Source organism: Telopea speciosissima, chromosome 3 (genome assembly GCF_018873765.1).
Source record: "Telopea speciosissima isolate NSW1024214 ecotype Mountain lineage chromosome 3, Tspe_v1, whole genome shotgun sequence".
NCBI classification, from domain to species: Eukaryota; Viridiplantae; Streptophyta; class Magnoliopsida; order Proteales; family Proteaceae; genus Telopea; species Telopea speciosissima.
In genome coordinates this window covers 55,415,053-55,487,141 of record NC_057918.1, presented here as the reverse complement: position 1 = coordinate 55,487,141, position 72,089 = coordinate 55,415,053, and the positions used below count along the sequence as shown (strand labels likewise).

Sequence of the window (72,089 nt, the reverse complement as noted above, 5' to 3'; positions counted from 1 at the left end):
AGAAGCGGGGGGTGGGAGCTTGGTAATCAAATCCACTTTAGCCCTATCAACTTTTATCCCACATTGAAACACAATGTGACCAAGCACAATCCCTTGTTGAACCATGAAGTGGCTCTTCTCCCAACTCAAAATCAGATTTTTCTCCATGCAACGTTTCAGGACTTTAGTCAATTTTAGGAGATAATCATCAAAGGATGACCCAAATACAGAAAAATCATCCATGAAGACTTCGAGAAACTCCCCCACCATGTCAAAGAAGATAGACATCATGCATCTCTGGAAGGTGGCGGGTGTATTACACAAACCAAAAGGCATCCGCCTAAAAATGAATGTACCATAGGGGCATGTGAAAGTGGTTTTCTCTTGGTCCTTTGGTTACACAGACACCTGATTGTAATCTGAATAGCCATCTAGGAAACAATAATGGCTTTGGCCTGCTAATTTCTCAAGTATTTGGTCTATGAAAGAGAGAGGGAAGTGGTCCTTGCGGGTGACAACGTTCAATTTCCTATAATCAATGCATACCCACCAACCTGTGGTTTTATGAGTAGGGACCTTGTCACCCTAGTCGTTCTCAATGATAGTGATGCTCGATTTCTTAGGCACAACCTGAGTGGGACTCATTCACTTGCTATCAGAGATGGGGTAAATAATGCCTGCATCTAACCATTTCACCACCTCTTTCTTGACAACTTCGCGCATGTTAGGATTCAATCTCCTTTGCGCATCCCGGAAAGGTTTAGCCCCATCATCACAGTAGATACAATGCATACAAATCGATGGGCTAATACTCTTCAAATCAGCCACGGACCACCCGATGGCAGCCTAATGTTCTTTGTGAACACCCAATAATTTACTTTCTTGATCAGATGTCAAGTTGGAAGCAATGATGACAGGTAGCGTCTCATTCGATCCCAAGAAAGCATATTTCAATGAATCAGGCAATGGTTTCAATTCCAACACCGGTGGGGACTCAATAGAACTCAATGGTGGCTTCTCAGCCAGGGGAGGAAGTGACTCATACTTAACAGTCCACGAAGGATGGTCAGGAGGAGTAGGGGCATCTAATAATGCATTGATCTCATTAGTATATGCATCAATATCAAAATCATCACCTCCAGAGAAGGTCAGACACTGCTATAATGGGTAACCTGCTAACATCACCGATGTGCACTCTGCTACTACCTCATCTATAACATCAACGGAGAAGCACTCTTCCTCACATTGGGGCCCTAAAGAAGTATTGAAGATGTTCAATCGGAGCTTCTTATTACCAAAGAAAATATCCATTGCACCTGATGTACAGTTGATGCAAGCATTGGTAGTAGCCAAGAATGGACGTCCTAAGATAATCGACTGTGGTTTCCCATTAGTATGTATTTCCATATCAAGGACTAGGAAATCCATTGGAAAATAGAGCTCATCTACTTTAACCAACACATCCTCAATGAAACCTCTAGGCACTTTAATGGAATGGTCAGCAAGTTAGAGAATAACCTGTGTGGGCTTTAATTCTCCAAACCCAAAATGATCATAAACTGGGCTAGGTAAAATATTAACACTCGCCCCTATATCAAGAAGCGCTCGCTCAATGGTAAGGTTGCCAATGGTGCAAGATATAAGAGGGGACCTTGGATCTTTAAGCTTAGGGGGGAGTTGATTAGACAGGACTGCACTAACCTGCTCAGTAAGATGGATAGTCTTAGGAATGTGGGTCTTTAACTTATGCTTTTGAGTGCATAAGTCCTTCAAGAACTTAGCATAAGCTGGAACTTGCTTGATGGTATCTAGAAGGGGGAGGTTGATCGAGACTTGTTTGAACAATTCCATCATCTCTTCCATTCTTGCACCCTTCTTGCCAAATGCAGAAGAAGATGGAGATTCTAAACAAGAGGGAAAAGGGGCTCTAGGCATGTAAACATCAGGTTTGTTACCCTCCCAACTTGTTCAATCTCATGGTCCTTGGAAGCTGGGGAAGCTTTAGGACTGGGTTCTGAACTCACCTCTTTCTCAGAATTCTCTGTAGGGGAACTCTGTTCAGGGGTTCCCAATACTCGGCCACTCCTTAAAGTCATGACTGCCTTAGCTTGTTTATGAAAAACTTGGTTACTAGGCTGACTATTAGGATTTCCTACCACTTGACTTGGTAGTTGACCTTCTTCTCTCCTACTTATGGCATCAACTAACTGACCCAACTGAGTTTCTAACTTAGTGAGAGATTGAGTATGGAAGTGTAAGAGCTGAGTGTTCTAGTCCAACCCATTCAAGGCACGCATCACCTTTTCCTCTAATGATGAACTCATAGGCGGTGGAGGAAGTGGTTGTTGCGGCTCTCTATAGGCATTCTGTTGATTGGAAAAATTCTGCCTATAGGGTGGAGCCTGGAATCCATTAGGTTGTCTCCAACCAAGGTTATAAGTATTAGAAAATGGATCATTACCCAGTTTAGAGAAACTCTGTGCAGCTTGGGCTTGTTCTTGAACATATTCAGGGAATTGCCTAGCTAAGAGACACTCACTCATATAATGAGAAGGATTGGCACAAAGAGTGCACACATCCTGAAAGGTTTGAGGAAAATTTGGCTTAGGAATTTGCCCTATGGATAACAAATGATCTAACTTATGAGAGAGCATGTCCGCTTTGGTGTTTATGGCCACAGATTGACCTACCTCATAGAGGCCACCTTTTCATTGGGGTCCAGTCATGGGAATTTCAGTCCTAGAGGCCGACACAGGATGCAATGAATTCTCACTCAGGGTCTCAAATAATTGTCAAGCCTCATTCTCACTCTTATGCATGAATGTACCTCCACAAGAAGCATCCACCATCTGTCTATGTCTATCAGTTAGTCCATCATAAAAGCATTGAACTAACTATCACTTAGGTACAACATGATGGGGACACTTTCTAATCCGGTCCTTAAGTCTTTCCCAGGTCTCATGAAATTACTCACCATCAATTTGCGAAAAGCTAGTGATGACTCGCCTAATCTGATTGGTCCGACCTATGGGGAAATACTTTTTCAGAAACTCTTGCATCTGCGCCCAAATAGTGATCACTACAACATCCAAGGAATTGAGCCATTGTTTGGCTTTATCCTTGAGGGAAAATGGAAACAAGATCAACCTCAGAGCATCATCAGAAAAATTCTGGATTTTAACAGTTAAGCATATCTCTAAAAATTCATCTAGATGTTTGTAGGGTTCGTCATTGTTAAGTCCATAAAAAGATGGGAGCATCTAAATAACACTGGACTTCATCTCATATTGGGCTGCCTGAGTAGCAGGAACCCTAATGCATGAAGTCGACGTATAGCTCAAGGGAGTGAAGTGCTCACTCAATGGGCGGTGGTTTGGTTCGTTCTCTCCCATTCTTTTATTTTTCCAAATTAAACGCAAAGTTGTCTCAATTTCAAGGTCTAAATCGGTCAATGTAGGATGACAGGAACGATGACCAAACATCAACTAAGCTAAAAACTATAAAAAAAAAAAAAAAAAACTAATGACAAAAAGACTCACAATCAAGATGGGAAGACATCATAAAATCAAACTAAGCAAATCAAATAGAGGAGATAGGGTATATACTTGAAATGCCTAGCTCCAATGAAGATCGATCCTCGCTTGAACTTTGCCGAATCCAAGAACAAATAACCAATAAAAAGAAAATTACACATATGATCTCAAGGGGAAGAGAGAATAAAATTCTGCTTTAACAATGATGAGAACCAAATAAAAGAGTGGGAAAAAAAATAAAAAAATGTGTGCAAGGGGAGTGAATGCGAGTTCAACAAGTTGGGCTGAAAATGGCACACTCGTCCTTGCTCTACAAACTGGGTTGCCTGCAAAACAAAATAAAAGCAACTTAGACTTAACTAAAATTAAACTAAAGAAGAAATTAAAAGGAAAAATTCTGATTGTGTTTTTTTTTTCTTTTAAAAAATAATTAAAATTAAAACAAAAACAAAATAAAAAAAAAGAAACAAATAAAACAATCTTAGCAAACTGTGCTTCGGTTCCCCGGCAACGGCGCCAAAATTTGATCGTGTCGTTATGTGATCAAAAATAAATCATAATTAAAACTAATAGAACAGTGGTAAATAGGGATCGAATCCACCGGGAACTGGAAGGCTAAAATGCTAAGGATGAAATATAGTCGTTTCGGGTTTTGATTAAACTAAACAAAAAGCAATAATTTAATTAACTATATGGGATACTAAAAATCAATTTGAGAGATGAAAGAGAGAGACTGTCTTCAGGTTTCGAATCCACATTGATTCATTAGTTAATTTATGGCATACACTTATGGATCATTACAACGACAAGCCTAATGACACCACATAATGATAAATTACAATTCGACCTAGTTATAACCTATCTGGCCGATCACTATCGTCTTTCGCTTTTGGCTTAGCATGCTTAGTTCAGTCAGTTATAGACTATCATCGGTTTCAATTACAATCACAGGAATACCATTGCATGAATAAAGAAAATGAATCACATAAACAAATTCCCTAAACTATATTTAAAATCCATTCAATGAAATCAAATTATAAGTCTTAACATCAAGCAATCAAATGTATCATCCATGAATTTAATTAACAAAATTCAATGCTTCATCTACACCTAAAGACAGAAGATACTTAGCCACTCATGGGGCTAACTGATAGGGGGCAGCAATGGTGATCTTCCATGGAACACAACAAGTGCAAAGAGGTCGGTGAAGTGTACGATGCGGCGAATCAAAGATGAGCGGCTGAATCGATGGTTGAAGAGGCTGCAATGGTGATTAGGGATGTAAACGGATCAGATTCGGCTCGGATAGTGCTATATCCGCATCCGCATCTGATTTGCTTTCGGACGGATTCAGATAGTGCTAAATGGATACAGACATGGATACGGATCAGATATTTTATCCGTTTACATGTAAATATAGCTTTTCAGATAGCTATAGCCTATCCGTATCCGCATCCATTTAGCTTTCAGACGGATTCAGATAGTGCTAAACGGAGATGGACACGGATTCAAAAATGGATTTTGGCTATTCATTTACACCCCTAATGGTGATGGTGTTGATCTCTATGCCATGGAGGAGAAAGGGATTGGAAAAAAGAAGAATAATGGTGGGATGATGGAAGTGGGCTGCTATGCTGGATCGTGGACTATGGAGAGAGGATTCTAGGAGGGAGGAAGCCATTCTTAAAAAGAAAAATAAGGGAAAAACGAAAGAGAGCATGAGAGATGGAGAAAATCGAGAGAGAGAGAGAGTTCGTGAGGAAGTGAGTGGATTTCTTCTTCTTTTTATTATTTTATCTAAAAAAAGAAAGAAAGAGAGAGATAGACATGCAGAGATGAGAGAGAAAAGTGAGAGATAAGAAAGAAATCAGAATTGGTGCAAGGGTTAGAGAGAGAGATAGGAGGGAGAAAATAGGGAAGAAAGCTTTTAGGATGGAGAGAGATTTAGGAGATGGGAAAGAGAGATTTTGGAGGACCATTTAGGAGAAAGCGGTGTAGGGGTTTTTGGGGAGAGAGGGTTTAGGAAAGTTAGAATCGTCAAGGGATATGGGAGAGAGAGAACCATGGGAGATTCAAGGGAAGAGAGAGAAACGTGGGGAGAGGAGAGGATTTGAGAGAGATTTTAGGAAGAATGGGAGAGAGAGACATGTGGAGGGAGTTAGAGGATAGATAGGAAAGAGAGATTTGGGAATAAGGGAGAGAAAATAGGAAGGGTTTTGGAAAAAGGGAGACAGAAGAAAGAGAAGAAAGAGAAGAAAGAAAAAGAAAGGAAAGATAGGGAGAGAGAAACGTGAGGAAGAGAGGAGAAGGGGGTGTCTTGGAGAAAAATTCACAATATCCCTCTCTTCTCTTTTCCTTCCAGGAAATCCCCTTTTTGCCCTTACACTTAATAATTTTATTTTTTTACATCTATCTCCTCCAAAATTTCTAAGACCAAGTTTGACAATCAAATCAGGTTCGGTTTCCTGCGCTTTCATCATCCGCGCACATTGATGCCTAATCTGCGAACATCTTTAAATTGTGCAAATGTGCTTCAAATCCTCGGACTGCCATCAATTGCCTACAATCATAAAAATTACAAAGAGATATCAATTTGATTATGAATAATAAATTAAAAGCATAAATTAAATATCAATTTCTATGAATATTTACAACCCGATCACCCTTCCATCTAGATAATTTAGCTTTAAATTTGTCAACTAATAGAAGAACAAGATCTCGACGAATGCCCTTTAAAAATATTCACTCTAAGATATTTTGTTGGAAACTATCACCATGCTGGATAATCTCTCTAATCAGATGATACTTCCGTTGTACATGTTTGTTTCTCTGATGGGGCCTAGGCTCCTTTGCTTGTGCAATAGCCCCCTTGTTTAACAATATAAGTGAATAAGACCTTTAACTAGATCAGGAACAACTTCCAGGTCACGCAAAAATTTCTTTAACCAAATACCTTTTTTGACTGCATCACTAACTGCAATGTATTTAGCCTCAGTGGTAGAATTGGTTGTAGACTTCTATTTTGCGCTTCTCCAAATAATCGCTCATCCACCCAACATATAAATCATCCCCAATGTTGATTTTCTATCATCTTTGTCGGTCTGAAAATCAGAATCAGTATACCCCATCACTGACATATGATTAGTTCCATAATCCAAGAAATAATCCCTAATATTTCTTAAATACTTGAGGATATTCTTAACAGTGGTCCAAATGCTCACATCCAAGGTTGGACTGATACTGGCTCACAATCCCTATTGAATAGCATATGTCTAGCAGTGTACACAACATAGCATACATTAGACTTCTCACTGTGGAGGCATAGGGAATTCTCTTCACCTATACAATGTCCTTTTGTGATTGAGGGCATTGGGATTTGGAGAGACTTACTCCATGTCTAAAAGGGACGTGTCCTTTCTTTGAATTCTCTATATTAAACCTAGCCAGAATCTTCTCTATATAAGTGGATTGTGATAAGCCCAACAACCTTCTCTTGCAGTCTCTTATTAGTTTTATTCCAAGAATGTAACTAGCTTCGCCTAAATATTTCATTGAAAATTTTGTGGATAGTCATATCTTTATAGAAGACAGAATTCTCACATCATTGAAAATGTTGTGGATAGTCATCTATGTACAACACAAGGAAACATACTGCACTCCATTGACCTTCTTGTAGATACATGGTTCATCCATATTTTGATCAAATCCAAACGATTTGATTGTTTGACCAAACCTAATGTTCTAACTTTTGGATGATTGATTAAGTTCATATATGGATCTAAACAAATTATACGATTTGTTCTCTTGACCAATGGTAGAGAATCCTTCTGGTTGATGCATGTAGATTTCTTTTTTAAGAAATCCATTAAGGAATGCAGTTTGAACATCCATATGTCAGATCTCATAATCATAGTATACAGTAATAGCTAACAAAATCCTAATGGATTTCATCATTGCCACTGGTAAAAAGGTCTCTTCCTAATCCGCCCCTTCCTCCTGAGTGTAACCTTTAGCTACCAGTCTTGCTTTGAATCTTTCAACCTTTTCATCAATGCCTCTTTTTCTTTAAAAGGTTGATCAGTGTTGTAAAATTGTTGTTAGTGTTAGATTTTAGATAGTATGAGAGTTTGATTCCATTCTTGAAGAGGAATTTGAGGATTTTGGAGCTACAACACATTTGTTGAAGAACAATTGAAAGATTTGAGGTAACCATCTACTTGGATTTATGGTTATGTAGTTCCATAGTTGTTTTGGAGATGTTTTGTATATCCAAGAATGGTTTTACATGTGTGATTTGAACTCTAGTATGAGTTTAATTCATGTATTTTGATCTGGGTTGAAAATGCTTATGCTTGACCCCAACCCCAGCTGAATTCTGCTCTCACAAGCAAAGATTTTCACCATGATGGTCGGCGACACTTGACAGTCGACTGACACATAAAGGTTACTTGTCGGATCGACCGACGAACTTTTTGTTTTCTGACGGTCAATGTAATGGTCGACCGTCGGCATTAACCATCAGAACCCAAATTTGACTTTTTGGAAGTTTGACTTGAGGGATTTGTTTAGCAAGGTTATCAGTCCTTGTATACAAAAGATGAACCTCTAAAGTAGAATCTTGACCCCCTTATAGGACCTCAAGAGAGATTGAGTGATTGAAGCTTTGAACGTTGTTTGGAATTGAAAGCATAGTGTGATCCTTGACTGTTGAGTAGTCTAACTCTGTTGTTGGTTAATAAATAATGTAACATATGATGGATGGATGTCATCGATTGATTTTTTTTTTAATCAAAGTACGATATGATTGTATGATGACTAAACCCTATGCCTACGTCCTATTCATGTTATGATTTTACTTTTTATATTTTGGATTGTATGTTTCTTATTGAATAAAGAAAATAATGAATTGTTAGAATACGGAGAATTGAAATTGATTGACTGATTATGAATGACTTTAAAGAAATGATGATTGAAAGGAGAACTGATAAAGAGATATGGCCAACATACAACCATGTTGAGTATACCAAGAGAAGTCTGATTCTTTGAGGCTTTGGCCAATATAAGTCTCGGTGAGAAAAGTCCGGATCTTGAGGCTTCGGCCAAGGATAGGTTTTGGCATAAGAGAGTAGGTGTTCTCACCCACAGAGAGGCGTATTTTTACCCATAGAAAGGTGTACTCATCCACTTTGGGCATTGAGGACAACTAAATGAAATAAATTGCTAACTAGCAAATGAATCGAATATTTAAAGAGAATACCAGTAAATGAAATGAAATGCAATGATATTGTCATTGACCGTAATGAAGAGAAAAGGATAATGATATGTATCAATGTTCAACTGATTCTTATATCGATATATGATACTTATAATGTGATGAATGTAGCATGGTTGAGTTTTATTACTCACTGGGTTTTTAAGCTTCACTCCTCAATGTTTACATTGTACAAATAAAGGAAGACATGAGAAAGGCAAAGGTGTTGCCATCTCTGAAGAGGCGTAGGGGATGCATAGATCCTTTACTTTTGATGTTGGATTTTTAGTCAACAATTATAATCATGGATTTTGTGAGTGGAAGGTTCTACCCTTGATAGATGAATGTAATCTTGACAATTATAAAGTGTAGTTCTATTTTGGAAAATGTTGTAATTTTAGTTGGCCTACTTCTGAGTAGCCACTTTTGAATGGTGATGTATAATTGAATGTATAGAACCATCATATCCATTTTCTTTTATGTAGTTGGTTATTACTCTATTGTTTGTTTTGTTATAATTGCATTTAATCTTCCACTACATTTTGATTAATGATTGTTGGAGCATGGTGTTCCTTGTGTGACCTTAGCTTGATTTGGTGTCATGGGCCCCATTGGGTCTATGTGTTTGGGGGTGTGACATTTGGCCACTTGACAAAGTCCTCATCCTTGATCTCCATCAATATCTCTGACCTCTTGTGGGTGAGAGGAGTGAATCTGTTGGAGGTCTTTGGAGGGCTCCTTGTCCAACTTGATCTTTGGTAAGAGTGTTACCTATTGTTCTTACTTACTCGGGCTTCCTTCTAATCTATTTTCATTCTCTTCTTGTCTGAGCTACCTCTTTTGAGGTCCTTTTGTATTGTCATTGGTTCGGTCTTATTGTTGTACTTTTCGCACTGGCAAGAAGCTATTGCATGTTCTCCGGTTGCTTCTTCAATAGTGAGAATTGGAGTTTGGCATCAGTAATTCTACATAGGAGTATCATAAACTCTACTGCTAGGTCTAACTCCCTCACCTCCAATGCCTCCTTGGTGAATTGAGTAACGCACTCCCTAAGGGTTTCACCATCGTTTTGTTTCATGGCCATTAGATTGACTGCAATCTTCCTATGGCTTCTACTACATAGAAAGGGGCTAATGAAGGCTTTGCTGAACTCCCAATTCTTGATAGACTTTGGTTTAAGGCATGAGAACCATTATCATACCGCTTTCCTTAATGTGGCTGGGAAAGCTTGGCACATAATAGCATCGGGGGGCCCTTGGAGTATCATTATAGACTTGAAACTCTCCAGTTGATCCATAGGGTTTGCAGTACTGTCCTACATCTCGTTGGGCATCATCTTGAACCCTTAGGAATGGGTATCTTTATGACCTCGTCCAAGAGGGTCCAGATTAGCTACCCACATGGGTAGAAAATTTTACACCCCACCTGCCCCTCTATGTGACATCTGTCCAATGGCTAACAGAACTAAACGGAGATGAGAACCGTCTCCGTATCCGTTAGCTCCTTTTTTCCTTTTTTTTTTATTTTTTCCCGCCCCTCATTTTCTTTCTCCCTCCTCTGTGTCTCCGCGAATCAGATGTTGAAGAAGATAAAAGTCGCCGCTGCAACTTTCATACTCGACATTGGAAACCTTTTGTATCTCGCTATCGGACTCAGTTTAAGTTGCCGTTGCAACTCCTTTATTGCTAGGCTACAACCGAACAACCCTTATGCATTTTTAAATGCACAAAATTTGTCCATTGATATCATCCCTCAATTTCTCCCTTCCACTGCTTCTGCTTCGACCCTGCTCCACCCCAATCTTCTGCAACGCCATCTCACCCCTGTTCCGTCATAGATTTTTTTTTTCCTGCTCCAACTTGAGGACCTGAAATGGCTTCCCAAATCCCAATCCCAAGTCATTTTGCTTTAAGGCTGGACAAATTAGGAAGGAAAACAAAGGGGTTGCGATAGTGAATAGAGACCCGAGATGAGGGATTTATGGGAATGGAGTTCTGCGGTTGTGGTGTTCATCTCTCTCCCTCCCTCGAATTTATTAATTTTTTTCTCCACTGTAAAATCATCCAACCGGTTTGTATCCCTTATATATATATATTCAATTTTCCCACTTCCTTCTTCACCACCGCCCCCACCAATGTCCATCTTTAAAAAGGTGTATTTTTTTTCCTGCTCCAACTTGAGCTCTCGTAATGGCTTCCAAAATTCCAATCCCAAGTCATTCTCTTTAAGGTTGGACAAATTAGGAAGGAAACCAAAGGAGCCCGGATCAGAATCTTCCGAACTCATAAACAAAATGTTAGATTTCTTCACGCTGTAATATCCCATCTTGAATTGAATCTCTACAAATTTTTAGTTTTTTGTTCGAAAGAAAGAAAGAATAGCTTTTCTTTTCAGAACCCATTCTTTTCTTCTCTCTGGATGATGATTTGTTCCCAATTTTCAGATCTAGGTTTTTTGGATGATGATCTAAATCCAAAAATTTCAGAGGTGAGATACGAGATGTTTCCTGTCAAATACAGCATATGCAGCGGCTACTTTATCTTCTCGAACTTTCGATTTGCAGAGAGAGAGAGAGAGAGAGGGAGAGAGAGAGGGAGACGGGAAGGGAGAAGGGGCAACTTCCGTACTCGGCGAGACATGAGAGGTTTCCCGGCTGTGTGTTTTTGAGTGCAGAAGAGGAATAGTGTTTCAAGGAGAAACGTATTGGCCACATTTGGCAAATTAGTGAGAAGAAATTAGATAAGAACAAAAAGAAAATTTGAAATAAGGAACTAACAGCTCTATTTATTCTATTTAATTATGTTTGCCACTGGACAGATGTCACGTAAAGAGGGCATGTGGGGTGTAAAATTTCTTGCCCATGTGGGTAGCTGATCTGAACTCTATTTCGTTTGTGTAGTCTAGCTTGTCCAATCCTCCTTGGCCTCACATGACTCTGTTGACCCATTTGTTGAGCTCTTGGATCTAGAGATCTAATATTCGGTCAGTCTCTTTGCCGCATGGTTCTTCTCTTTGGCTCCTTGGGACTTCAGTTCAGCCTCGATTGAACTCCCTGTCTCACGGTTCTTCTATTTTGCTCCTTGGGGCTTCGGCTTAACTTCCCATTTGGACAGGTTGACTTCGGCTAGCATCAGACTTATTGGAGCTCGACCTGCTGTGGGCTTCTTTGGTATGGGCTCGGTTGTGTCTAGTGTGTTTGTGCTCTTCATGGTTTCCAGGATTACGATTGACATGATTTAAAGCTTCGCGCTCGGGGGCTCCGGTCACCACATTTGCGATTTCTCAAACGACCAATGCAAGGTCATGAATTTGTTGTTTCAGAGTGGCGAAGTGTTCAAATATCATCAGAGCTTGAGGATATGGAAGTTGGGCATTGTGAGGGGCTACACTCCGGCAGTTGTTGGACCCTGCAACCCATGGTTCTATTCATTGAGGGCTTGATCTTTTTCAAGGGGATTTGCCTCGGGTCCTCTCGGTGGAGGGGGAAGAGGAAGAGGAGGGGGACCCTAACTTGACTTCCTATTTGAATGTCGTGTGTTTTTAGTCATCATAGTAAAAGGATAGGTCTCCTTTACGATTGCTCCTTCATTCCCATAGACAGCTCTAATCTGTTGCCACTGAAATTTGTCTTGGTGGGGAGACCTGCACACAGTAGACCAAAATGTAAGTAGTAGAGAGGGCCAGAGTAGACTCTAGTGGGGACTCTCTGATGCTTAAATCAGGACTCAGAGCAACAGCAAGGATGCTGAAAGAGCAATAACTTGAGAGAATTTCTACTTAAGGTTGAACATAATGTACCTTACATCTTACCTCCTTAGTTATAGGATAGTCGGTGGAGTAGTTTGATTCCTGGTTGAAGATCCTGGGAAGGAAGGTGAATCCTTGTGGAAGTTCTGAATAGTAGGAGATGTATGCAGAGAGTCTTGCTAGGAAAAGCTTCGATGCAGATGGTTTTCTTTCATTATGAGGAATCCGATCGCCAATGGAAATTTTCCTGTTATGGGAAATTAGGATCATCATGGACCATGGTGGCTATTATTATGGTTTGTGGTTTTGTTCGGTCTCCTTTGCACATATCATTCGCCCATTGGTGGGCGGTTTTTATGCATATTAGTGGTAAACTAGGAATTAGAAACTATCTAAGAGTTGGGAACATGGAATGTAGGATTTAGAATCCTAATTACATACCATATTAGAAACCCCCAAAGTAGGATTCAAATGCTTACCAAAAAAAAAAAAAAAGTAGGATTGAAATTTTTTTATAAGGGGGAACGTTCTCTGCGGGGGCGCGCAGGGGCCACGCACGCACGACAGCCAATGAGAGCACACGTGTTGGTATCTCGAGGGGGGTGGCAGGGTGGTTATTTTGCCCCTTGTGTCTGGGCATGGCCTACGGGCTACGGCCCCCACAGAGAACATTTTCCCTTTTTATAAATAGAGAGGAGAGGGAGGCTACCACACTATCTGTCAGCCCTCCTCTCTCAATAGTTAATCCATTGTTCTTTCTCCCTCTCCCTTTTTGAGAGCCTTGTGAGTTAGGGTTTTTGAAACCCTAAAAGAGAGATTGTGTGTGTCCTTTTGGAGTTTCGACCCATTCAAGTGTTGAAGAGGTTGGTTCCTAACGTTGTTCGGGTGTGGAAGAACTATAATCAAAAGGAGGAATTTCGTTTGAGGTTCTAAGGTAACCAGTTTCCCTTTCCAATTAAATTATAATTTTTGTACTATGATTTTAAATGCAAGAGGTACTGATCCGATTTTTTTGTTACGTGTTTGGGCTCCAACCTATAAACGCTAGGGCATCCAACATGAGTAAGATATTTCATTTCATATGGGGCGGGTGGTCGTACGTCAAGCAGCTCTTTTCCTATTTTTTTTGGGAAATTACCAACGCCACCTCCTGAGGTTTGCCTATATTTTAAAGCACACCCACTAACTACCATAATATCAACTGTTACCCATTTTTGAATGGTGTTAACCTCTAAAATTCTTTTGACCAAAATACCCTTTACACTAAAACATAAAAAACCTAGTCTAAATCATTTCTTACCATTGGACTTCAACATCAGCACACAATAAGAATAATTTTTTATTCTTCCTCTCATCACCTCCAATAAAAATACTTTCTAGGAAAAGAGAAATTAAGTTTGTTAATGGAAATTCCAAGGGGGTCGGGGGGTTTCTTGAAGTTGATGGAAATATTGTACAAATAAAAGTAACAGTTGGGAAGACTAGTTGAAGTATTAAATTGATCAGGAGAATACAGTACAATTTGAAGACAGAGAGCATCTGTTGACCAATTAGAGACATGTTCTTCATTATATATAGGTTTCATGTTGATCAGGGAGATAACACGATTATTCTTTCTTTCAAAGAGTAATGAAGAGGTACTAAACTAGCACCTCTGAACCAACTTGCATATCCAACCACACCCACCCCACAAAACAAGGTCTTATATCTTTATAATGAAAAACACAAGTTGAGCTCATCAAGCCTGTTGAGTTAAAATAATACCGCAGCGTACGGTCAATCGTAGCTACGGTCGAACACGAGGAGATATACGCCACTCTATTTAATTAACTTAAAAGTAATGCAAAGTGGACCAAATTAAAATGTTAAATTAAACTAATTAAACTAATGAAAATTAATGCATCCTAACTCATAAGCATCTAACAAAATTAAGGGATTAAATTGGCGTCCTAACGCATGAGCATCTAACCTATCAAACTAAAGCGAATTGAAAGGAATAATAAAAACGCAGCCACACTTCATAATCACATAAAAAGAAATAAGAGAATAAAAGTGCATCCACATACCACAACCATATAAAAAAAATAAAAGAAATAGAGGGAGAAGAAGAAGAAGATAGAGAGAGATAGAGGAAAGGGAGAATGAGATTAAGGGTTTAGAGAATGAGATACCTTGATGTGCTTGAATACTTGAATAAACTCACCATGGCTTCTCTCTCTAAATCTCCATGTCTTGTCATCAACATAGGAACTTAGACTAGGAAGCTTTAAACTAAAACTATTACAACCATTAAACTAGACTTATGAAATCAAAACTAAGAACTTGAAATCAAAACTAAGAACTTAAGCCAAAAATAGGAAAAGAAGAGAAAATTTCACTAAGTGAATGAAATAAAAATTACACTAAAAACTGAATTAAAATTGAACTAGAAACTAACTAAAAACTGAACTAAAAACTACTAACTTCTTACAACCCAAAGGGCAAGGGGTATTTATAGGGGAAGAGAGGAGAAGAGAGAAGGGGGAAGTGTAGGAGAAATATTCCCTAAGAAAAGAGAATATTCTCTTCTCCTTCCTCTTTTACAATGCCTTAAATCCTAAGAAAAAAGAAAAAATAGAAAGAAGAAGAAGAGAAGATTATTTACATAGACCTTCTATTTTTAGAAAATAAATTTCTAATTCTAACTTGCTTCCTTTCTTTGTAGATATCTTCTCCAAGCAATAAAATCAAAGATCTTTGATTTTTCAACTTTCCATAGATGAGAAAATATCTTTCAAAATAAATCTATCCCAAGTAGAGTTCCGTATGCCCTTAAGAAGTTGAAGGAGAGAGAGAGTAAGGGTGATGACTAGGATTCCTTCAAGAATAAATAAAATACCCATTCTGTCCTTCAGAAAACGTGGAACATGGGGTGATTATATAGGTCTCACCATTGTGTTCCTTGCGAAAATCACACAAAATAGACCCAAATTTCATCCAATTCGGAGTTGGGAGCCCAAGATATCTCAAGTTGAAGTTGGACTGTCCGAGCCTTCCAATTGGAATCTTTCGGGTACAGTAAAGTAACTTCTAATAATTGCATTAAGGCTCCTAAAATCCGAACTTCCGCTTCACTTTGTCCCCATCCGACTGTCAATAATTATAAATAAACCCCTGCAGACCATTTTCACGCGTCGTTACTTAAAACGGCCATAACTTCTTCGCTTCAACTCGAATTAAGTGTCGCTTGAACCATTGCGAAGCTGACTCGATGGGCTATGCATCCATTTACACTTCTAAAAAGCTTAAAAACATCTCCTTAGCATCATCTCCTTCATTTTCACAAGAATTCACCTAAACCCTAAAAGCATAAGAAAGCACCGAGTAACTCGTTCAATGTGGTAAAATGTATAATTTATGCCCTAAAATTTCACACATAAATGTGCTCATCAAAGCCTCAGACAAATTAAGAGAAAAGGTCATTTCAGCCCAAATTCCTTCATATCTTATTTCTTAGTTTCACCAGTTGAGAGGGATAGTAGGGCCAGAACATCATCCCATTTGAGAACTAATATCATCCCATTCGCTAGGAATCAGAAATTAAAGCTGTCAAAAGACTCAAAACTCAAATTCTTCTCCTTTTTAGGTTTTTGAAGTTTCGTCACAATGGTTAAATTCCTCTCCTTTTTAGTCCACTCAAACATGTCGATTCTTGCTGAGATGAACTTGTTCACTTACATTCCCATGTAACAGAGGAAATGGGGCGTCTACTGTATGCGCCGGAGTGAGAAAGATGATCGTCGGGGCCTTATAGAGCTTCGTCGGTTGACGCCGGCTGCTTTAGTCGTTGGAGTAGGTCTCTTCTTCAAAACACTATAGGTTTGGAGTGAATGTTCTCCAAGGTTGTCAACTGAGTGTGAGGAAGAAGGGCTTGTGGGTGTTTTAATTGAAAAGGTAGATTAGTTACTTCGCCCACTAAGAAGGGCAAAATTATCTTTTAAAAAATATTAAGCTGTTGACATCATCACTTAACAACTCTTAACTAATGGTAGGGGGTCTGTGTGTAATTAGTTTGGTAAAACAGGGGAGATAGTTGATATTATGGTAGTTAGTGGGTGTGCTTTAAAATATAGGCAAACGTCAGGGGGTGACAATTATAATTTCCCATATTTTTTTTTTTTTTTTTGGGTCTATCATAATCTAAGCTACAAAGGGAAGGTTAAGACCATCCAATAGGATCTTACAACTACCAAAGGGGGAGGGGTGCCTTTTTTTGGCACACTATGCAAACTACTCGATCCCTTGACCTCCTGGTGGCATGCATTCTAATCGGAAAGACACCAATCAACGATCAAGCGGTTGATTGCATAGTAAACTGAATTTAGCTCGTCTCCAGGGAGCCCAGCACACCCAGGGTGCTGCACACATCCCTAGGGCATGCGTGCGAGATGTGTGCGACACAACTCAATCGCTGGATGCCCCCTGGACATGCCCTGGGCGCTGGGCTCGCTGGAGAAGATCCTGATCCATAGTAAACCACCCACTGCCACGTGGAGGTATAATTGAAACAGTGATCCCTCATGCTCTAGATTGCCTAGTAAACCATCCAGCTGCCACGTGGAAATATGTCCATAATTTTTTTTTTTTGATGAGAATAAATCCATAATTTGGAAGAGTGATCTCTTCGTGCCAGAGCTAAATAGAGAGAGAAGGGAGAAGAGGGAAGAGAGATATGGGTTAAACAGAGACATAGACAGCCAGAGAGAGAGAGAGAGAGAGAGAGAGATGGGTTTGGAAGACTTGGGAGATTTGGCCCTTCATCTCATCATATCGAAGTTAGATGCCAAAGACACAGCTATTTTGTCCTGTGTTAGCAAGAGGTTTAGGGTTTCTGCCTCGGACGAGAGACTTTGGTTCAAGTTCTGCTCCGATGATCTCGAGCTTTCAGCTCCAGAAGACCCTTATGGCAACCCTCTCCCTTCTTTCAAGGTCTGTAACCTGCGTTTCTTCTTTTTCCTGATTCATTTCTTTCATTGGTTTTTTTCTTTATCACAGTCTGAAGGAATTCCTTCATTGATTGATTCTTGAAAATTTCTTTTTATTTTCCCTTTTTTTGAGTGTATATTATTTTTTCTGATTGTGGCTTCTAACAGAACGAGAACAATTTTCTATAAAGAAATGAATAATTAAATTTAGCTATGCATCACCCTGTTTTTATTGCAATCGGAACACTTAAATGGGACTCGGTTTGATATGGTTAAACCTACCTGTCAAATTGGTTTAATCTGTTTGACAAGGATCAATGATCAATGGTATGACGTTTCATCAGTAGGTCAATCAGGTTATGTGATTTTCTATTTATATAGTCTCGAAGTTACACTTACCCACTAGGGTATGGTTACCAGCTGGACCATCTGGGCTATTGCAATTGCAGTTATCCGATACTTTAATTTCAATTTTACATGGTTACTGATATAGTCATGTGAGGAATTCGAAATCCGAGAGTAAAATTCTGTGCCAAATGTTCGAGTTCCTTATGGCATCTCATTACTGTTGCCATTAGCAAGACTTCAAGTAAATTATTCACTCAAAAAAATCAAGTTACTCAGCTTAGAAATTTGTTTTTTTGCTCCACTTGTAATGGGTTCTCCCAAATTTGATAGGATCCATGTAGCCGACCCCATTTAGTTGGGATAAGGCTGAGTTGTTGTTGTAACGGGTTCTCCCAAATTATGGGTAGGAGAAGTCCAGAGTAGACTCTGACCACCAAACCCCCCCTCAAAAAAAAAATATATAAATAAAAAGAAAAAGAAGTCTAGTGTAGACCTCAGTTTTCTTTTCTCCCTGAGTGCATTAAATTTACCTTTTGAACAAATTCTAGTGAAGAGATTACCCCCATGACATGAACACAGAATGTTGGAAGGCAACTCCCCAAATCCAGTGTAAGGGACATAGCTTTGTCAATTTAATTGATCATCTATGAGTGACATATTTTTGAATACTTCCCAAATTGATTATCGTAGGATTCCTTTCAAAAGCAAATGGCACCCTAGGATTCTTTTTCAAAAGCAAAGGGTATCCTAACTTTGGGACTTTTTGATAGCTAGATTTTTGAAAAGTGCTTTCAATTTTCTTCCTAGCTTTGGAACTTTTTTATACATTGATTTTTGAAAAGTACTTTTGATTCTCTTAGGCTCTCTTTGGTATCATTTTTATTTTTGATTTTTTCCTATTTAACAAAAATCATTAATGAAAACCATTTTTTTTCGTGAAAAACTAAAAATTGTTTGGTAAACATTAGACATAGTAGAGTATAGAATTAGAAATGGTTTGGTATGCCTATGTATAGAATAGTTTTTTGAAGAAATGGTCCGAAATTATCAAATCTCATATATAGTGTAAGTGGTGGGTGAAGGGATACGCTCTTCACCCGTCTTCCTATTTGAGGTGTCTTATCAATTTCAACGGTTCCAGCCATGATTACCACTGGCTGAATACAACCAAGTTCTCAAAATTTTACAGATAATATAGAACTAAACAGATCCAATAAAACCCGATTCTGAATCCACAGAATATCCCCACTCAAATCCTGGAAACTAAAGCAATCACTTCAAGGTGAAAACAATTCGAAAGGACCAAAAAATATAATTGAAGGATCTACAAAGAACCTATTGACCATAAAAATACAGAGACACAAATATAAATATGGGAATTTTTTTTGGGGGGGAAAGAGGAAACGGATTCAAATCCCATACCCAGTATCAACTCCAATATCTTCCAACTCCATCACCACCATTTCCTCCAATTTGCAAACAGATTGCAGAACCTGCTAAACCTAATGCTGGTAAAATAAAAGGGTGTTCTTTTTCCTTTCTTCCTTTTGTTTCCTTTCCCCGGAAGAGGTAAGACAGTCGAAAAGATGATGGGGAAATTCAAAAGGGTTTTATAACTTTACCGGAAGGAAAAGATGAAAGGAGATCAGAGATCAATACTCAGAGAAACTCCCGGAAGTCGGAGTTCAGAGAGAGAGAACTCAGATCCGGTAAAAGAGTTCTTACAAGTTACTCCAGTGAAAATAAGAAGAAGGGGAAGTGGCGGATGAGGTTGCAGGAGGAGGGTCAATACTTCTAATTAAACGAGGAAAAAACACTCCTATTAAACGAGGAAAAAGCGCTCCTACCCTTCAATTTTGAGACTTATGAGCACGTGAGGAGGGTCAATACTTCTAATTAAACGAGTAAAAAAATGCTTTTACCCTTCGATTTTGAGACTTATGAGCATGTGCTCATTAAAGTCTCCGCATAAATGACCAAAACTGATTTAGGCCAAAACACATAAATGGGTCAGGACCTATTTGTGGTTTTTGTGTTTTTTTAAATTTGTTTTTAAATAGAAACAAGCTCCATAAATGATACCAAATGCAACAAAACGTTTTTGTGAGCAAAAAGAAAAAATAAAAATGATACCAAAGAGAAACTTGCTTCGTTGAGTAATGTAAATTATTTTATGTTGGTGTAAATCTAAATCCATGGTAAGTCAAACTTAGGTCAACAAACATCATGAGGCAAGTCAAAAGAGGCAAATCACCAGATTTTAGGGTGGAGATAAACAACGAACCAGGACTATCTTTAAGCATTTCTTTGTACTATGAGTGTGCAATATGTATGGAGACTCAAGAAATTTGAAGTTTTTTATAAGTCATAGTAGTCCTCCTAATAATTTATGGGATGCCATAATCATGGAATACTACAAACATTGAGCCAACTCTATATTTGGTGATTTGTAATATTATCCTATAGCTTCTTTTGTCATATTCTTCATTTCAAGAGATTCTGCTTCTCCATAAAGGTTGGAAACCTTCTCTTAGGTTGGGATATGCGTGAATTTTTAGCAAAACTCTGCCCTTTTGGTAGTCCTGAATTTTTTTAATACTTTATTTTGCCACTTTGCAAACTCTTTTTTTGTCTAAAACTTGACATGTGAGCAGGGAACATGGGGTCTACCTGTTCATGAATGTCAGCCCTATTTAATCTGCCATTTATGCTGATTTAGAGACAGTATTTAGAGATTAGAAAAGCTTATCTAAATAAATCATTACTGTTTTTTGTTGTTTCCTGTCAAAAGAAAATTTATTCGGACATCTTTTGCTTCATATTGATACATTTTGCTTGATTAACGATAAAGTGAGTAATATTTTGTCAGGACATGCCTTTAATCAGAGTATTTTTGTACCACAAGCATGTCCTCCTATCATATGGTGGTTGGGAAAAGCAAGGTTCTAACTCTCGGTGCCGATTCTGGTTTAGACCAGCCAGGAAACCGAGATTTCACAGGTTTCGACCGAAACCAGGTATTTTATGGGCAAAACTTGACATGCCATGTGCTGTCAAAACTGGTAAAAACTTGTCGAAACTTCCAAAACTGTGCTGGTCAAAATTGGTCGAAACTTGGTATGTTTCAGTCGAAATTGGTTGAAACTACCGAAATGTGCGAATATGGGCGAAACCAGTTGAAACCTGACTTGTACCAAGTTTTGTCTTGGTTTCTTGGAAAATGAGATATCTCGGTCGAAACCAGAGTTCTTGAACCATGCCTAGAAGAAACCATAATCACACCTCTACCATTGTGAACCAAGGCGAAGGGAGGTTCCACCATTCATTCCACTGGTTAGATGATGAGTCCAGCTTATGCGGCTTAGTTTTAGAAGGTCAAAAACAAATTCTAGTGGATGTTCATTAGAGTAGAATGTGGGTAAGTGGTCTTACATTGTAGCTTTTAAGATTAAATTTCTTTTTGTGGTAACAGGAAAGCTTTTAAGCTTCATATGCTAGCACTCAATTTTAGTTTTAATTTTTATTTTTCTGTACAGGCAACTTATCAGATATGGAGGGAGGTTTTTATTATGTATCCCTGGCTCCTTGTTAGGCGGGTGAAAAGATGTTGGAATACACTTAAAAGTTGGATGGCTGCAAATTTCCCGGAGGCTGGGGCTACACTGCGGAAGGGTGCAACTGAAGCTGAAATAAAGGAGATGGAGGATACCCTGGGAGTAAAATTACCTCTTCCGACAAAGGTTCTTTATCGTTTTTGTGATGGGCAAGAAATAACAAGTGTCTTTTCTTCTGGAAGTGAACATGGTAGCTCCTTGGGCCTTGTAGGAGGCTACTCTTTCTATGAGCACATAGTAAATGTGTACCTATTACCTCTAAGTCAGGTAATTGCAGAAACGAAGGAGTTTGTACGTCACCTTGGTTTTTCAAACAGATCTAAGTACATTGTTGTGGCAGCTTCTTCCACTTATCGCGAAAAGTTGTTCTTCCTCAATTGTTCAAATGCTCAACTTTATGTGGGTACTAAGAAACTCTCTATAGATGGAGAAATGATTCCATGTGTACCTAGTACATTGATAAACCCAGTCCACAATTTGCATGGCAGTCATCAGCAGGATGCCATGTTGCTATGGTTAGAAGAACATGGTCGCCGGTTACACAGTGGCATTATTGGGCTCCGTGAGGAAGGAGGTGTTAGAAGCATTAATTTGTTTCCGGAAATTCCACCCCTTTGTTCTACTTCTGTGACAAATGGTGTTCAGGTAATTTGTAAGTAATTACTTTAAAGCTTCTCATCCTCTTAGAAAATTTTCTACCTTGACCATATGACCCTTTTTCCAGCCATGTGAGAGAATCATGTGCCCACTAGCCTGACTCTCCAACAGATAGGAGCTTACAGGTTGGTCAAGGTTTAGTGCCCAACTCATGCAAGTTCTTTAGCCTACCATACAATGAATTCATCTCCATCTCCATAAACCAAAAGTTTTCAATCTTTTCTTGGCCTACATGCAATACAGAGCTCAACTCAACTGAACCTTTTGCCAACTAAATGGGGTCTATATAGCATACAAAATGCTCCTAATTCAAATGTTATTGCCCTAATGGGTGGCACACCCTTATCTTTCAGTTATTTCAGAGTTTTCAAATGTTCTTTATTGGCCATTTCTCTGTTTGACAACCATGTTGCTTGTGATAATCTGATGTGGGAGCATGATCACTACCGTTGGATTTGTTTTAATCTTCAATTTTGGGCCTTTGATTTGTATTTTGTGGTTTGGATGTATTGTAATAGTGTGGTGGGCGAGCTTTGGAGCAACGTTTAAGTCGTGCTATTGCAACCATTAGTTTGTGGGTTTGAATCATGGAAACAGTCTCTCCGCAAAGCGGGGGTAAGGCTGCATACATTTACCCCTCCCAGACCCTGCATTAGTGGGAGCCTCGTGCACCGGGACGCTCTTTGGTCTATTGTAATAATGTAGGCTCAATACATAGAATAGTTCTTAATTTTTTTAAGTCTTGGGTTTTAATTGTTGATAGTAATAGTAGTGGGATCCATTTGCTATTAGTTAGGAAGTCTGTAAACAGCTGTGAGATCTGAATGCTTGAGTGATCAAAATCGATCACATAGGCCCTTTATTTATAATAAACTGAATTACAAATAATCAAAGTAGGAATCGGAATGCCACCTCAGCCAATCCTATTAGGAATTCCTAATCCAACTAGGAATACCAAAATAGAAATCGGCCGAGGGAAAAAACAATAAAAAGAGAAAAATAAAGGAAAGACAAAACCTAATATAACTAGGACTAATTACCCCAATCGGGTAAGTAGCCTATCTCAACACTCTCCCTCAAGTTGGAGCATAAATATCAACCATGCCCAACTTGACTAGAATAGGATGAAAAACCTTTCCACTTAAACCTTTAGTGAACACATCAGCAAGCTGGTCAGCAGATTGTACAAAAGGAACACACACCAGCCCTCCTTCCAACTTTTCATTAATAAAATGCCTGTCAACCTCCACATGCTTGGTACGATCATGTTGAACAGGGTTGTGAGCAATGCTAATAGCAGCCTTGTAGTCACAGTATAACATCATGGGAAGATGAACCAGAGTACCAATATCTTGCAATAAACCTTTGAGCCATGGTACTAAATCTCGTTTCGTTTCGGTGTTTCGGTTTGACCGAAATTTCCAAGATACCGAGTCGAAATTTCGTCGAAATGTGGTATTTTTCTGTGGGTGTAAAATGCCAAAAATGATCAAGATTTCTGAAATTTTCGAAACGAGATGACCGAAATTACCGAGATTTCCGAAACGAGATGATCGAAATTTCCGAAATATTCGAAATATTGCATTTTTTCATATCGGACTTGCGTTTCGTTTCGGACAGGTCGAGATACTCGAAATATTCGATATCTCGACCGAAATTTCGCGAGTTTTAGTACTATGCTTTGAGCCATAACATCTCACAAATACCTTGTGCCATGGCACGAAACTCGGCTTCAGCACTAGACCTTGCTACTATGTTCTGCTTTTTACTACGCCACGTAACAAGATTGCCACCAACAAATGAGCAATATCCAGAAATGGACTTTCTGTCAGAGGAACCAGCCCAATCTGCATCAGTATATGCTTCGACACGCAGTTGACTATTCGGAGAAAAAAGAATACCTTTACCCGGTGCTGATTTTAAATATCGTAGGATCCGGATAACAGCATCCATGTGAGAGGAATGCGGATCATGCATGAACTGACTTACCATACTCACAGATACTGCTATGTCAGGTCTTGTATGAGACAGATAAATGAGCTTACCAACCAATCTCTGATAACGACCTTTGTCGACAGGAGTTCCCTTCTTTTCTTTAAGTTTGGTAGTAGCATCCATAGGTGTATCAGAAGGATGACACCCTAGCATCCCAATCTTGGTCAATAAATCTAGGATGTACTTTCTTTGAGAAAGAAAGATGCCTTTAAAAGACCGATTAACTTTTATCCCTAGAAAGTACTTTAGTTTTCCCATATCCTTTATTTCAAATTCTCGCCCAAGGTAAGTCTTCAACTGGGTGATTTCATGATCGTCATTCCCGGTCACCACAATATCATCCACATAAACTATTAGGAGGGTTACCTTTTCACCATTTTTCTTGATAAACAAGGTATGATCAACATTGCTTTGCTTATAACCTGCAGAGACCATTGCCTTGTGAAATCGTCCAAACCACGGGGGGACTGTTTCAGCCCATATAAAGCACGCTTCAATTTATAAACTTTCCCGCTGGTTTTATCACAAGAGAAACCAGGTGGAATGTCCATATACACTTCCTCGTCAAGTTCTCCATGGAGGAAGGCATTCTTCACATCTAATTGTTGTAACTCCCAGCCAAGATTCACTGCACAAGAAAGTAGCACTCTAACGGTGTTTAATTTCGCAACTGGTGCAAAAGTCTCCTGATAATCGATCCCATAAGTCTGAGTAAATCCCTTTGCAATCAAACGTGCTTTGTATCGATCCACAGTGCCATCTACCTTCTGTTTCACCACAAATACCCACTTACATCCAACTGGTTTCTTTCCTGGAGGAAGAACCACAAGTTCCCATGTATCATTCTTTTTTAAGGCTTGCATTTCTTCCATCATTGCTGCTTTTCACTTTCCATCTGTAAAAGCTTCCTGCCAATTTTGGGGAATACGAACAGAAAAAAGAGAAGAGACAAATGTACGAAATGATGGAGAAAGAGAGTCATAAGAGACAACATGAGAAATAGGGTGCTGGGTACAGGCCTGAATACCTTTACGATGAGCAATAGGTAAATCAGGAGACGAAGGAGAAGATATGTTACCTGGAGATTGATCTGGTTCCAGGGCCGACAACTGTGGTGGTGCTGGTGCTACAGTGGATGGGAGCTGCTTGTATTTGGAATCTCCCCTGTGATAGGTTTTGAGATTAGAGTCGTTAATTTTCTTCTGAAATTCCCTAATGGTTTGTTGGACTGGAGTCATCTCCCCCTGAAGGGAATTGTCACCAATAGGATTTTCAGCATCTTCTAAGTTCTCCCCCTGGGGAAAATCCGGTGGGGAACCATCAGAGGGAAGAGGGGAGGAAGCAATAGTCGGTTGAGGGGTAGGATCAACAGGTAGTTGGACCCCGGTTTGGGTCTATACCGGATGGTCAACCATCACATCTTCACTGAAAGTCTCCCCCTGAAGAGGTGTGGATTGATAATAGGAGAGTTTCATGAAAGACAACATCCATACTGGTGAAGGTACGACGTGTAGGAGGATGGTAACACTTATATCCCTTTTGGGATGGAGAATATCCCAAGAAAATACAACGGACCCCACGGGGTTCGAGCTTGCCAGGGGAGTGGGTATCCCGAACATAACAGACACAACCAAAAACCTTTGGTGGAATGACAAAGGAGGAAGAACCCAACAGTAAAGAGGCAGGGGTGTCAGAGTCAAGGACTCGGGTAGGGAGACTATTGATGAGATAGGTAGGCAGCAGTCAGGATAGCATCTCCCCAATATTGGGAAGGGATAGAATGGGCAAACATAATAGCCCGAGTCACCTCAAGGAGGTGGCGATTTTTCCTTTCAGCCACACCATTTTGAGCTGGGGTATCGACACAACTGGTTTGATGGAGTATACCATGGGCAGCAAGGTAGTGTTGGAATTGACCATCCATGTATTCTTTACCATTGTCACTCCTCAATATCTTGAGAGTGGCATTGTATTGGGTCTGAATCATCCTATGAAAGTTTTGAAAACAGGAAAAAACATCACTTTTATTATGCATTAAATAGACCCACTTACTCCTAGAATAACAATCAATAAAGGAAACAAACCAACGATGGCCTTTGAGAGATGGTTTTCGGCTAGGACCCCAAACATCATAATGAATAAGATTAAAAGGAGAAGAACTTCTTTTATTAGAAATGGAATAAGTAGAACGATGTTATTTAGCCAAAACACAGGCTTCACAAAAAAATTTGTTTCTATGACATTCTTTAGCTAATGCTGGAAATAAAAGGGATAATGTTCCTAAAGGGGGGGTGACCTAGTCTGTTATGCCATTGTTGAAGTTCAGAAGAAACTAACGAGCTTTGATGTATGGGAGAAGCCAAAGATGGTGGTGAAGTAGGACTCCCATTATCAAACAGGTACAATCCACCATGCATCTTACCACATCCAATCGTCGCCCCCATTGCTAGATCCTGAAACACACAGTGAGAAGGAAAAAAAGTTACTTTGCAATTTAAATCACGGGTAAGACTACTGATGGAAAGAAGATTAGTGCTAAATTTAGGAATATGTAAAACAGAGGATAAAGTTAAGGAGTGCAACTGATAGAGCCCTTCCCAGAGATAGAAGAGAGAGAACCATCAGTCACCTGTACTTTATCTTTACCAGATGTAGTAGAGTAACGAGTAAAGAGGCTGGAGGATCCAGTCATATGATCAGTGGCACCGGAGTCTATGATCCAGGGAGAGGAGACTACCGATGCACAATGATCAGCAAAGGAAATACCTGAATGGACAAAATTTGAACCCGGATGGGTGGAAGAACTAGCAGGAGTCGATGTAGTAGAAGCAGCGGAAGCCCGTAACATACGACGGAACGCTTGAAGTTCTTCCTTGGATAGACCAATGTCAGTAGTAGTAGTAGTAGTGACAGCCTCAGTATGATTGGCTTTGTTTTTCGACTTCCGGGCAGCACGTTTAGCTTCAAAGTCAGCCGGTTTACCATGGAGTTTCCAACAAGTGGCCTTGGTATGATATGGCCTATTACAATGTTCACACTTCACGGTTACTTTAGAAGAGTCACTACTAGTAGAAAGCCCATCAGCTGTAGGAACAGCAGTGGCAGCAGTTTTTAGAGCTGATCGATCACTGGTGGGAGTGTGTAACATAGCAGTCCGCCTGCTTTCTTCAGTATGTACTAAGGCATAGGACTGTTCCAAAGTAGGAAAAGGGATCCTGCTGAGTACCTGGACCCGAATCTGATCATATTCCACATTTAATCTAGCGAGGAAATCATATACTCTGATTTTGTCAACATGCTTACGATAGGCAGCAATATCAGTAGGATTAGTGGGCTGGTAATCAGTGTAATGATCCAGTTGTTGCCATAGACTTCGTAGGAGAGCATAATACTTGGAAATAGAGAGGTCCGTCTGAATGGTTTCATGAATTTTTTTCCGTAATTCATAAACCTGAGCATCGTTACCAATCTGTCCATAAGTTTCTTTGGGAGCCATCCATATCTGGGCAGCAGTCTCTAGAAGTAAATAGCCATTGGCAAGATCTTGTTGCATAGAATTCAGAAGAAAGGCCATGACCTGAGAGTCATTAGAGATCCATCGAGTCTGTAGCGGACCTGCAGTAGAAGGTTTTACTGAAGTACCAGTAATGTGGCCAGTGAGACTACGGCCAGCAATGATGAGATAGGTTGATCTGGACCACATGAGATAGTTAATTCCATCAAGTTTGATGGAGGCAGCAAAGGGAAGATACTCTTGTCGAGTTTGTGCATCAGGTCCAGAAGTGACTTGATCATCTGAACCAGTAGATACATCAGAATCAGGCATGGTGCTTGATATGCAATGGAGATGAAGAAGGTTATCTTAAATCAGTCAGCAAACAGAAGATCAACCTCCAACAAGTCGACTCCAATTAGGGTTTTGAAATTGCAGAACTTGCAGCTGTCAGAATAGGCTGAAAAACAGGTCGAGTACTCCTCTGGAAGTGGGGAATATATCCTCCAAAAAACAGCACTGTTGGATGAGCCAATGAGAAACCCTAATTTGAAAAAAATTAGGAAAACCTGGGTTTGGAGAAATCACAGGGCTGGATCTGAATTGATTGTGATCCACTCCTGCAGCCTTCAAACAAAGGAGGTGTGCACCAAGTATTAGCAGAAAAAAAACCCAAAACAAAAGGAAGAATCGATCTGCAATTGTATTCAGAAATCGATCTTCAAAGTTGGAGAAGTTCTGCCGGCAGAAGTAGGGCACACCAATGATCTTAAGTCTTCAATGAGGTGATATGGAGAGCAGCATCTAAATCCTTAGCAGATTCACCTCATAGATGCTGCCCTGAATGAGAGAGAAGAGCCGAGAGTGATAGAGAAGAGAGAGCTAGAAACCGTGGAGGGGAGGGAAGAAAAAAAACCAAAAAAAACTGAGAAGGCTGTTTATTAGATCAGAACAGGCTCTGATACCATGTAAACAGCTGTGAGATCTGAATGCTTGAGTGATCAAAATCGATCACACAAGCCCTTTATTTATAATAAACTGAATTACAAATAATCAAAGTAGGAATAGGAATGCCACCTCAGCCTAATCCTATTAGGAATTCCTAATCCAACTAGGAATACCAAAATAGAAATCGGCTGAGGGAAAAAAACAATAAAAAGAGAAAAATAAAGGAAAGACAAAACCTAATATAACTAGGACTAATTATCCCAATCGGGTAAGTAGCCTATCTCAACAAAGTCATTTTATATTTAAAATATATTAGCTTAGGATCTTGAAGATCCCTCTTCATAGCTGTTACTTTTGTGTTGTTAAGTAAGTGACTATCTAGAAGAGTCCTATATTAGTTTCTTAAATTTGTTTAATTATTTAAGAAGTATCCTTATACTCTTGATCAGTGGAAGAAGATGAGTAAAGAATTTTATTTTGCGAAGAGTTAGCCGCACATTCCTCTCTCTTTCCTCGCTAACAGATTTCTGTCCCCCTGTGGATCTGTTATCTTTCACTCTCTCTCTCTCTCTCTCCTCCCTACGCCTGTCTTTCTTCTCTTCTGATTACCATTTTCTATCTCTTCCCTCCTTCTCCCTCATCGTTCTTCCCATCTCCCTATTTTCTTTCCCTTCTTCTCTTCTTTATTCCCCTCTGTTTCCCCATCGTAGGCTGCTGGAATATTAAGACCAGCAAGTTCTTTAACCCCCTAGTTTGTCAGGAAAATAGCCCAGACCTGGGCAAGTGTGCAGCCAATCAAATATTTGGTTGCTAATCTGGAATTAGGGTTGGCTGCATTATAATTCTCATCCATGTGCATCCTCAGCTGTTGGGAAACAACTTAGAGAAATGGCATCTTATCAAGTTCAAGATCTGTTTTCAAACTTCAATTCATATTCCTCTCATTGTTCTTCACATATCTGCATATGATAGAAGAGTTGCCTGAGATCTCTTTCAAAGACAGGTATCCTTATATGTTTATGCACCATAATCTATTTCTACTCCCTTGTCTGATTGTCCCATGGTTGGAGACCACCTTTGATCGTGATTTCTAGGTCATTGATCTGGTCCCCCCCCCCCCCCCCCCCAATCAAAGTATTCTGAATGTTCCCACTCAGAAAATCTGAAATGAAAGGACCTCCAAAAAGCCTTGTTGCAAACACCTGGCCAGCAAATACCTCGTATCTGACCTTCTGAAACAAACATCCAGAAGGTAGCTTCTGTTGGCTCTAACTGCAGAAAAGAACGAACAAGGTAATGGCTGAGCATCTTGGATCTCTCCTCCGCCTCTCAGTTAGCAACTCCATTTGTAAGTTGATGGATAGGATATTATAGCATTGCCCTACCTATTTCAATGAGAAGCTCCTGATTCCTCGGCCTTTTTGAGGCTTTTCCCCCCCTCTCTTTTAGGAGGGTGGAAGGGTTCTCTATTTTGTTGTTTAGATTGAAACCAGAAATTCAATTGAGGTAGAAACTTCTCTGTTTTTTTTCCCATGGTATCCACCCCCATCAATAGTTGAAACTGCTTATGCTGCTGGAATTGTTTTGGAGGTGCAATGACAGAATCTTAAGCTTAAAGTGCAGGTGTGCTTTCACCTGCATCTGAAAAACCTCCCTACCGGTGGCTCTCAAGCCTCTACACAAAAGGGGTGGGGGATGGTGGCGGAAGAAATGAGAATTTTTATGACCAAAAGATGTGTTGGATTGTATGGGCCAGAATACCGTTGGGGGGGGGGGGGGAGGGTATTCTGGACTTTTACTATGTTCTATCTTATGTACAGCCATGTCGGCTATGTTAGGGACAATTTTGTCCATGTAACTTTGACTCTTTATTATAAATAAAGACTTGGGGTCTGTCTAAGATCATTCAAGAATTATTCCCCCAAACTGTTTTGTTAACATGGCATCAGAGCCAACACTTTCTCTAATTTAGGTTTTCAAAACCCACCACCCTCCCATCGATTTTTCTTCCCTCTACTTCTTTTCTCTATTTTTTCTCTCCACTTTCTCTTTGGTTCTCATCCCTTCCCACAGGCAGCACTAATGAGTGATCATATGATCTAGTTGCTGCCCTCCTCTCTACCTCTTTCTCCTTTTTTTCATGTGCTCAGCTTTGCTCGATAGCTGCTGGAACTACCTCTGTGGTATTGAAGAATTCCAGATTTTTTGAAGATCAGGCCCCTACCACTGTTGAAGGCTGATTTTCCCTTATTGGAGCTTCATTTGCACCCTTGGCCAGCATCTATCCAGCCTCTACCAGTTGTTTGAAGACCCCTACTCCCAATCGATCTCCTTCTACAGGGTTTTCCAAAACTCTGACATTTATCGATTTTGGGTTTAGGGCTGCTTGTTGCTGCTATAATTTTTTGGAGGAGTTTCTACCACCAAGGGAGTCATCTACTGATTCCTGGCCAGCCCATATCCAGCTCTACTACAGGTTTTTTTTGCTGCACATGCCCAACATTGATCTCAATTTTCAGGGTTTTCTTCAAAATCCTGACACCATCGATATTTGGTATAGGGTTCTTCCTTGCTGCTGTTTTTTCTGGAGGTGTTTTCCCCATCCAAGAGGGCCACTCGACCTTGCTTTCAGCCCTTATATTGGAGTATTAGTCGGGTTTATCTTCACAACAGCCCCTCTCTGCAATTATGGGTGACTCTGTTACTTCCACTGCTACTTCTGATCATGATGGCCTTGGCTAATCAGATTACCACGGTTTTCTTCCTATGCCCATCAAACTGGATGGCTCAAACTACCTACTGTGGTCTCGGTCTGCCTCCTTTGCCATTGCTGGCCGTGGCCTTATTGGCCATATTGATGGCACCAGTACTATGCCGGTTGCACCTGGTCCTCCTCAAAATCGATGGCTTGCCAACAATGGGGTTCTCATGTCATACTTGATTGGTTCTATACTTCAGACCTTGCACATGGGTTTCTTCTCCTTGATACAACTTCTTAGGTTTGGTTGGCTTGCAAGGAAACATATGGGCAACTTGGCAATGATGCTCAAGTTTATGAACTCAGAAAGAAGGTCCTTCATACTACTCAGGGAGACTTGTCGATCTCTAATACTATGCTACTCTGCGCAGCCTCTGGCAATAGTTGGACCACTTTTCTGATTACCACCCTACTACAACTGCTGACATAGCTGCCTATAAGAAACATGTGGACAAAATCAGGGTCTATGACTTCTTAGCTGGGTTGAATGTTGAGTATGACCAGATTCGTGTTCAAGTGTTGGGCCATTCACCTTTTCCCACACTTGAGCAGTCCTATGCCTTGGTCTCCTCTGAAGAAAACCGACGGGCTGCTATGTTACACACTCCTATTACTGAAAGATCAGCCCTACAGACTGCTGCCCCAGCTCTAACTGCACCTGTTGGAAATCTCTCTCTTGGTAGTTCTACTCCAGGCCCTGTTACTTGTGAGCATTGTCACAAATCTTACCACACCAAGGACAAATGTTGGAAACTTTGTGGGAAACCAGCTGACTTTGAAGCTAAACGGGCTGCCAAGAAGAAGACAAAAATCAAAGCAAACCACTCTGAATCTGTTACTACAGCCCCGGCTACAGACATTGGTCTATTCCAGGATGATCTACAAGCATTCCAACGTGTGCTAAGGACTTCTGCTGTTGCTGCCTCTACTGCATCCGCTGCTACTGCCAATTCCTTTGGTCCTTCAGGTTCAAACTTTGTCCTGTCAGGTATTCCAGTTGGTAGTCATTGTGCTTCTGTAGCTTCCCATCCTTGGATCATAGATTCTGGAGCTACAGATCACATGACCAGTTCCTCTAGCCTATTCCATCGATATTTTTCTACTTCTGGGAAAGACAAGGTTAAAGTGGCTAATGATTCCCTTTCTTCCATATCCGGAAAAGGAATCATCAACTGCACTTCCTCCCTTCCTTTGTCTTCTGTTCTACACATTCCTAATTTTACTACTAATCTTCTTTCGATTATTAGTATTACTCGTGATCTTAATTGCAAAGTAACTTTTTTTTCCTTCCCATTGTGTTTTTCAGGATTTGGCATCTGGGAAGACGACTAGATTGGGTGAAGTGCACGGTGGATTGTACCTGCTTGATGATGGTCGTCTCTCTCCACCACCATTACCTTCTCAACTACACTAGAACTCCTTGGTCTCTTCTGAACTTTACCAATGGCACTTTAGATTAGGTTACCCTCCATTAGGAATTTTAGCACATTTATTTCTTACTTTGGTCACCAAATGTAGTAAGGATGATTTTTTTTGTGAGGCTTGTGTTCTGACCAAACAGACACGTTCTACTTATTCTTTATCAAATAAAAGGATTTCTTCTTGTTTTCATTTGGTGCATTCTGATGTTTGGGGGTCTAGTCGTAAACCTTCTCTTTTTGGTCATCGTTGGTTTGTTTCCTTTATTGATTGTCATTCTAGAAACACATGGGTATATCTTATGCACACAAAAAGTCAGGTTTTTTCATGTTTTCAGCATTTTGATAAAATGATCCAAACTCAGTTCTAGGCTACTCTCAAAATTTTGAAAAGTGATAATGGAACTGAGTATAAGTAATGTAGTCCTAGATAGGTAGGAGACCTACTAGGAGCCAAACAACAGGATCAAATAAAAAAGGGGCTGCTGGTTCGAATGGACAGCACTAGGATTTAGGTCAATTCCTAGGGTTAGGGTTGGATATTGGGAAAGGGGTTTATAGGGTATTAATGGGCAGGTCTAGGGGTCAATATGGTATAAAAATAATAGGATTTGGGAAGGTTTTAAAATTCTGCAGTTCGGACAGAATTGTGTTGCGGGTTTTGGGTTTTAATGGAGTGAAGGAATGGAGGGGATAAAGTGAGAGTTTGGGGCTGAAACTTGGATCGAGTGTCAACAATGATGTAAGGGATGTATGCTGAAAGTTTGGTTTGAAACTGATGGACAGATTTGGAGTTATGGAGGTTTCCTAGTAGAAGTAGGAGAGAGGGGTAAAACTGTAATTTCAGACAATCGGCTGGGTGGATGGTGCTGAAATTTGAATCGAGTCTCTCTTAGGGTTTGAGAAAGACTTGATCAAATTTTTAGCAGATTCTAATGGTTAGATTTGGCTGGGCAGAATTCTCACGAAAATCACCTTGTATGTGACCTTCTAGAAGGAAGAAGAATAGTTGCAGAATTTCTTACTTGTTACAGTCTTCAATGGCAACAACTTTGAAGATGAACAATGGGGTCTCCGATCTTCACAATGCAAGGAGATAAGTAGCAGCCCTCCCGATCTTCACAATGCAAGGAGTCGATTGGAGATCCACCAATCCCTTCAACCTTGATATTACTCACAAGGCACACTCACGATGGAGCTAAGGCAGCAAGCATAAAGCTAATTTTTATTAATCAAATTCGTATACAATGCTGGCCTCCCTTACAAACTTATATAGAAGACTCAAAAATAGACTTAAACACTAAAAAGGAATGGCCTAACCTTATCCCTAATCTATTAGGCAACTTAAACCGACTAGGAAACTCAAATAGACTCAAAATAGAGTCCTAATGACTTAAAACAACTTAAACTACTTAAAATAAAGAAGATTCCCTAGTAGCCAATAGGATATAAGAACCTCTTAGCCAATAGGATCACTTCACTTAAATTAGACCAATTGAACCAATTGGATGCAACCAATTTAAATCGGCTCAATTAAAAACACACAATAAAAACTAAGTATTGGACTAATCCCGTATGCAATCTATGTACCTCTATTTTAGGCCCGGAAAAGTGGCCTATTACATTAGAAACCCATGGGATCAAAGGCCCAACATGTATGTAACCCAATGCTAGACTTATTTCTAATGAAACAAGCCCTATTTGGTGATGAATCTGCATCAATAAGGAATCCCAATTTCAAAAATACTTTGCTGATAATGAAATTATTTACCAGACTAGTTGTGTTGATACCCTGGCCCAAAATGGTGTGGCTGAAAGGAAGAACCGCCACTTATTGGAAGTGGCCAGAGCATTGATGTTTGCTCATAATGTTCCATCCCAATATTGTGATGCTGTCCTAATTGTAGCTTATCTCATTTTTTTTTTGGTGAATAAAAATATATATTACCAAAGCCCGAGGTGGGCGAAAGGGAAAAGCGGGGGGAGGGGAAAATACAAGGGGGGAAGAAATAGGGGGGGAGAGCTCCGGGCCCCTCTAACGGGAGCGCAGCAGAGAGGTATCTAGGCCCTAGGAGACAACAATATGCCTGTTCCTTGGGGAGTCCAAAAAGGCCTTAAGGGGCAGAAGACTGAGCTTAGAGGAAACCTCCCAAGAGATGGCTTTCCAAATTAGGTCAAAAGAACGAGAGTTGGAAGTCTATCTCCTAAGGCTCCTCTCCATCCAAATGTGGTAGAGGGTAGCGCCGAAAACAAGCTTGCCGATGGTGTCGCAGGTGGTGCCGCCTGTGAAAGTCATGACCATCCAAAGCCACTCTCGGTCGAATGGAAGGATTCTCCTACTGCGAGGCCAAATGAACGACATGGCTTTTTTCCAGATGGTGGAGGTGAAAGGGCAGGTGAAAAAAAGTTGGTCAATGTCCTCAAAGCCATTCCAATAGAAAATGCAAGACGGGGGGTAGGAATTCTTTGGTGGAAAAGGAAGGCTTGGGTTGGGAGGCAAAGGCTCAGGGTTCTCCAAGCAAGGAAGCTGTGACGGGGGATGTGGCCTTTAAACCAGACAAGCTTGTGCCAAAGGACAGAAGGGGCATGGTGCCTAACTAGGTTCCAGGCTGATTTAAAGCTAAAGATGCCATTGTTGGAGGGAAGCCAACAGACCTTGCCCATAAGACCAGGGGGGGGAAGGGGGAAGGGGGAAGGGGGGGAGGGAGGCCCAGATTAGGGGGGGTAAGGGGGGCAGGGAGGGACCAATTGCCGTGAGAGATAATGGAAGAAAGAGGTGTGGATTTTGGTATTCTGGAGGAGTAGAATTCTCTAGGACCAAAGAAGTTATCGAGGACTCCAAAGGGGTGCCAGGGGTCGAGCCAGAGGGAGGTTGAAGAACCATCCCTGATGGTGGAGGAGATGGCTGAGATAACTAAAGGCCGAAGGTGGAGAATTTTGCGCCAGACCCAGGAGGAATCATTAGGGATTGAGACAGTCTAGATGGAGTCATTTTTGAGGAGGTGAGAGTAGACCCATTGAACCCAAATGGAGTCCTGCTTAGTGGAGATTTTCCAAATAAGCTTCAGAATTCCCGCAGTGTTGAAGTCGTGGATGCGGCGAATGCCAAGACCTCCCTCGGATTTGGGAAGGCAGATGGATTTCCAGCTGATCGAGTGGAGGAATCTGGAGGACTCCTTCCCTTTCCAGAGGAAAGCAGCAAAAAGGGACTCCATGGCTTTGGTGGTGGCTTTAGGAATGACAAAGATGCCGCACCAATAAATGTAAGAGGATTGGAGCACGGATCCAATGCATTCGAGCCTGCCCGCGTAGGAGAGAAGCCTGCCCTTCCGGAGTTGGAGACGCTTGCGAATCATGTCAAGCATGGGGGTGCAGTGGTGGGAGGAGAGCCTTGCAGGGATGAGCAGGAGGCCCAGGTATTTCACTGGGAGGGAGCCTAGAGAGAAGCTAGTGAGATGGAGAAGGGAGTCTTTCTCAAGATCCGAGACTCCAGAGAGGAAGAGTTTGGATTTAAGGAGGTTAATGCGGAGTCTAGAAAGACTCTCGAAGAGGTGAAGGGAGGACATGATGGCAGAGATGGAGGAGGGGGAGGCTTTGGAAAAGATCATAAGATCGTCCGCAAAGGCAAGGTGGGTAAGGTTGAGCTGTTTGCACTTGGGGAGGGGGGAGATAAGATGAAGGTCGGTTTTGGCTTGGATGCTTCTAAAAAGGACTTTCAAAGCCAGGGAGAAGAGGAAGGGGGAGAGCGGGCACCCTTGACGAATACCAGCTTTGGAATGGAAGAAACCGACGGGGGAGCCGTTGACGATAACCGAGAAGGAGGGGGTGGAAATGCAGGCAAAAATCCAGTGAATGAAAGGAGGGGGAAAGCCCATCTGAGAGAGTACATTGCAAATGAAGTCCCATCTTAGGGAGTTAAAAGCCTTATGGAGATCAATCTTCATTAGAGCAGCGGGAGAATGAGCTTTTCGGTCAAAGCCACGAACAATTTCAAAGCAAAGGATGATGTTATCCGCAATGCTCCTGCCAGCGATGAAGGCAGATTGATTGGGGCTGACCAAGGAGGGAATGACAAGCTGGATTCTATTAGCCAGAATTTTGGCAATGAATTTGTAGAGGAGGTTGCAGAGGGAGGTAGGTCTAAAATCAGGAAGAGAAGTAGCGCCATCTTTTTTAAGGATGAGGGAGAGGAGAGTCTGATTGACCTGGGCAAGCTGGCTTGGATTAAAGAAAAAGCTGCGGATGGCTTTAATGAGATCGGCCTTGATGTGATCCCAACAGCTAAGGAAGAACCCCATGCTGAATCCATCAGGGCTAGGGGCCTTGTTGGTCTTATGGGATAAGATAGCCTTGGTAATCTCATCATCAGAGGGGATGGCAAGAAGAGAACTAGTCAGGGAGGAGGGAACAAATTTGTTAATGAGGCCAGGGGGGATGGGAGAGGGGGGGAGAGGGGGGTTGAAGAGGGAGATGAAGAAAGAGGCCGCTTCAGCCTTAATGTCATGGACAGAGGAAAGAGGGGAGCCATCCCGAGCGATGAGCAGGGTGATGGAGTTGGAGTTCAATCTGGCTTTCAGAGAACGATGGAAGAAAGCCGTGTTGGAGTCGCCAAGCTCAAGCCATTTGATGCGAGCTTTCTGGCGGAGGAAGCTTTCTTCAAGCGAGGAGAGGGAGGAGAGCTCCTCGGTGAGCTTTTTTTCATCCTCAGCCAGCAAGGGGTTGAGCGGATCCTGCTGGAGCCGGGATTGTACCGAGGCCAGATCAGAGCGGCAGGAAGAGACCCTGGAAGGGAGATTGCCAAAGGTGACAGAGCTCAAGGATTTGAGCCCAGATTTGATGAGTCTAAGCTTTCAAGCAAAGGCGATGAGAGGGATTGGCAGTGGACGGGGGAGTTCTAAGCTTGAAGAACGGTAGGGAGGAAGAGAGGGTGGGAGGCCCACATGTTAAAGAATTTAAAGGGTTTTGGGCCAAAAGAGGTGTAATGCTGAATGATGAGATGACAGGGACTGTGGTCAGAGAGCCCTTGGAGAAGGAAGTTGGCATTGGAATGGGGAAAAGAAGTGAGCCAGGCTTCGTTGATGAGAAACCGGTCAAGCTTGCAAGCAATACGGTTAGTGCCCCCCTGCGGTTGTGCTAAGTGAGAGGGGAACCAGACCACCTGAGGTCATCAATACCGATGTCTTCGAGACAGTCATTGAAGGCCCTGACGGACTTAAAGTCAAGAGGCCGGCCTCCCACTTTTTCAGATTGGTATCGGACAACCCCCCACCCCAAAAGGAAGAGGGCCAATCCCAGCTTTAATTTGATCCAGGTCAGCCCAGAGGGAGTTGCGATCCGCAGCCCTGTTGAGGGCATACACGATCGAGAGGTGGAAGGAAGTGGTGGAGTTGGGGAGGGAGAGAAGAAGGTGAATAAGCTGGGGGGAGGAGTGAGAGATGGAAACGCTGATTTTTGAAGGGTCCTAGAGGAACGAGATACGACCATTTGGAGAATGGTTATAGTTGGAGAGGAAGGATCACGAAGGGGCAATGGAAGCGGCAATGCGAGAGGCGTTGACTTGAAGAACACGAGTCTCCAGGAGGGCACAGATGGAGGAATGAGAGAACTTGATGAGATCTCTAATGTCCTGGTGTTTGGCCAGGGAATTGAGACCCCTGACGTTCTAGAAGAAACCAGCAGACATAGGAACTAAAGAGGGGGGGGCACCGAAAGTTTGGGGGCGTACACTTCTATACCTCCGGCGAGAGTAAGCTAAGGTGGGACAATGCTTGGCAATAATGTATCCTGCAAGGGGGCAACCGGTACCTCGCAAAGGGGGAGGGGAGGGGGGAGAATAGGGCCAATGGGGGGGGGAGGGGATGGCCAAGGCCAAGGGGGGAGGGGGGGCAGTCCGTGGACAAGGAGAGAGAGAGGGGGTAGAAGGGATTGTGGTAGGGGAGAAGGTTGAGGGGTGGTTCTGTTAAGAGAGAGGAGGTGGAGGGTAGGGGGGCTTGGAGGTTAAGGGGGGCATAGAGGGTAAGGGGGTCGTTGGAGGGGTGGGACGAGTGGTTAGGAGGTGATGGTTGGGTAGCGGGTCGGGTTTGGGCAAGGGAGATGGAGGGACATGGGTCAAAGGGGTTGAGGGTAAGTAAATGTGGAGGTGGGGGTAAAATGGGTAAATTGTAAGTGAAAATTGATGGGTATTGGTTTAAAGAGGACGGTTTGGATGGTGGTTGGGCCGGAATGGGTGTAGGTTGAGCCAGTAAGGTTAAGAGAGGGTTGTGGTTAGAGGAGGGTCTGGTTTGGTTGGTCAAAAGGCCAGAAGTGGGGCCAGTGGGGTTAGGTAAGAGGGGGGGGATCGAGGTGGGGTTCGACAATAGGGGCAAAGGAGCTGAAGCAGGGTTAAACCTGTCGTTCAGAAATCCTCGTCGCGAAGACCTCGAGAGAGACCTCGAGAGAGAGAGACCTCGGAGATGCAGGGCTTCAGACTAACCATTGACAGAGGCAGCCAGCGATTGCAGACGACTACGCCTCGGTGCAGCCGAGGATGGAGGAGACCTGGCGAAGGTAGCAGTGGCTAAATTGGTGAAACCATTTCTGATTGCGCTGGTCTACAGTGATCTCAGAGAGCTTGGAGCTATGGCAGACGACGTACAGGCTTCAGAGTGACCAATGGGAGCCTTCCGAACGGTGGGGCGAGCCTGATTGGATCAGAAGTCTCAGCCTCTTCCAGGATGGCAGGCAGCAGGGAGTTGTTGGATGAAGGCACAGCTACCGATGCATCTTCTCGGTGAGACGGTGAGGGGGTAGCACTCCGGCAACGCCTTCTGCGGTGTCGAGCTTTTGATCCTTCCCCTGCTAGGAGACCTGGAGGGACTCGAGGGCTTAGGAGGAGCAAGGTAACCATTAGAGCCTTGACTGCGGTCAGGGTAGCCGGCGGCAGGAACAGCAAGGCCATCAGGAGGGGCTTCGTGTTCTGCAGCAGGTGCATCTGGAGGGGCTACGCAGTTTGCAACAGGGGCAACTGTAGGGGCATGGGCAATAGCAGGGGCAACCGAAGGCATATCGAAGTCAGCAATGACGAGAGGGGCCTGGTTGTCCACGACGGAGTCAGCAGGGGCTTTACCAGAGCAGTCCCTGGAGTGGTGCCCAAACACTTTGCAGTGGATGCAGTGGGGTGGGATCCAGTCGAATTTCACAGGCTGTTCGAAGTTGAATCCATCTTCCTCAACGATGGTGATGGAGGATGGCGGAGGGTTATCAACAGAGATGTCAATGCAGATTCTTGCGAAAGAAAGTCTGTCCATTCTGCGAATGCGAGCATCAGAGTAAAGAGGGAAGCCCAAAACAGAGTCAATTCTATTGAAGCAATCCTAGCTCCAGTACTGGAACGGGAGTCCAGGCAGGGCCACCCATAAGGGAAGAGAGTTGAAGCCGACCTTGTGGAGAAGCAAGTAAGGGTCCCACTGGTGGAGGAAAATGGGTTGGGGGCCAACCAGCCAGGGAGCACCATCTAACACTCTAGCCATGGCAGCAGTGGAGAAGAACTTGAACATGAAGACTCCAGTGTCGAGCAAGAAGATATCAAGAGAGCCCTGGGCTTTCCATTGCTTGGTGAGAGAAGCCTTGACAGTGTTGAAGGAGGGTTTTGGACCAAGGAAATGTCCCACGAGCCAAGATTGCCACTTGGAAATTTCAGGGGAAAGAAAAGAGGAGGGGCAGAGGGCGAAGGAGGTGCCATTTTCTGAAGCAGGTTTGACAAAATGTAGGGAAATGCCAGAGGTGGAAGAGGAGGGTGGGAGGGAAACCACCGAGGACCAAGAAGGGGGTGGAGGGCCTAAGTTGGAGGTGGAGGTTGCAGGGGGTAAAGGGATGGAGGATGTGGCGGTGGAGGATGTGGGGATGGAGGGGGTTTCGGAGGACAGGGGGATGGTGGCAGAAGAGGGAGAGGTGGTGGAGGTTGTAGAGGGATTGGGGAAGATGGAGGCGTAGGTAGTGGTGGGGGTGGGGGAGGTGGAGTTTGAGTTGGGGGTGGAGGTGGTGGTGGCAGAGGGGGAGGGCAGGGAGGAGAGGAGGGTGGTGGGGGTCATGGCATTTTTTCGCAGCTTATCTCATTAATTGATTGCCTTCCCGAGTACTTGATTCCCGTAGTCCTGTTGATGTTTTACTTGGGAATTCTTCCTTTGTGATTCCACCCAAGGTGTTTGGCTGTGTATGTTGTGCTAGAGATACAAAATATCATGGCAAACTTGAACCCCATGGGTTAAGATGTATTTTTTGGGTTATTCCCCAACCCAAAAAGGTTATAAGTGTTATCATCCTCCTTCTTGTCATACTATGGTCAGTATGGATGTCATTTTTCATGAAACCCTTTCCTATTATTCTTCACCACCTCTTCAGGGGGAGAGTTCTAGTGAAGATGTGGTTCCTTCTCTTGAGGTTCCCCTTCTTTTACCTCCTATGCCTGCTGTCCAGCCTCCTACGGCTGTTGTCCAGCCTCCTACGGCTGTTGTCCAGCCTCCTACGGTTGCTGGCTACTACCCAGCCTCTTATGGCTGCTGTCCAGCCTCCTACGGTTGCTGTCCAGCCTTCTATGGCTACTACCCAGCCTCCTATGGCTGCTGTCCAGCCTTCTATGGCTGCTGTCCAGTCTCCTTTGACTACTGCCCCTTCACCCGAAGGGAATCCTTTACACGGGGAGACCATGGAAACAAGTGGTGGTGATGTTCCTATTCAAGGGAGTTGACTCCAGTACAGAGAACCATTAGTAAATTTCAGAAGATAACTGATGACTCTAGCATTATCACCTATAAAAAGAGATGTTCCAGCAAAGGGCAACTTCAATCCACTGTAGCACCAATACCTATCCAGTTGCCGACTCACGATCCAGATCCTTCTTCTCCTGGTAAGCCTTCTTTCGACCTACCTATTGCTCCTCGCAAAGGTACTAGGACTTGCACTTTGCATGCCATATCTCATTTCGTTTCTTGTAGTTCTCTTTCTCCTTTTCGTGCATTTGTGTCTTCTCTTTCTTCTGTTTCCATTCCTAAAAATTGGCAGGAAGCATCTATAGATGGAAAGTGGAAGGCAACAATGTTGGAAGAAATGAGAGCATTGAAAAAAAATAATACGTGGGATCCTGTGGCTCTTCCTCCAGGGAAAAAACCAGTGGGATGTAAATGGGTGTTTTTGGTCAAACAAAAGGCAGATGGAACAGTGGATCAATACAAGGCACTTTTGGTTGCAAAGGGCTTTATTCAGACATATGGAGTTGACTACCAGAAAACCTTCGCAGCCGTAGCAAAACTCAATACTGTAAGAGTATTGTTATCTTGTGTTGTGAATCTTGGATGGGATCTTCAGCAGTTGGATGTGAATAGTGCCTTCCTCCATGGAGAACTAGAGGAAGAGGTATATATGGACATTCCACCAGGCTTCTCTGATGGTACTACCAGGGGCAAGGTTTGTAAATTGAAGAGGGCTCTCTATGGGTTGAAGTAGTCATCTAGAGCTTGGTTCGGTAGATTTCACAAGACTATGGTTTCTGTGGGATACAAGCAAAGCAATGCTGATCATACCTTGTTCATCAAACGAGTTGGTGATAAGATAACTATCCTCATAGTCTATGTTGATGATATTGTAGTGACCGGCAATGATGGTGATGAGATCAACAAATTGAAGTTCTTCCTTGGCCTTGAGTTTGAAATAAAGGATCTGGGAACTCTAAAATATTTTCTAGGGATAGAGGTTGCTTGATCTTCAAAGGTCTTTCTTTTTCAAAGAAAATATATCCTAGATCTATTGTCTGAGACTGGAATGTTAGGGTGTCATCCTTCAGATACTCCCATGGAAGCTACTACTAGACTTAAGGAGAAAGAAGGTGAACTTGTTGACAAAGGTCATTATCAGCGATTAGTGGGCAAGTTGATCTATCTCTTTCATACACGACCAAACATAGCCATTGCCATGAGTTTGGTAAGCCAATTTATGCATGATCCTTATTCCTCTCACATGGATGCAGTTCTTCGCATCTTACGATACTTGAAGTCTGCTCTAGGAAAATGGATACTTTTATCTCTCAGTGGTCATCTAAAAGTTGAAGCTTATACTGATGCCGATTGGGCTGGCTCTACTGACAAAAAAATAATTTCTGGCTATTGTTCTTTTGTGGGTGGCAACCTTGTGCCCGCTTGATAACCTTAGAGGTGTTTCTGTTCTGGTTATGTGCTGAGAAACAGCAAAGCAGTTTTTTCATTTTCTGTGCTGAGAAACCGTTTTTGACCCCCTTGGTAAACCTGTTCTGGAAACGTTTCCAGAAGACAATTGGAACACCATTGGTGCTTGATAAAATCTGTTTCTGGGAACATGTAATGTGACCAATTTTAATAATATTTGTCTTGAATAATGTACTTTGGATAATAAAGGTTAAAATAAACATTGTAATGAAAAGTTTTATGGTACAATAAAAGTCTACAACAAAGCAAGATGCCAAATATGCTCAAATGGGGTTCTAATTTCCTCCTATGTTTAAATCAAGCTTCTGAACAGCATCAAGGATATCTTTAAATATCCTTGACCTTTCCTCTGCCTCTTGAATTTCTCCAGTTAACATTCTTTTTTTTCCCTCCTCGCCTTAGATTGCTCTTTGTATATATCCCTTGACATAATCTAATGAAGGCGGAGTGCCAGGCGAAGGAGCAGATGTGGACGGTCCCACAGAATCAGTTGTGAATGGGTTAACTTTGGTAGTAGAACAGTTGATGTCATCATCTACCCATTTGAAAAATTTACAACCACGGTTTTCAACCTGTATTCCAAATACATTGTTCCATATTAAGATACCATTATTGGTTTAAAAAGGAAAAAATGGATTGAATTTCAATTGAATGTAGAAGTTGATAGCCATACCCCTGTAGATTGCGGGCAACACTAAAATCGTCGGCCTAGATTTGCTTGTGATTTTGCTACTCGAGCTTAACATTGTCCCAACCAAGGTACTAAAACTCGGGTCTCAGTACCAACTCGGCTCTTGGAAAAACCGAGACGAGTCGAGATCTCGGCGAGATGTCGCCGAGTTGGTGCATTTTGTTTTTCCAACTCGAAGCCTCAACTTTGGGTCAACCCGAGATCTTGGCCCGAGACCCAAGATCTCGTCGAAATATATCGAGTTTTGTCGAGTTAGGTAAGGTATTTAAGTAGTAGGTGGGTTAAAAAAATGTGTCGAAACCGAGATCCAAACCGAGATCCGAGATCTCGTCGAGATATTGCACTTTTGAGACTCGCAGGCAGTCTTGTCTCGGCTTTACCAAAACCGAGAAACTCGGAGATCTCTCGCCAAGATCTCGCGAGTTCTCGAATTATGCCCACATTTACATAATTGAAATTCGTCCACCCACATAAAAAATGTATTATGGTTTGGACATTGGAAATAGTCTCTGCCACTATTTAGACCGTTCTTTGTTGTATAAACTTTACACAATGTTTGACAAATTTCGCATCTTGCAACGGTAACCATAGACTCATTAGAAGCCATCTATTCAATACTAAAAAAATAAATACAATAACGGTTATGGAAGATGTAGCATAATGTAGATCTTGCAAGATGTAGCATAATGTAGACTTAGCCAGATGTAGCATAATCAAAGATACTAAAATTAGTGTCAAATTAAAGTTAACAAAACTATTAAATCAAACACACTTAAACAGTGTAATTAAACAGTGTAACAATTGAAAGTTCAAACATAACAACATGAAGACCACTATTGAACTGGAATCTGAGGTATCCCCTTTTTTCTAGCCATACGATTTGCAATAATTATCTGAGTCTCATTCATAATTCTTGACCCCTACCCTTTGAGTAATAGTTGCACCAATTTGCTCAAAAGATTGATGATTTGGATTTAGTTCATCTTCCACAGGTTGCTCATACCCATACTCTTCAAATAACTCATCCCGCCATTGTTCTTTTTTGATGTAGTTGTGCAGTCCACAACATGCTAATATAATGGCGGCTTGGTCCCTAATTTTATAAGGTTTCATTAACCTTAAAAATTGAAACCTATTTTTCAACACGCCGAAGGTCCTTTCAATAACATTTCGCAAAAAGGAATACCTGTGGTTGAACAACTGCTTCGCTGTTGTTGCATGTCCTCTATCCCCTTGAAAATCTTGCAAGTGATATCTTTCACTTCGAAACGGTGTTAAATATCCTAGTTGACTTGCATAACCTGAGTCAACAACATAATACCTGCCTTGAAGTATTATGGACATTGTAAATTTATATTTCAGTATAAACATTCAATTATAATTTGTATAAGATTAAAATTATAGTAATAATCTATACCTGGAGGTGGATGAAGAAAACCTAAGCTGGTGTTGGCAGAATCGTGGGTTAGAAAGAGAGAATGAGAGAAAATAATGTGTTGTATTCATTGATAGGTAAGCCCATCTATTTATAATAGAGGGGAAATAACAAAGAGACAAAACTAGGCGATGTGGGACTAAAACCCACATAGCCCACTTACACTTAATAACATAAGAAGAATAAAACTACCCCAAAAAGGCCAGAATACCCCATGGTATTCTGGATTACATATTCCAACACTTCCCCTTAAGCTGGATTATACAAATAAGTAAAGAAAGAAGATCCAGCTTGAACTAAAGAAAAAATAACTCATAATAATGCTAACACTCCCCCTCAAGTTGGCGCATACAAGGTACTAATGCCCAACTTGAACAAAATGGGAAAAAACTAAGTTGCAGCAGAATCCAGCTTGACATATGAATGCAGCTCCCAAATAAACCTTCAAGAACTTGAAAAAATAGATCTTCAAAACTTGGACAGACATGATCAGCAAACCGGGATTGGAATGTTTTCCAAAAAAGGCAGCTTTCAACGATCTTCAATAGCTATCCAGTGATGAATCTCAGATTGTCATAGTGACATAGAATCTTGAAGTGAAATAACTAGAGTAGCAAGCAACGAAAACAAACTGAATCAGGCAGCGGAAAAAAAATTGTATCAACCCAACTGAAAGTCCTCAAACAGGCAACAACCAAATATCTTCAATACTCTTCAATACTTCAATCTCCCCCTTACGGCAAACTCAACCCAATAACGAAGGATACCCAATGGCAATGGTGGAGAAAACTGATCTTCTATGTTTTGCACCTATGTTCCTACAAGTTCTGCGTTCTGCAATGTCTGCAGGTGTATTGTACATAATCCCCCCCTCACGTGTAGTAACACACGTGAACAATTAATGGAGATGATGTAAGGTTTAATGGCAAAAACATAACTTTCCAGAATTTTCCAAAGGTGCTATGGGTAATTAAAAAGGAAGGAATGGCAAAATTGTAATTTACCAGAAGTTTCCAAAGGTGTTATGGGTAAATACCAAAGGTATGGGATATGAAGGGAATTAGAATTATTGAAATGGAACGGTGTTGGAAAAAAAGGATGGCATGGCTGTAATTTGGTGGAAATCCACTTTAAATACAATCCAAGCCAAAGGGTAAACTGGTAATAAACCAGAATTTTCAAGGGTCAATTGGGTAGTCAAATAGGGGAATGTATTAAAAAGTAATGGCAGTTCCGTAAATAACCAGAATTTTGCAAGGGGTCAATTAGGTAGTCAAATTGGGGAATGGACACAAGTGGGATTTAGTATGTATTGTGCAAGGACAGATTTGGAAAATAATTTAATTCCTTATTAGAAAGGGTAAACTAGGAAAGGAATGTAAAAAATGGATAAAAGATAATAAGAGATAGAGAGAAGGGTATTATGGGAAATCACAAAATAAGGTTTTAAGAAACCAACTTACGAAGGTTGTCTTCAACCTTACGACAGAGAAACTAGGGAAAGCTGGGCAGCGGAAACCAGGGAAGAAGAGGAACCAGCGGCAGCAGCAACAGCAACTCATCATGGTGCATGATCTCAACAAGAATACCTTATCAAGAACAGAAAATCGATGAACCAAGAACTAGCAGCACCATCTCCAACCTCCAGCGTGAATCAGAGGCGGAAGTATTGTCTTCAACCTCTGGACTCAACAAAAACACCAGACCACAAAAGCAAATACCATCTCGCAGAAAAAAAATCGAGTGAAGGAGAACATGAATCGACCAACTAGAAAAAACTTAGTCCGATCAGCAAAAAAAATAGTAGATAGATTTAATCAACTCTCACAAACCAGCCGGCAGAATGGCCCCAAACTGTAATCGAGTTACTCTCTCTGGTAGTCCAAAATATCCTCCAAAAGGCAGCTCAATAAGATGAGCCAATGATGAGATCGATAGAGATCAGGTTTTTGGAGAAAACCCGAATCGCAAGAAGGTTGCTGATGTGATAGATCTAAAAGAAACTGAGGCAGAATAGATCGATACCAAGAAGACACCTTCAACTCCATCACTCGAAGCAATCGAACCAGACAGCAGAAAATTTTCAACACCCCAAACCAGCGGGAACCTTCGATAGAGCCGAGAAAGAACAACAAGGTTCCCAATCGAAACCATTAGCAAATCGATACTGTTGTCAGCAAATGGATAGCAGCAACACCAAATTTATGGATTCTCTAGATTCAAATCGAGAGCAACACCTTCAATCGATTCCAGCAAACGACAGCAACAATAGAACGATAGCTCTGAAAGAGAAATCAGAGATCTTCCTCACAACAAGAAAAGAGAGACCGAGCAAAAATAGGGCAAGTCCTGAACTCCAGCCCCTCGATCAACGGCAAATCGAGAGAAAAAAAAAATTGGTTGCACCTTCAACGAAACCAGGTTTTTCAGTAGCAAGTACAGCCCAAGGTTCTTCAGCAATCGATCAACTCATCTCAGCGGAAGAGCTGAAAATTGTAAAAAAGAGATAGGTTGGTTGTGGGAGGGCAGCAACTAAATCATTGGTTTAGGGTTTTCTCATTAGTGCTGCCCTCTTATAAGATAAAAAAAGCTAAAAACCAGAAGAAGGAGAAGCCGAAAAAGGGAGTAGAAGGGAGAAGTTGATTGAAGAGAATAAGGGTTTTTTTTCTTTCTAACCTAGATCACCTGCTTTAATACCATGTTGGCAGAATCGTGGGTTTGAAAGAGAGATTGAGAGAAAATAATGTGTTGTATTCATTGATAGGTAAGCCCATCTATTTATAATAGAGGGGAAATTACAAAGAGACTAAACTAGGCGATGTGGGACTAAAACCCACAGAGCCCACTTACAATTAATAACATAAGAAGAATAAAACTACCCCAAAAAGGCCAGAATACCCCACGGTATTCTGCATTACATATTCCAACAACTAGGATCTGATCTTGCTGCTTCAAATACCTGAGCATCATGTGTACTTCCTTCCCAGCCCGCGTACACAAATGTGAAACGCATATTGAAGGAACATATACACATCACATTCTGTGTGATTAATCTTTTTCAATTTCTATTTCGGATTTGATGTTTAGGTTTGACAACAGCACTAATATGAGTACCGTCTATTGCACCAATGCAATCCTATATGGAACATATAACAAACCAAAGTCATGGAGTTGTCATCTTGGGTCCTTTCATAATATGTACTGCAACTAAACAATAATATGTAGTTCAAGATTATAATTTTGAGACTACCTTGAAAAATGGGTGGTACTTTTTGTTGTACTTAATCTCATCGGGGACCTTATCAAGAGAAGGCGGCTTGATTGTTTCCTTCGCTAATTTGAGCATAGCCTTCAGCACTATATGGAAGACAGAACTAATTGTTTGTGCAGAGCGCTGAAATGACATACATACTGGTCTACTAGACCTAACATGCGCCACCGTAGTGAGGAATATTGTAAGTTGTTCATCTACTCGAATATACCGACTATCTGTCAACCAACCGTTATGTACCATCTTATCATGTAGGTTGAGAAAAACATGCATTTCCATCCTGAAATGTTGGTAGCATAGATTTGAATGCCCATTCAACATTTCTGCCGCCTTAATAGATCCTGTGTAACTACTATCCATTAATGGTTCTCTAATCCGGTAATGATCTATTTGTCTTTGAAGTTTAAGTATCATGATTATATCATCCATGGTTATCAAGGCATCCAGGCCGAAATCTGGGGGCATAGCGATGGGGCGCCTTATGGTATGTAAGAAAGGCGACCGCCTTGGTGACCAAGGCGTCTCCTAGGCGACCAAGGCGACGCCTTAGGATGCTTTGTGAGCAAGGTAGTCGCTTTTTGGTGTTTTTTTTTTATATTTTTGTTTTTTAACTTTTTTTATGTACTTTAAGTTATTCTAATTGAAAATGTCATTGGTTGTACATTTTTGGTTCCATGCTGTGAGAAGCATGGAATCATTATGTTAAACTTAAAAAAAAAAAAAACAAAACCTAAATACCAATGCCAAACTCGATTCACCTAATCACCTTTGCGGGACATACCAAAATCAAAAAGAAAAAAACGAAAGAGAAAAGAAGCAGCGCAGCAGCGACTCCGACAGAGCTCAGCTTAGACCTTAGTCCTTCAAGGCTTCGACTCCTCAATCCTCCCTCTCAGTCCCCATCCTCCACCGGCATCCGGCGAGGCGGCGACTTGCAGCGACTCTGTCAGAGCTCAGACCTAGTCCTTCGACTCCTTCTCAAGTTCTCAGTCCTCCCCGTCAGTCTCCATCCTCCACGGGCGTCCGGCGAGGCTAATTGTAAGTATCGTGTTTTTTTCCCTTTTTCCTTCTAAAATCTAAACCCCTTCCTCTTTTTAAGTTCTAACTTCTAACCTCTCCTCTCCACCGACACCCCCATCTCGAGCATCCACCCCCACCGGCGAGAGAAGCAACATCCACCCCCACCGGCGACATCTCCAGCCTTGTAAGTATTGTGCTTTTTTTTTCCCTTCTTTTTTCCTTCTAAACCTAAACCCCTTCTAACCTCTCCATTCTCCATCAACATCTCCAGCCTTGTATGTTCTTTTGTTTGTTTCTAAAGAGGTCCGTGGACTGTGGAGTAACAAATAGTTCCTTTAACTTAATTCAATCTTGTCTTTCTTTCTTTTCCTCCTTTTTTTTCACAGAATTGAATGATTTCTTTATTGGACTAAAATGAAGTGATCACAAGACCAGAACTTGTAAATATTTCATATTTATGAATGGTTTTGAACTTTTGATTGGGCCGCTCTCTTGGCTGGGAGGTCTTTAAGGTGTTTGTAGATATGCCCTACCCTTAGCCGACATGTCATGATTATGCTATTTTGCAATTCCTTGATTATGTACTTCAATTCTTTCATATTTATTTAGGATACAAGTAGAATTATATAAAAATTAATATGCTATTTATGCCTAATAAAATGGTTATATAAAAAAAAGAACACTAGAACGCCTTGTTCGCCAAGGCGACGCCTTGAGGCCGCCCTATCGCCAAGGCGCTTAGGAAGGCCCTCAAACGCCATGGTCGCTTTGCCGCCGCCTTGATAACTATGATATCATCATCACTTGATGAATCATCATGGTCATCATTGTTCATTGACATATCTGTATATACATATAGATATCAATATGAATACAAATCCATTTAGCAAAATGCAATTTAATCAAAGTAAAAGTTGTTAAATGCATAATATATAACTAAAAAAACAATCATCCATAAACTAAACAGTTATTAAAATGACAGACTTCCAAAAGTACCACAAATATTCTAAAGCAATCATCCAACTTTAAACACCATTGTTCAAATTTATAAATCATCACACACTTTAATCCTAGAAGACTACTCCTTAAGTAACGCCCACAACATCCATATCCTTTGTTCAGGAATCACTTCTACAAATGACAGTCTCCAATCAGGGTCAGTGTGAATTTTCTTCTGAGCCTTCACATACATGTCTTCTGTAATGTCTGGTATGGAGTCTAACATAGCTTGACAATTCTTCATACTGTAGGGTCCATCTACTAGAGGATCAGTAGGAATGACAGTACTAGTACATGCTGCTGGTTGGTTGGACGAAGTGAGAGTGGTACTACCTGCTCGTTCCATTTTTCAATTAAGATACCTGCTAAATTCTGCAGTACAAGCAGTCAATGCTTTTCCAGTACCCTTCTTCCTTCGATCTTGAGGTGTTCTATCTAGGTTCATTTTTTTGTTTGCAGTAGAAGTCACTTCTTCCTCTCCATCAGTTTCTTCTATGTCATCCAAACCTACATAGCCAGGGGATTCTATTTGGGTTTAAGGTAAACATCCTCAGGCTCATTGATGACCGTAGGAGGAATGTCAACTGTAATGTTACGCACTCCTTTATCTCCCCGAGCATGATGTTCCGAATAAATCTCTTCCAACTCAGGCCACCATGGAAGACCACTCCTTCGAAATTTTGACCAAGTAGGGTTTGCCTGTTGGTAAAAAACCATGGATTTAGTACACTTACCTTTTAGACTTTAATTATATAAATAACATATAATAATTGAATGTTCGTTTATTACCTGTATGGCCCGTTCCCAAACAGAATCTTTAGCAGTAGCAGTCCTAGTCTGAGAGTCCCAACCAAATCCTGTTGTCTCTAGCAGTTTCTTGAAGCCATCATAATCACCCCGTAATTTGTACATCTTATTGCGGAGTTGGTCCTTAGTAAAAGAACGTTGAAAAACAGTTTCTAGTCCAGCTTTGGTGTTAGTCCAACCAATCTTAGTAAAGGTTGTGGTAGTCTTTTGACCATTCCTCACATTATCAACTATTTGATTAATGAATTTTTCGGTCTCATTGCACTCCAGTTGATAATCATTGGGGTAGGGTTTGAACTAGATGCCATTTGAAAACCTAATTGAAAATAATTGGAATAGATGGTTATCATTATATGCAAGTTACATCCTTTATAAGTAACACACAAGTGCAGCCACCTTCTCATTGAATCTCAATATGATAAAGAAATTGACAAGTAATGAGATTCATTAAAACAAAAAAAAAAAAAAAAAAACAAAAAAAAAAAAAAAAAAAAAAAAAAAAAAAAAAAAAAAAAAAAAAAAAAAAAAAAAAAATAATCCAAAGCACAAGTAGCCTATTAAAGGCTATATATTTACAAAAGGGAGTTTTAAGTAGCAGCACAATCAGATCTCAGAATGGACCCAAACCTGGGTCGAGTTCTTCTCCTGGGTTACTCTCCTAAACCCCAAAAGATGGGCTGAATCTGAATAACAGATCAGCCTGCAGTTACAGATGTGTAGCAGAAATAGTAGCTTAAAACAGGGGATCCACAGGTTAGATAGGGAGGTATTCTTGTAGTTTAAATAATCAGTTTTCTAAAACCAGAATACTCAAGTCTAATTAGAAGAGATCATAGTTAACTAGGACCCATTTGGTACTTTGCAAGTCATGTCTGTGGCCAACATAGGCAGATATGAGCCCAGGTAGGGTCCTCTGTAATGGGCTGTCCTAAAAGACCAGCAATCATTAACTTGGCTACAATAGGATATCACTAATTTTCAGACATGAAAATAGTAATTTAAGTACTGTAATTAGGATTCAGAGGTTGAAGATAGGTTGCAGAGTTTCAGACATGAAAATAACCTATAAACAGTAGCTTAATAGGTTCAGCAAATCACAAATTGAATCAACTATGAAAACAAGGTTTTAACACTAATAGAGTTCTAATAGAGCCACAACAGTAGCTTAATAGGTTCAGCAAATCACAAATCTCAAAAAAAGTGCTGCATATGAACTCAACTAGTCATGATAAATGGATCATCAATCAAAACCTGTGCAATCAATCTCAGAGAAGCTTATCATCCCTGTAATCCAGAGGCAGAGGAGATTCCAGTGGGTACTAAGGCTGCTGAGGAGAATATGAAATGCTGAATAAAAACTAAAGTAGGCCTACAAAGAAACTGATACTCAATTTCACTTTCTCAAAAGGATTTAGTGCATGGATTTATACCCTAATTGAAAGCTTTCCAACTCACATTCCTCCTCTTGGATCCCATAAAAAGAAACTAATGGGGGAGAAGGGGAGCGTGGCTGTCTTCTTTTCACTTTCAGATAGTGCCATTGCTTGCATCCTCCATCCAAGGAGTGGAGATCATAAAAGGGTCATATGTTCAATCATCAAAGAAAAATTCAAATCTTTCATATTATTCTCTTTCTTCTTTCTTTCTTCTTCTTTCCTGTCATAATCAATTATATAATGCCAAATCCATACACTATTAATGCCAATTGCTTAAAGCTGTTAAAGAACTCATTTATGGATTTCAAGAAGGGTGAGGAACCCTCTTAATTAAAGTAGTATCAGATTTTCTAAGCTGATCTATTCCCTGTTGGGAAGATAAGAGAACAGGTAGGACCCCAAGAAAAGGGAGTGCTACTAAGCCGAAAGTTTAGAAGCCTAGTTACACACAACCCCCCCCCCCCCTCCCTTGCTGGCCTACAACTGAGCATACACACCCCCCCTTGCTGCCCAATACCTGAGCACACACACCCCCTGCTGCCCTACAACTGAGCACACACACCCTCCCTTGCTGCCTAATGCCTGAGCACACCCCCCCCTTGCTGCCCAATACCTGAGCACACACCTGAACTGCCTTTGTTAGTGTCCTATTCTACTTTTCAAACAGACAAAATCCCCCAAATCTCATCGAGGAAGCTCTTGATGGGGGTTTTAGTAATCCAACTTGGATCTCCTTGTGGAGAGAAGCAGCTGTTCATTCTCTCCCTTCTTTTGGCTTTCAAAAAGAAGTTCATTTTCAGGCAACTTGGTTTAATAATCCTCAGTTTCATGAGTTTCTAGTTTCTAAATGGTAAGGTCTTGGTAACCAAAATTTGATTGTTCAGCTAAATGGAGTAGTTATGATGTACTTTAAGCAGTGGAATAGAGAAGTGTTTGGAATTTTATTTCCTCTAAAAGAATCTCTCTTTAAGAAGTACCAGGAATTGGAACACAAGGAGCCTTTCCCTGATTCTGCAACTAAGCTAACAGAGATTTCCAATAAACTCCATTGTGGCTCCTTGAAGCTGAAGAACTTTTTTGGCTAAAAAAGGCACCTTTATATCAATGAGGGAGACCGCAAATACTAAGTATTATTGTACTATTACTAATATGAATCTTAGGAAAAATTCAATTGTTTGCCTTAAGGATTCACATGGTTCTTTAGTTTGTAGTATCGTCACCTCTTCTCTCTCTCTTAATGATTATTTGTAGCTATCCACTACTGATCATCCAATATAATAATTATTTGTGGTGGGAGTTATGATCATAAAACTCAAGAGGCTGGTTGGGCTTACGCAATCTTGTTTAACAAACAATTTGTATTGGCATACATGGATTTTGGATTTGAAGGATGTCCATAGGAAGCAGAAGAAAGGGGACTATATTCTAACTGATAGCCTATTCCTTGATGAGATTTGGGGGATTTTCTCCTTCTTATCCTCCCTCTATATTCTAACCGATAGCCTATTTTCCCCTTTCTTTGTTGCTGCCATAGGTTTGGAAATAGTGCTATATTGCTGCTGGTTTTCTCTGTAACAGCAAATGCATCTCTACTTGGTGTGCTACCACTCAGCTCCACAAAAAGTTTCATCACATTTAACCCATCTCTCAATTTGAGTTTCAGCTTCAATGAATAACCAAGGGCTAAACAAACAAAACTCATACACAAGATCCATTGATACATAGGTACAGAGACATGGATTAAACAAATTTAAAGAAGAAAAAAATGAAGTATACCTGCCAGGAGAGTTGAACCACTAGGTTCCTGAAAATCGTGGGAAACCAAAGGGCTACTGAGAGATGCTCTCCCTCCTTGCGGTGAAGATGTTGTATCCCCAATGCAGCGGCCTTCAGAGCTCGTGAACAGGGTATGATCAAACTTAAAAAAAAACCCAGATCCAATTAGACACAAAGCCAGAGAGAGCGAGAGAAAGAGAGAGAAAGATAGAGAGAGAGAGAGAGCGAGAGAGAAAGATAGAGAGAGTGAGAGAGCAAGAGAGAAAGTCAGGAGAGATAGAGGGTACCTGAGGTCGTTGATGGATCTACCAAGCTTGCCGCCGTAAGGGTTTTCTTCTCAGACCCTGTGAAGAGGACGACCTTGTGAGAGCTTGGTAAGTGGTTAGGTATGAATTTCAATTTTATCGAGAACAAGTTTCAATTTTGTGCTGAGAAACGACAGAACATGTTGGACATGTTCTGTCAAAAGTCTTCTAGGGAGCATAAATTTTGATTTTTGTTTCCAATAACAGTCACAAAAAACACTTCGTTATCAAGCGGTTTTTGGGTGTTTTTCCGTTTCTTAGAATGGAAAAACTCCAGAAACTGTTTCTCGTAAGGTTATCAAGCGGGCTCCTTGTCATATGGCGTAGCAAGAAGAAGAATGTTGTGGCAAGGTCCAGTGCTGAAGCTGAATTCTGTGCCATGGCACAAGGAATCTGAGAACTTTTGTGGCTTAGAGGATTGTTGCAGGATATTGGTGTTGCTGTCCATCTTCCTATGATGCTATATTGTGATAATAAAGCGGCCATTAGCATTGCTCATAATCCTGTCCAACATGATCTTACTAAGCATGTGGAGGTTGACCGACATTTCATCAAGGAGAAGCTTGAAGCCAGACTCATCTGTGTTCCATTTGTGAAGTCTGCTGATCAGTTAGCCGATGTGTTCACGAAGGGATTAAGTTGCAAAGTGTTTCATCCTGTTTTAGTCAAGTTGGGCATGCATGACATATATGCATCAACTTGAGGGGGAGTGTTGGATTGTATGGGCCAGAATACCGTGGGGGGGGGGGGAGTATTCTGGACTTTTTACTATGTTCTATCTTATGTACAGCCATATCAACTATGTTAGGGACAATTTTGTCCATGTAACTTTGACTCTTTATTATAAATAAAGGCTCGGGGTCTGTCTAAGATCATTCAAGCATTATTCCCCAAAACTGTTTTGTTAACAAGATGGAAAACAGATTTTTCCCCCCTTGGAAAGGTTTAAATAACCTGCATCTGAAAAACCTTTTTCTATCTAAATCAAAGGGGCAAATGTATTTTTTAAACTAAAACTTGTCACTTGTAATCAGTGAAATATAAGTTGTTTTTTTTTTTTTTTTTGGTGGCTTACACCTTAAGGAATGCACTTTGGCTGAAGGCTGCTTAAGTCTCCTGCCGAGTATGACTCACTTGATGCACAATTCCCAGTTTGAGGGTGGTAACCTCGCTGATAAGTAGTACTATCTTGTATTGATTTATCCTTAACATTCTTTGTAGCTTCCATGAAATAAGCAATTAGTCTCCAAAAACGAAGGGTAAGCAATTGCAGTCTTCATTTTTCTGACACAAATGATGGGTCCAAATACTTTTGCACTCTACCTGATTGTGACTGTCATTCCCTATTGATGGTTCACTGTTGCTGCTATTGTTACTATTTTTCCTACTGTTATTAATATTGTCATTGTCTGCTGACCGATAAATGATTTTTTTCAGACTCGGGCTTCTTCCGTGTTAGTTCCAGAATTAAGTGATCTACAACAAGAGTCTGAAAGGTACTGGTTTTCTTACTCTATCCGCATGCGGCTCCTGCCTGAGGGATGCATTATAAATGGGGCATCTTTCGGCTCATGTCAACTCTACTGGCGGCATTGGATCATCCGTTCCAATGACACTGTTATGTCTGATGTTAATGGTGAAGCTGTAATAGGAAAGGTACACTTTGACCATTTCTGCTTTAACCGATAGGAATTGTTTAGTCATTCTTTTGAGCAATCAATGATCAGATTTTGTTATTTTCCTTTTTATGCTTCACCTTTTCTCTTTTGGCTTGAGAAGGGCACAGATTTGCTTCGTTACAATATCCATTTCCTCCTGAAGTTTCTTAAAAGAGGCATGAGAGAGAGAGAGAGAGAGAGAGAGAGAGGTCACATCACGGGATCTGATAAAAACTCGTAACCATCTGATAAATTGAAACAAACACAAACAAAATTAGCCAACCCCCTTTCTATCAAGCACTGATAAATCACAGGATCTGATAAAAAATCGTGAACATCCAATAAAATCGGAACAATACAAACACAATTAGCACAACCCCTGGGCAAGGATGATATGCACAAATCAAGAGGTCCAATTTTTTTTAGCATTTAACAGTCCATTGCATAGATAAATTTTCTGTCAAATTTCACTAATGTTCTTATTTTTTTGTGTCTGAAAGCATTGTTCTGGTCATTTCAACCGAAATGTGTCGTGATTTCACAGATTTTGCTGAAACATTTTGACGAAATCTGGTATTCCTTGTATTTCCACCTAAGTTTTGTTTCAGTGATCTGAGATACTGAAATGTCTTGCAAATTTCAATCATGGTTCAAGATCTCGGTTTTCAAAGTTTCCGAGACGAAACCTATATGTACTACTGTATCGACCAGGTTTCAACCAAGTTTTGACATATTTTGACAATATTTCGGGAATTTCGATAATTTCGACCAATTTTAACCAATTTCAACCAGCCCAGTTTCGACCAGTTTTGTCCAGCCCAAGACATGTCGAGTTTTACCCAAAAAATACCGTCGAAACCTGAGAAATCTCGGTTTCCTGGCTGGTTGAAATCGGCCTCGAAACTGAGATTTAGACCCTTGATTTTGATCCATTTCGATTGAAATCTCGAACATTGGTACTATACATGGACCAATAACTGGGTAGACCCTTTATTGTGCAAAATAAATGTTTTTTTTTTATATTTCAAATGGGGGTAGTATCATTACACTAAGAGTATGTAAGAGGTTCTTCCAAGACTGATTTGGATCATGCACTCATAAAAAATGTGGGGAGGTGAGAAATGGTCCCCTCATTTCAGGTTTCAGAATATGTGCTTCGAGAGCCTTGTTTTTATGGGGAGAGTGGGGAGAGTTAGTGGAGAAGGGAAGGTTAGTTATATTTTCTAGGAGAAACGGAAGGGGTTAAAAACAGAAACTCAACAGATGGCATTGAGAGGAATTAGGTGATCTAGGTTAGGAAGGAGGAGTTGGAGGAGGAAATTAACAGGTTGGGTAGGTTGGAAGAGGAGGGATAGGGTTGACATGGGTCCAGCAAGGCACCGGCAGGGTCTGGGGGGTCTTTGGAGAGTCAAGAAACACCAGCAGGGGCAAACGAGGGGGCAGGGAAGGTGCAAGCAGGAGAAGGCCCTGGGAGGGCTGGAGAAGCACGGTGCAGGTCGGCGGGGCCTTGGGAGGCCCTGGAAATCCCAGTGTAGGCAGGCAGAGTCCCTGGAGGGCCTTGGAGTCACTGGCGCAGGCAGGGAAGGCCCCTGGAGGGTCTGACGATAGCAGAGAGGACCCCCGGAGGGCCTGGGAGTCGTCGGTGATAGTAGGGAGAACCCCTGGAGGGTCCGACGAAGGCAGGAAGAGCCCTGGGTGGCTAGCTGTTGGCAGCGATTGAAGGGAATACCCCTGGAGGGTCCGGTGAAGGCAGGCAGTACCAGAAATGGGGGCGGGTGGTAGGTCAGCAAGGCAGGAGCCGAAAAGGGCGGCGCGAAAAGAGCCCTAGATAAGGGTGACATGAGCTGCAGGGGCGGCGACGCGAAATGACATGACGGCAGTGGCGGCAAGCAGTGGTAGATGGTTTGTGGTCAGCTATGGTTAGCATGGTGCGACATGCATTATGACATGTTCAACCAACCATGCTGAACCAAGAGGCCAAAGCCTCGGCGTGGTGGGGGGACGGTGGCGAGAACCTTTTTGTAAAAGAAAAAAAAGAAAAAGAGAATTCGCTCTGATACCAAGTTGAGAAGAGAGGATTGGAGATAATAGATTGGCTTGTCAGATGGACAGAGCCCATTGTTTATTTATAATCAAAGAGGTAGATTACGTAAAAGGTATCCTGGCTAGGGCTGACTCATAGGCCCTATCTAGTATACAAATACAATGAATCTGGAGAAAACATATGAAGACATAGAAGAGAACCGGGCTATAGTCAACAAAATCCTATATCCAATAGATATTAAAATATGATCAATTTTTGGATCAGTCCTGCATTCCCCCTTTGTTTAAAAAATTTGTCATCGTGTTTTGTAGTACAGGAGGAATAAGAACACTTTGAGTGGTGCTTGCAACTACTTATTTGCAACTTGAACTAATTTCAGAATATTAATATTTGATGTTGCATTTGTGTCTTGAAACTTGTGAGGAAGAACGAACTCATTATGTGGAATGGCTTTCATTTGACTAGCATCCGTCTTGAACCACAAGCTCGCTTTTGGTTTAAAGGGACCGACTTTCTACTGTTGGCAATGAAGCAGCAACATCCTCTACAATTTCTTACTTTCTTCCTCGGTAGGCTTAGGAATTTCATTATGGACAGCAAGCTCTTTGTAGAAGACTTTCTTTTGGATTTGAAGGTTCTTCTATATGCATTCGTAAGTTTTGAAGTTCCCTTTGCATGGTGCATGCTCTGAACCCCAATTTGAAGAGTTTGAACCCCTCTTTGGAGCTCAACTAACAGATCAAGAATTTTGGGATCCATAACTGTTTAGGCTTTGATATCAACTCGCCATCTTTCAAATAAAATAATGACTTCTCATTAACTATGACTGGGGAAGTTTTAAAGGGCATACCTAGTGCACGAGGCTCCCACCACTGCGGGGTCTGGGGAGGATCATAATGTACATAGCCTTACCCCTGCTTTCACAGAGAGGCTGTTTCCAGACTTGAACCTGTGACCACTTGGTCACAATGGAGCAACCTTTACCGTTGCATCAAGGCCCACCCTCCTCTATGACTGGGGAAGTTTACATCTCTTTAAGAAAAAAAAAAACAAAAAATTAGATTTCTAATGGACTTCTACTTTCTAAAATAACTAAACTAACCTACAAAATGCTTTTAGGAGTCTTTTAACTTTCTTAAACTAACAAAACCCCAAAACATAATCTAATAGTACTCTACTCAAGTCAAAGCTTTAACAGCTGAGGAATGGGCGGAATGGCCCCCACAAGAACCCTATAACAGCTAATATTAGATAATTCTAAACTAATCTCTAATGGGCCCCACCACTAATTACAATATTAATTTTCATAGACCCCTTCTGACCTCCACTTTTGGACCTTATAATTCAACCTTTTAAAATTAAAAGCCCATACCCATAGATATTAAAATAAGACCAATTTTTGGTCCTTTATTCAGCTTCTGGTTTGGCTTTGTTAGGAACTTAGAATCGAGTTAATTGTAGGTATGCTCCTACTTTTTTTTTTTTTTTTTTTGGTGAATAAAAATTATATTACCAAAGCCCGAGAGGGGCGAGAGGGAGAGAGGGGGGGAGGAATATACAAAGGGGGAAAAAAGAAGGGGGGGGAGACCCCGATCCCAACTAAGGGGGGGGGGGGGAAGGGGGCATAACAGAGCACTATCTAAACCCCAGGAAACAACAATATGCCTGTTCCTTGGGGAATCCAAAAGGGCCTTGTGAGGCAAAAAACTGAGTTTAGAGGAGACATCCCAAAAGATGGCTTTCCAAATCAAGTCAAAAGAGCGAGAGTTGGAGGTCCATCTCCTAAGGTTCCACTCCATCCAAATGTGATAAAGTGTAGCGCCAAACACAAGCTTGCTAATAGTGTCGCAAGTGGTGCATCCAGGGAAAGTCAAGATCAACCAAAGCCACTCTCGTGCGAAGGGGAGGAGACTCCTGCTGCGAGGCCAGATGAACAAAAGGGCATTTTTCCAGATGGTGGATGTAAAAGGGCAAGCGAAAAAAGGGTGGTCAATGTCTTCGGAACCATTCCAACAGAAAATGCAAGAGAGGGGGCAGGGATTCTTCTGTGAGAGAGGAAGGCTTGGGTTGGGAGGCAAAGGTTAAGGGTCTCCAGGTAAGGAAGTTGTGGCGGGGGATGTGACCTTTGAACTAGACTAGCTTGTGCCAAAGGACAATAGGGGCTTGAGGCCTAACTAGGTTCCAGACTTCCAGGCAGATTTAAAGCTAAAGAGGCCATTGTTGGAGGGAAGCCAAGAAACCTTGTCCGTAAGACCAAGGGGGGGAGGGGAAGGGGGAAGGGGGGGAAGGGAATTCCAGATCAGGGAGAGAGGGGGGGGGGGTAAGGGGGGAGGGGGGACCAAGTGCCATGAGAGATGATGGAGGAAAGAGGGGCTGATTTTGGGATCATGGAGGAGTAAGTTGCCCTAGCTCCAAAGAAGTTATAGAGAACTCCATTGGGGTGCCAGGGGTCAAGCCATAATGATATGGAGGATCCATCAACAAAAGAGGAGGAAAAGGCTGAGAGAGCCAAAGGACGAAGGAGGAGAATTTTGCGCTAGATCCAGGAGGAATCCTTGGGGATGGAGACTGTCCAAATGGAGTCGTTTTTGAGGAAATGGGAATAGACCCAATGGACCCAAATGGAGTCATGCTTAGTGGAGATTTTCCAAATAAAGTTAAGGGTTCCATGGCTTCTCCTCCAACAATGGCCTCTTTAGCTTTAAATCTGCCTGGAACCTAGTTAGGCCTCAAGCCTCTACTATTCTTTGGCACAAGCTAGTCTGGTTCAAAGGTCACATCTCCCCCACAACTTCCTTGCCTAGAGAACCCTTAACCTTTGCCTCCTGCCACAGCTCCTACTTTCTTTTATGGCAATGGATTTCTATATTCTTGAGTGCCCTTGTTATTTCGTAGGACTCCATTGCCAGTGCAACTATTGGGTTGGGATCTAGCATAGAGTCACAAAAGGGGATGCAATAAAGTGGTTTCAAGTTAGGTATGAGGGTTTAGGGTCTAGTGCGCAGGAATCTGACAAGCGTTGTCAAACTTGGCAAAACCCCAAGGTCTTGAAGACTCAAAATATATGATATTTTTATTCTTAAATATTTTAAAATAAATTTTACACTATATATAGTTTTAGATATTTCTATTTTCTATAAGTTTGTGGAAGGTATCAAAATAACCTAAGTTATTTGTATGCTCTATTGTAAGCTTTTACATATTTTGTTTAGTCTACGGGTGTTTATGATGATTTTTGGCATATAAACAATCCTGCAAGTGTTATGGGGCTGATGAAGGAAAAGTCTTGATGGGGCATACTCGAGTTCTCTCTAAATTTTGTTACAATTTTCTCTGTGGTGAAGAATCTGAAATTGGTTACAGGGAAAGCATTTGGAAAAGCACTGCTCCTCCTAGGGTTTAAATATGTGTTTGGTTGCTCTTTCCAAGGAGAATTTAACTCTTTAAGAAATTCATGCTTCAGTTAAATGCCTTAAATCGGAGGTGTTCAGTTAGTAGTTTATCAGCTTCAATGTGGCTGATCTTGATTCGTGAACAAGAGTTGAAATCTATTTCGTTGCTGCTAATATGGAACACCATATTGTGGATATTGGTTAGCAAGTAAGTGGTCTGCTGGTTGAAAAAGTGCATTGTGTTTTTTTTTTTTTTTTTTTTTTTAATGACAGAACAAGAGCATAGTTGCTGCTAATATGGAATGCCATATTGTGGATATTTGTTAGGGGATGCGAGTGGTCTGCTGGTTGAACAAATGCATCTTTGTACACTGATGATATGAATTGACACAAACTAAATCTCATGAATGGAAGCTATTTTTCTTTTCCGTCCTGAAATTAGTTTTTCTGAAACAGGATTCTTGATATTTCCTAAAGAAACTAGAACTTACTAATTTTGTTGAACTTTGCAACCTTGCGCTTATATTACAAATACCATGCTCTTTTTCTTTTCCCTTTTCCTTTTTTCAAGTGGCTGGTCATCCTGAAAGTTTTCCTTATATTATGTGATTGCAGTATCCCCTTCTGTATCCAGATGGAAGAGAGTTTGTCTATGAAAGTTGCACACCTCTGACATCTTCTTCTGGTTCTGTTGAGGGTGCTTTCACATTTGTCCCTGGCAGGTACTTTCATTGACATTGGTGCAAATTCGAAAGCTAGTAGTTTTCGAAACTTAGTACATTAAGTTCACATTGCGTATATTTCCTGGGGCCTAGTTTTTTCTTCATGGGCATCATTGAAAACCCTCTGACACCAGCCTATTTATTTATGGATTGGGCCTATGTTTAACATCTCATGGACGATTATGCGATGGTTGGGCCAACTTGCCTGATAAATGGATTGGGTATGGGTGGGTCAGGTCCTTGGAATATCAAACGCCCACAGGTTCTTGTGACACAGTTCTAATTCCTGTGCCTAAAACACCCCTCATGTTTATTGCTTATCATTCTGCACTTAAGTACTGTTATGCCATCACTCCCACAAAATACCACTCCATGTTAATTGCTTCCCATAATGTACTTTATTACCATTATGGTATCACTCCAACAGATCAATCTTGGTTCCTCATTTGATCTTAGCCCCTCCACTTCAGGACTCTTCGTTATTATCAATGTTCTTATAAACCAGTGGTTGGATGGATGAACCAGCTTAGCAGTGGGTATGAACCAACCATGGACACTCAAAAGTCTTGAAGCTTTTTAAAATTTCCACTTCCTGATTCTTGCCTCATGCTTTGGTCATTAGGTTGTGAAAACTGTCAATGAATTGCCAGTTAGATCTGACCCAGTTCCGAGACATACCTGGTTGAAGAAAAATGACAATGGATTTGGTCATTTTTAATTCTATATATGGGAGAGGGTTCCCCATGTTGCCACTGTAGGAGGAATCTCCCATGCCACAGCAATCAAAGCACGGGAAACGGTTTTGTCAACAAGGGTGCCCCACATGGTTAGGGAGGAGAGAGATTGTCAGTGTGGGTCTCACATGGTTAGGATGTGAGAGGCTGTGGGATAGGATCTCCATATTGACTATATATATGCTTCTTGGTCGTGTGGCTCCTGCGCCCAGACCCAGGAGCACGTGAAATGACCGCCCTGCCCTCCTAAACACAAATCCCATCTGTTTTGATGCCCCTGCGTGCGCTTTCATTGGCCCCACGTGCTAGTGCAGGGGCTACAGGACCAAGCAGCGATCTCTTGCCTATATATATATTCATTCATTTTCATTAAGCCAGTAATTAAGAACTAGATTCACCCATTCTTACATTGCAGATCTAGATGATATTTCTATGTTCTGTTTTTTATGTACATGTTTGCCACTATTTTGGTCTCAAGACCATTGTTGGATGTGCAAGCGTGCCAGAGTCGCTGAGACTCAAGTGGTGTATCTCAATCAAAGACTCCAATCTGACTTCTTCCAAGCGAAAATGGATTGCACTCCTGCCTCGGTTGCTCCAAGGACTTTCAATACTCAAATGATGACAAGGAAACTTAAAGGAACACGAAGCAAGTAACTAAAGATGACTGAAATTGATTTCTGATCGTCCTTTCGAACAATGGAGATACATAAACAAGATCCCACAAGGGGAATGTTTACACCGAAGAAACGAATCTAATCTTAACTACTCCTACTCCTAAGAAAATGATAAAAGTTCAAGTGATTGATTTGACAAAAGGTCTTTTTCCTTCACTTGTTCAATTTATACTTGACAGTTCTGAATTTTACTAGCTCCACGTTCTGCTAACATCAATTATAACTTCCTTCTTGACTGATTAAAACTACTTGCATAAAAACTTGGTAGATCGATCGTAACCGTCTCAGATAACTGTGCCTGTTCGTCTTGGCCAGTCCTGAACAAACAGTCTTACTTGTCTTTGTGCCGTCCTGGGGCCAGACTTTGCTGGCCCTATTTCCTTGACGGTAATTAGGGTACAAACAGTACAACATCTCAGCCTTAAAAAAAGGGTGTACCCAGTGCACAAGGCTCCCGCCACTGCGGAATTCTACATCTCAGCCTTGTCCCAACTAAATGGGGTCGACTACATGGATCCTTGCCTTCCAATCAGCTGTTCTGCTTTTGCTGTGATCTTTGAAAATTAATCTTTGTTTTTACATCTACAGATTTTTTTTCTTCTAAAAAGGAGAAAAATATGCACCTCCTTTCCTATGTAATTTCATGGTGTCTGGATGATGCAGAACAGCTAGGTTTTTCATGTCATTTGAAAAAGCCTGTCAATCAGGTCAATAAGGTTCCCCTAGCATCATTTGTCTGATAGTCCCTCATCCACAATGACTGTCCCATTTGAAAAAGTGAAAGCATTACCAAACCCCCCTTATTTTTCAATATTTTGCTTCCATACTTATCTAAACTCTCTTCAAGTTGGGAAATAAATGAATTTGGCTAATCAATGGAAGAGGGAAAAATAGTCAACTTGCTTAATGCTCATTGTTTAATTTGTGAATTGGACAAATAATTTGGGACAGCCAAAAATGGGAAGGTCCATCTTTGCAGTACAGCTCTTTCGGAGCCTGGGTGACTGTCAAATTGCTTCAACCATCCAGGCATGTGCACTCTGTTAAACTATGATTTGAGCAGCTGTCAGTGATTCTTTGTTGCAACCTGCTTGTGTTACCCATACAATTGGGGAACTAGATGATAGCCTTGTTAAAGTTCTAGAATTCCTCCTTAAAAATTTCTTCAGGTGAAAATAAGAGCAGTTAATTATGGTATTGTAGAGAATCTATGTTCCCTCAAAACTAAACCTCAGCTGAATGGAATCTGACTGATTGATCTTGTGTACTAACATGCAAAGTTTCTTTGTCCATTGTAGGTTAACAGATCCAAAAGGCATGCCATTTGAAGTCAAAGTGGGACTATTTCCTCTCAAACTTCCAGACTATGTTTTCTAATCACAGGAGACATAGATGTTGAATTGCTGAATAACTGGACTTTGTTTTAAACTTTAATCTGTTTTCATAGGGATTGATGATTTTGTTGTTCTTGAAGTTGCAAGTTTAAACGTGTAATGATGCGCATTGGAGGTGTTAAAACAACAAATGGTACTAAAATTAACTCTGCTTTAAAGATTTGCTCACATGGGATAGAATCATCTACTTAGGATTTATGATGCCAAAGACGATCAGGAAATCCATAAAATTGAAGTTGGAGCTGCAGGTTGAGATGTGCCAATGATGTCTCTGGACAAATGATAGAATAGCTGCATGGGATTGAATTCCCTCAACCTTGCTCTGTTGGCTAGACAATTATAAAGAATCTTCCATGAGAAGAGTTTAAATTTAGGATGTAGTAGCAGTTTTCATAAAATTTTCCAAAATCTAGAAGTTTTGAGTGGTTTGGCTGTAGAAGTTTGTTATGCGATTTATAAAGTGGTGTTATCCAATATCATTACACTGGTTTTGCCAGAGGGATTCAAACAATATAATAGGCAATGTAACAAGGGAAAATGTTATACCTAATGTATTACTGAGGGGGGGGGGGGGGGGGTTGTTGTGGTTGGTTTGTTTTGAATCAGTGATGCGTAAAACTGATGCTTCACAAGTTACTTTACGTTCACACTCGTCAGTCAATACCTGAAAGCAAAACACAATCTATAATACGAAAGAATACGTGGTTTGACAGTGTGCTTACATCCACGGTGCAAATGACTCTTTGAGGTATAATAACTCAATTCCAACTTAAGTATAATGCACCATACAGTTCGTATCGCACCCTTACACGAGCACCGACCATCTCACAAAATTCAATATAACACCCACTGTGTTTAGCGCTATGATCCCAACTATATTTATCACGCACCCACACAACATGCACCTACACAAAAACATTTACAATGAAAATCAATGATAAATAGATGAGTAAATTACTCCTCCCTCCCTTCGATTATATTCTAATGACAAACCCTTCCCCTGGGTATTGAGTAATGACTCTCCCCTCCTTTGCATTAACAAGATTCTATCAATTGTACTCATTCCGTAAAAAATGGCTGTTAAGTGATGACATCACCCAAAATATTTTCTTTTAAACCCCAAAATGCCCTTGTGTTTGTGATATTCCAATAATACCTTTAACCATATCAAAACCCTAAAAACTTAGCCACTTCCGTAGCCACGGTCACCACCACCGCCGCCCTCACGAGGTCCAAAACTAGACCAACGCCATTGATGGTGATGATGAGAAAGCTATGAGGATGCAGAAAGGGAAGACCATAGAAGATCCACATTACACAGTTCAGTATAGATGCGGATTAGGTTTGAAACCCTCCACCGCCTTCTTCCATACCTTGTTTATGGTTAAAACAGGGAGAGATAGAGAGAGAGAGAGAGAGAGAGATGTGAAGAAGAGGGAAAATTCCAATTGGATGTGTTTTGAATCACTTTGAATTAAATTCCTAGTATGTGTTTCATGGTTTAGGTTAAAATTTCAGATGAATCAGTATGGCTATTGAGAACTAGCAACCTCCATCTAGGTTGTTCATGAAACCCACTCTCTCTCTCTCTCTAGCTTTCCCTTGATGAAGCCCTCTCTCTTCGTTTTTTAATGTTTACATTTCTTCCCCATTGAAATTTATTCTATTCTGTGCAGTTCAGGAGAATCAGGGTTTACACATCTACGGTGGTACGGAGATTGAGAAGCAATGAAGAATGTCTCCTCTTTAGCTGCCGAGACATGTGAGACACCAAGACCTCTTTTGAGCAACTTTTTGGGTTCTCCTTCATACTGGTGAACCCCAACGATATTGTTGCTCCCATTAGTTTTGTGTGTTTAAGGTTTCTTTAAGATGTGCATTTTTTACTGCTTCTGAAAGAACTATGTTTTTATTGTGTTGTTTTGTGTGCAATTCAAGCAATTAATTGTCTATGCTATACAGTCGTGGCATCCTCTTTCTATTTTCCTTGCACTATTGAAGTCTTTGTTCTGGGTGCTCAGGCGAATGATGGCTGAAACAGAGAACAAGCAAACAATGGCGAAATTCACGACCCAGTAAACTCAAAGCATCATTGGATGAGAAGCGGCCTGGAATCTCTTCTGGTAAGCGATTAAAATCGCAATAGCTAGATGCGTTGCAGCTTGTACTAACGGTATTCAATTCAATTCGATTCGATTTGGAGTTGCAGAAGGAGGAGGAGGTGGAAGAAGAAGGGGCTTAGAGGGCAATATAGTCTTTTTATAACACTTAACAGCCATTTTTGACGGAATGGGTACGGTTGATAGAATCTTGTTAATGCAAGGGAGGGGAGAATCATTACTCAATATCCAGGGAAGGGGTTTGTCATTCAAGCATAATCGAGGGGAGGGGGTAGTAATTTACTCTAAATAGATTTATAATGAAAACCTAATGGGAAAGTCTACCTACAACCCAAAGATAAACCTAAATGTAATTATAAACAAAAGAAAAAACCATAATTTAAATAAACAATGTACCATTGTTAACACTTCATTAGACAAGGTGTAATAATCACAATCAATCCTCTGTCTCCCAATCAGTTTCAGCAAACTAATATAGCTCCTCAAATCCAAACTTGAGAAACTCTGAAACAGACCAAGCTTGATTCTTCAATTATATGAGCACAGCAGGAGCAACAATAATTCCTCTGCTCCTTTTCTTCTTCTTATGATCAGCAAGAAACACTGGGAAGAACGGGGTAACAGCAGTATAGGCAGCCCTCTTCTTCACATTAAAATTATCATTTAACCGACAAGAAACCAATGAAAAAGATATGGACAGCAAATCTCTCTCAATCAACTATTAAAGGAGCTCAAAATCGCCACATGCAAAGAGAGAATCACGCAACCTTGCTGCCCATCTGTTGGTGGAAAATATCCAACACCTACACACAGGGGCACAACGCACATGGTGGAAGTAACGCGGGCGTGCCAGAGCCTTTGACTCAGGCTCAAACAGAACTGGAAACGGCCTGTCCTGGCTTTCCAACTAGGACAAAATGGCCTGCTCTAATTGATGGATCGGCCTGTTCTAACTTTCGACCAAGACGAAACGGCTTGTTCTAAATGACTAAATAGCCTATTCTAAGACGAAACAGTATATTCTAACTTCCAGTCAGGATGAAACAGTCTGTTGTAAGAGGCCAGAAACGACCTGTTCTGACTTCTAATCAGGACAAAAAGGGGATTTTTCCATACCTGAGTAGCTCTAAGGTTTTTTGGATAAAAAAAAATCGTGATGGACGAAGCAAAAGAAGAAGATTGAAAATCAAATTGCTTACTTGTAATCTGTATCCGATTGGAGTCAGTACAACATGTGAAATCTAACATTGATGAGGTTTACAACTTGGTATTTACACTACAATTATTCTACGACCAAATCGCATAATCTCCCAGAAACGGATTTGATGAAGCTTCCACAGCTCTGCCAGCCATGGATTGATGGAGCTTGCAACTTGATGTTAATTGTCGTCTTTTGAAACACGAGCCAAAGACAAGATTGCTAGAGTTATTCTCCAAGCATCTCTCAAAAATGGTTTTGATGAAGCTTCCACAACTCTGCCAGCCATGGACTGATGAAGCTTGCAACTTGATGATGATGGTTATCTTCTAAAACACAGGTCAAAAGACAAGATTGTTGGAGTTATTCTTCAAGCAAGACCTATTTGAATGCCCCTTGAAACACGTGTCAATGAGACATCGGTGGCTAGAAGCCAACTCCAGCAAAATTATAGGACAAGATGAGAGATCTACATCTTGAAAGATAAAAGGATAAAACTTTGTTGTAGAGTATTGTATTGTTGATTGTGTGGCATTTCTTCTTCGTACTCTCTCTTTTATAATTGCTCCCTTGACGGTTGTGGTAGTTCCAGCCACTCCCATGAACATCTTTAGGTGGTTAAGTAACTACCCACAATTTCTTGCACTATCTGCCCACTTTGTCATTAAAAAAAAAAGGAACATCTTTGATGATAACGTATAATGCACGACCTTAAGGCATGTATAACTGAAACAATTATTTTATAAAAAATAGGGTGTAACATTGTCCCTCACAATCCTGTTTGAACAAGACCACACGAGTTTGAATGGGATTGTAGATATGCTTTTGTAGTCTCAAGTTCAATTTATTGACCGAAATACGGTGCCACTGTCCCTACTCGCTCAATCCCCTTTTGTCGATTTTCAACTTAAGATCGATTCAAACAACAACACCATTTACTCACGTACTATCATCATTATCACGGTTATTAATCCAAGTATAAATCGAGAAGCCGATCATATCTTGTAAACGTTCACATCTGACCGGCTGTGGTCGTTAGCTTGGGAAGCCAAGGCTGTACGTGGGCATGCCAAGTCTATTGACCGAAATAAAATTTGTTCGGTCTATATTCTCCTATTTAGGTCCGTTGGTTGGTCTTTTATAAGATGAGTACCGTCTCACTCATGATCCGTCACATACTTCTTGACTGAACAAATAATGCACGTAGCTGCCCCTTTTCATCTTTTCATGATCAAAATTGAAAATTGGCACTATGGGGCCATGTCGATTGCACTTCATGGTCTAAAGCACTTTTCACTTAATGGTGGAAGGTGGCCTTCCACCACATGTTGCTTGATAAAACGTGTCATAGTTCTCTAACCCCTCATGACTTCAATAGCAACTTGAGTAGCTTTTGTAAGCTTGGGCATGAATGCATGAGTTCTATACCGAACCATACCTTCTGCCTCTGTACTCTACACGTTTCAATCCATCGAAGAAAAACTTCAAGAATGCACCTTCTTTCTTTCTCTCTGCAAATTAAAAAAGAAAAAAAGAAGGCGGCGGCGGTTAGAGAGAAACGGTTCCCTTGGTCATCTGCTATGATTTCAGCATGACCATTTCTTGAACTTTGACATAGAAGGAAAATAGAGGGATAGTCCCAGCCATTATCAAACGGTTTGATTGAGCTCGGAGATGTCACCATGGTACGGCGAGCCTTCCAAAGTTTCAAATCAAAGCAGCATAAGATCCCTGAGAGCTTCACCATAGCGCTTCACCTTAAAACTCCATAGGCCTCTCTGGCGTAATAGGTTTAAACAAATCCTCACTAGTAGTCGCAACAGGGGCCGATACAACCTTCCTTAAATGCAATCTTTCCTTCTCCGAATGAATTAGAATAAGAGAAAATGATAACTTGTTCCGTTGCAGGTCTAAAAGATGATTAAGGCCAAAAAATTCTGAAGTAGAAAAAAAGACATTCTTTCCACTAAAGACTTACTTGGCCACCTCCATGAATTTTTGAACCTGGAGTTGCGGCTTTCCTCCTTGGTATTCACTCGCTTTCATCTTTAACCCCATCGAACCAGTTAATGAAATACCTTGCCCCTAGGTAGAGCACTTCAGTGATCGCATCAACCACCAAGCGAAGCGGTTAACGAAAGATTGGACGTGGGCAGGGCCACCCCCGTGATTATATCAACCACCAAAAACACGACGCTCTCTTGGGTAGTTTAAGCAGTTGCCCCTCGAACGCATCCAACAACAAAGAATAAGTTTGGCAAAAAATCTTGTGGTTGCCAGCACTACTCTATCGGAACAAAAATAATTCCGAAGAATCTAGCCTTACTATGTCTGATACTCCTCTGAGCCATAACAACACCGCTCTAATTTTTTCACTATCAAAGATTCTCCTTCATCGAATAAATCTGAGTATAATTCAGATTTTTTTTTTAAAAGGGAAAACCATGAGAGATTTTTTTTTTTTAAGAAAGAGAAGTTTTTAAGAGATGGGAGTCATGGTTAGCATGTGGAAGGAGAGAGGGGGAGAGATAATGGGGAGAAGAGAGAGAAAAGAAAGATTTTAGGACATTGAGGAGAGATGAGAATCGTGGGAAACATGTGAGAGGAGAGAGAGAGAGATATAACTTAGGGAGAGATTTTAGGGAAGAGATTTTAGGAGAGATGGGAATTGTGGCCTTGTGGGTAGCATGAGAGAGGAGTGAGAGAGAGATGGGAAAGAGAGACCTGAGATTTTGGGATAAATGGGAGAGCCGTGGGTGGCATGTGACACGTACTAAAAACCACTCTCTCTATATTTCCTTAAATGCAGCAATTGCATTCCACTAACTTAATGGCCATGTTTATCAAAGAAATACTTAGTGGCCACGTGTCACACTCTCACCATCTAGCCTCTCCAATTACTGCCGTTCTTTTCTCTTTGCCTCTCTTAACGGTTGCGACGGTTGTCAAGAGAATGGCCAGAGGATTTAAACTTTAAACGTCGTGGGAGGTATGCCGTTGACGGCAGTGATAAAACTTCATCGATCCTTTGATCATTTTCAAATAAGAAAAAGGCTAATATGCCCCCTTTTTTTTTACAAACACTCTCTGGCAGAAAAAAGTGGCTATACGGCAGGTTTCTGTCGCCCTTGCCCCATGCTTGGTGTTTATAAATTTTCGTCGGACAATAGGCTGATGGCCATCCAAAACACCAGCAGCAAGGCCAGTACATATACCGTGCCCCTTGAAGATGGGTTACGCTTTCTCGATGCTCATTTACAACGGGATTTATCCCTTGTTGAGCATCTTTTTTCTACCTGATTCGGGAATGGGATTTCCTTCATCAGCATTTCTTCTTCCTCGAACCATCATGATTTCACTTTCTGGAGTCCCACCAGGCGTGTCAAAATATATCTAACACTTACACACAGGGACACAACGCATGTGGTGGAAGTAACGCGGGCGTACCAGAGCCTTTGACGCAGGCCCAAACGGAATTGGAAACGGCCTGT

At 41.2% G+C, this 72,089-nt stretch overlaps 1 protein-coding gene and 2 non-coding genes across 6 annotated transcripts; all 3 read left to right on the top strand.

Annotated features, from left to right (window-relative positions):
* The first annotated feature begins 2,886 nt into the window (after nucleotides 1–2,886).
* LOC122657193 lies at nucleotides 2,887–2,992 on the top strand. The gene has a single exon (XR_006332262.1). It is a non-coding gene; the product is annotated as a small nucleolar RNA R71 (small nucleolar RNA).
* A 14,243-nt stretch (nucleotides 2,993–17,235) lies between these two features.
* Nucleotides 17,236–65,370, top strand: LOC122655689 (F-box protein SKIP16). 4 transcript variants are annotated; one of them, XM_043849960.1, is made up of 5 exons: nucleotides 17,236–17,478; nucleotides 21,359–22,081; nucleotides 56,097–56,315; nucleotides 62,369–62,475; nucleotides 65,185–65,370. In XM_043849960.1, the coding sequence occupies exons 1-5, from the start codon at nucleotides 17,275–17,277 to the stop codon at nucleotides 65,261–65,263; spliced, it is 1,332 nt and encodes a 443-aa protein (XP_043705895.1). In that variant the 5' UTR covers nucleotides 17,236–17,274; the 3' UTR covers nucleotides 65,264–65,370. The 4 variants fall into 4 exon arrangements, with proteins under 4 accessions (XP_043705895.1, XP_043705896.1, XP_043705898.1 ...); XM_043849961.1 differs by lacking the exon at nucleotides 65,185–65,370 and adding an exon at nucleotides 64,594–64,653; XM_043849963.1 differs by lacking the exon at nucleotides 56,097–56,315.
* On the top strand, nucleotides 56,637–56,742 carry LOC122657177. The gene has a single exon (XR_006332247.1). It is a non-coding gene; the product is annotated as a U6 spliceosomal RNA (small nuclear RNA).
* Nucleotides 65,371–72,089: the final 6,719 nt, after the last annotated feature.

Excerpts from the sequence above, each read along its gene's own strand:
- LOC122655689 (XM_043849960.1), top strand. The coding sequence starts at position 17,275 with ATGGGTTTGGAAGACTTGGGAGATTTGGCCCTTCATCTCATCATATCG. Across the intron at positions 22,082-56,096 it reads CTGTGACAAATGGTGTTCAG|ACTCGGGCTTCTTCCGTGTT; the intron begins GTAATTTGTAAG and ends GATTTTTTTCAG. Across the intron at positions 62,476-65,184 it reads TTCACATTTGTCCCTGGCAG|GTTAACAGATCCAAAAGGCA; the intron begins GTACTTTCATTG and ends TGTCCATTGTAG.